The sequence below is a fragment of the Emys orbicularis genome, chromosome 3, assembly GCF_028017835.1.
Source record: "Emys orbicularis isolate rEmyOrb1 chromosome 3, rEmyOrb1.hap1, whole genome shotgun sequence".
Taxonomy (NCBI): domain Eukaryota; kingdom Metazoa; phylum Chordata; order Testudines; family Emydidae; genus Emys; species Emys orbicularis.
The window spans coordinates 165,033,725-165,105,813 of NC_088685.1; the positions used below are offsets into that span (position 1 = coordinate 165,033,725).

General features: G+C 42.5%; 1 protein-coding gene across 1 annotated transcript; it reads left to right on the top strand.

The window, feature by feature from the left end:
- Nucleotides 1–11,078: 11,078 nt before the first annotated feature.
- On the top strand, nucleotides 11,079–48,655 carry DUSP10 (dual specificity phosphatase 10). The gene is made up of 4 exons (XM_065401181.1): nucleotides 11,079–11,175; nucleotides 13,101–13,949; nucleotides 40,557–40,928; nucleotides 47,414–48,655. Exons 2-4 carry the CDS (start codon nucleotides 13,145–13,147, stop codon nucleotides 47,677–47,679), a joined length of 1,443 nt encoding a protein of 480 aa, XP_065257253.1. The 5' UTR covers nucleotides 11,079–11,175; nucleotides 13,101–13,144; the 3' UTR covers nucleotides 47,680–48,655.
- The last annotated feature ends 23,434 nt before the right edge of the window (nucleotides 48,656–72,089 follow it).

The following is a 72,089-nucleotide window of genomic DNA, read 5'->3' on the forward strand; positions in this document are numbered from 1 at the left end:
TCTTGTGACAGCTTGGAGTCCTTTGGCAAACAATAGACACTCATGGGGACTTTGAAGTGGACCCATTTCCTAAGCATCACCAGTAATTGTCCACACAGATTAACATAAGGCAATTGCCTGTTTTTCCGCCATTCACATGATTTCCTATGCATTTCAAAGAGAGATGAATACAGTGATATCCTATGTTTACAGTTCATTTAAATGTTAAGATGTCCTTTTGACCTCTGGATCAATAGCTATAGTGACAGACAGGAACTGTCTGTTTACATGGCTAAACATTAAACAAGATATAAGTAAACCATACAATTAGTATCACTTTTAATTTCTAACAATATAGGTTTGCATTTCAAAGTTCTAGCCTATCTAACATGTCTCTAAAGGTTGACTCTGGGTCAGCTAGCCGACAAGCTGCTTAACCCTTTCTGGTCATGCGTCACATATGGGCTGGGAGTAGCCTTTCATTGTAAACTCAGTTTTAGATACTATTTTAAACTCCAACTTCTGGGTCAACTTGTCACATTTGCTCTCCTGCTAGGGGAGAATATAAGGAGGAACTTTGGGGATAACCGAGCAAGGTGTCTTGAGGACAAGAGGCTTTTTTTTAAAGAATGGTATTCTACTTTTGCAAAATTCTAACTGTAATGTGTAGATCAAGAGGTTTCTCAGATTAGTTTTTTTCATTTGACCTCACTGAACACCATTTCCTTCACGAGATTGGTGGGACTATAGCTGGCTTTTGAACCTATGAGAGCTCCATCATTAGCAGATGGAGTTCAAAAACATTGTCCCCTCAACTCCAGGCAAATTTAAAAGGTGCTTGGCTTTCTGCAGGGGGTGACTTTCACACACACACAGAGGTGCCTATTATTTAATCCACCCACTTCCTGATCTGGTACAGGGAGCTCACTGCAAAATTTAAACATAATTTTGGACTGATGATTGGAATCTGTCTTCTGACTTCCCACTTTCCTATTGCCTGCTCTGCCATGGACTTGTCAATCAACTTATGTGCCTTGCTTTCCTGGTCTGTACAACTGGGATAATTACTTGCTTTGTAAAGTGCTTTGAGCCCCTTGAAAGAAAGGTGCTACATAAAGGCATTATCTGCTCCATGCAGAGCCCTACACAGGAACCCCTTCATTTCCAGGTGTAGGTGTACCATATAAACCATATAAATGTTAATGGTCTCAGAAAGGCAGAAGACTCCTTAAGAGGAAGGAAGGTCTTGTGGTTAAGGCACAGGAGATTGGAATTGAATGCTCGGCTCTGCTACAACTTCCTGTGTATTGGTCTCAGTCAAAGCCAAGCTCTCCTGCCTCAGTTGACCATCTGTAAAAAGGGGACAATGCTTCCTTTCTCCATCTGGTCTGTTTAGATTGTGAGCTCTCTCAGGCAGGAGCTGTGCCTTACTATGTCTATACATCACCTAGCACAATGGAGGCCTAATCTTGGCTGTGGCCTTCAAGTTCTATTGTAATATAAACAACGATCATTGAGGCAAACGTACCTGAGCCCAAGTTTCAGACGTTGAAACCTAAGGACCTGACCTTGCAAACATTACTGAGGAGAGTGCTTACTACTGTTTTTATCATGGTGGAAAGTACTTTTCGTACTGTTTGCCAGACCAGGCCCAATCAGGCTGCTAATCTTCCTTTACACGTTCCTTAGCAGTAGTTTTGAAAGCTAAGGACTGCCAGCTCTGTAGACTTTAATCTTTATTTACACACAGGTCAGGTACTGCACATAGCCATTGGCAGACTGGTACTAAAATATAAACAGCCAGGGCAGTATTTTAGATAAAATTTCTGTGTTTCATTCCAAACAAGGGACAAAGTCACCTATGGTTCAACAGAAGATTAGAATGAGACACACAGAACAAACCCTTCAACAACCAGGGACTTTTCTAGGGGCCACTTTAAAATAGTATCTACTGGTGAGTTTGACATGGTTATTACTGTGTAAATTGATTATTACTAAAAACATGTATCAGTGTTTAACTGTTTAATTACGTTAACTTTAATGGATTAAATATTTTGTTCAGTTAATGTGTGAAATGCAAAAATTTTGTGAATGTTTCACTTAAAAAAAAAATTCATTTGAGCCTCATTCTCCACCCTTCTGTTTTTGCTTTCCGGCAAACATCTGAACAACCACATTTTAATAGTAAACATTTTTTGCCAAAAACGGACTTCAAAATCATGCTCACAACTACCTGTGGAAACAGAAATTTAAATAAACACATGGGGGTACTTATGCCAGCAGTGCTTATATCCCAGTAGCACACTCATCCAGTCATGACACAATACTATGACCTATTTGTCATATCACAATTAAGCAACACAGGTTGAATTTTGAATACAAGTGGAACCAGACAGTAAAAAATTCAAAAAAGATATTCATTAAATACATGTGAGGAAATCCCAATTGGGTCATGCATATTCTGTGAGCAGGAAGAAAGGGCTAGCCTTATGGAAGAATCCAATGAAATGTAATAAAGATGAAGTCAATAAGGTTCTGTAGTAAGTCCTCTTAAGGCTACATAATTTGACTGAATACAAGGGATATTCTTTGGGTTTTCTATTGTACAAGGACAGAAAGCAATAACAATTACACTGGAATAAGGAAAAAAGTACAAAGCTAAGTTCAATAGAAAGCCGTACGTGTTATAAAACAGTGTTGTACATTTATACCCTCTTTGTCTGGCAAGAATACTCAGCAGAGATACATTCCTGAATTAAATATTATTGGATGGTTCAAAATAATCTATAGAAAACTTATTTTCTATTTAATTCTATAGAACTTTCCCACAAGGTAAGTTCATCAAAAATTAATTCACAATGAATCATTTTGCTCAGTTTAAGTTAATGTAGAATAGTCTGGTAAGAAAGTATAAGACAAATCGGTATCCTATTAAATCAGTATCCAAAACATTTATTTTTTAATGAGTGTTTGCTTTGGATACATGTCAGATTTGACCACCTCACAGCAAAGCAGTTCAGTGAATCAGTCATTTTTCAGGAGGATGCCCACAATTATATATATGTTAGAACCCTTATGGTTGAGAGGACAACATTTTAAATGTGAAGGTATAAAGCAATGCAGTGCCGTCTTCCAGAGTCTGCAGACAACCTGAAGTAATAGCTTTCAGGGAAGTGTAAACTGACTATCTTTGCCTCAGCAACATCAACATTAACTCTACACTGCTGATCAGAACAAGCAAGAACAAAGAAGGAAGATCATATTAGGAAAATCTGAGTGGAGTCTCACTTTGGCATTTTCATGAGGATCAAGCCATGTTTGTGCCCAAAATTTGGGAGAACACCACCACTCCCTCTCCACTCCATTCTAGCCTCTTGTTTGGAAAAGGCATTAATAATCAATAATTTCACATCTGTAAAAATCTTTTTATTTGTATTCAGTATTGCAAATAACCTATAACTCATAAGCCATCAGTAAGTATTCTACCTCCAAATAGGATTGTTGTGTTTTCTGATTTAAGAATGAAGCTGTTCTGTTTCCTGGCTCACTTAATCAAAACGTTCGCCAGAACATAGAAGCAATTGCTCTCAGTGGAAAGTTGACAGTTCAAGGGGAAGAGACTTTGGGAAGCCAAGTTCTTGTATCTATGATATATCCACTGGCTTCCCCTACCCCACCCTCAGTGGTCTGGAGTTGCTGCTGCAGAGCTGCAAACAAAAACCTGAGATTGAGTTGAGCTGAGCACAGGTTTGTGTTGAATGGCTCCATGGCTGTTTGGGGAATCTGTCTATGTGCAATTGATTAATTCTGGTTGATATTATGAATTCTCTGTGTTTAAGCCCTTATGATTATTTTTACTATATTCTTATTGCATACTCCTTGTGACAGGCGTTAAGGGCTATCAACAAATTAAAAGGCCATGCCTGAACAGAACAATGGGGTGGCTAAAGGTAGGAAAACCAGATCTCCAGAGGAGAAGGAATGGAATTTCCCAGAAGGGGAACAGGTTTCTGGAGTGAGGGGGAACCTTTCTGACTGCCAGACCAGACAGAACCTGAAGCACACTAACTGCAGGAGTAAGATGGAGAGACTCCATGTTCTGGAGGAAAAGCCATGTGCAGGAGGAAAGCTGGAGAGGAAGGACCCTGCACTCATTAGAATGCTTTGGCCAGCTCCCAATGAATACTTAAGTGTAGTGAAGAAACTGAGGTAGGCAATGGTATAGAGTCGTCTCATTGTTTTGCCTAGATCTGTATCTCTCTTGTGTTGTGAAAGCGAAGAGTGGTGTTAGAATCCCAAAGCAAAATCGGTATCTATTTGCTTCAACTATCACATGTTCCTGTGATACCAGAGAAATCCCCAGACTCCATTTTGTATTCCTGGCCTCCATTTTGAATAAACAAGAGTCACTCCACCACTAGATGGAAGCCGTAGGTCATATAACACTTCAAAGTAGGGGTAAAATCAGCTAAATTACCAAAGTAGGGGAAAGTACAGATGAGGTAATCATAACTCTGAGGTAAACAACGGCAGTGAGCATGCATGGAATGTTGGCATCCATTCAAGAATGAGGTAATGTTTGGAATGTTGGTACTGAGCACATGCGAGCATGTGCAGTAAAGATCTGATGGTGTCATATCTAAAAATAGAATTGAAAAACAGTATAAAAGGCAGTGTGCCTATGGACAGCAGAGAGAGAGTTAGAGGATGAGAGAGACTATTGGGAATGGACGGATAGCAAAGGAGGAGCAAGCAGATGGTGACCTGACTGGGAGGAGCCATGGTGAAGTTGAGCTGTGGAGCAGACCAGAGCAAAGCAGGTGGTAGAAGAAAGCCTGAAGAAGCAGCAGCAGCAGAAATCAGGAGACAGAATAAGCCTGTCAGTTGTGACTGTAGTATAGTGTTAGTGTTAGCTTGTGTGTGGATTAATAAAGATGTGTCTGCGCATTATGTTAATTGTACAGGGAATCTATATATGTAACACTTAATGATTGTTACCGGTAGCTGTCAGTGACCTGTGATGATATTATTGTATCAGGGATTGTTATTTGCACCAAAAAGGGTGCTTTGTTTTGGAAAGAATACTGCTTGTGTCAATCATTTATTGGAAGACTGTATCCATGTCCTCTGGGGGTAACAAATTCAAGCTGTTCTAGCGAGTTTCTAAAACAGGGAACCCCTGGCAAGCCCAAGATATTCCTTAGCCATTCTGAAGACCCAGGCCCAATGAGAACAGCTTGATTATAACAGGAGAACAAGTGGGCTGTTTTGAGGGAACCCTTGGTAAGCCCAGAAGGGGGCAATAGGTGAGCTATTCTGAGGATACCCCAATCTGTTTTGGGGTAACACCTGAAGGGACAAACTATACCAGAGTGCCCACAAGGTTGGAGCTCTGAGAATGGTGTGCTTACGGTATTGGGGAGTTTGGGGGAGCCAGTACAATCTCAGGGCCTAGGCAGCTGGACTGTAAGGTCCTACTCTGAGAAGGGAGGGATAGATGGAGGATTGTACACCAAGAGTCTGCCTAGAGATCCAAAACCATAGACTATGCCTTGGCTCTGCTCAGACTCTGCAAGCAAAAAGCACTCAAGTCCAGTGTTGGGATCCAAACACAGCAGCCTGGTGAGTGCCCAGCAGGGGAGCTTGGCCAGAGCTGTGACAGAATCCACTAACTTGATAGGCATTCAGGAGAGAAGATTTTCTGCAGAGATGGGCCAAGGAGGTGGTGCCTGGATGTGGATCTGGATCTTGATTAGGTTTAGACCAGGTTTGGGTTTATTGGCAGAATCAAGGGGTTTGTGTTCAATGGTATCAAAGTCTTGCAACCTGTCCATTGAGATTTTGGCTCTAAAATGCAGACATTTGATTTTACCGTCTCGTAAAGTTTCCACCATCTTGGAAATGGATCTGGAAAGTGGGCTCTTTCTAGCTTTGGTTTCAACCAAAACCCTGGTGCTTTAATTTGGATTCGGTATTTCAAATTCACATAACCCCTGTCCTGCCCCAAACCCAGGAAACTCAAAGGGAGTTAGATTCAAGTTTCTAGATTAAATTCTACAGATACTTCTTTAATCAGTGAAGATACCTTAAGTGACATCATTCTGTCACCTCCCCAGATTGCTTGGATTGCAATGAGAGCTGAGGTATTTCTGATGTGACGTACTGATGCATTATGAGATATTGTCAGTGATCCAGCAAATACTAAGAGGATTTCACAAAGATCAGGATGGGGAAAAATAATTTTAAATTCTTGTATCGCTGCTGAATGTCTGCCCACAGGTTGATTAGTAGGCCCCTGCAGCTCAGAAGCCAATTTTCATTTTTGCCTTGCAGTTCACTTGGAAAAAGGAAGGAACTAAATATTTTATATAATTTTCTGTGTCTAAATATATTGCCAGAAAGTCTGATTCCCTTTTATCTGCTTTCCCCTGGTAATTTGTCTCTGAAACGTTGTGTCTCTTTTTTCCCTCCTACCCCCCATCCCTACTTTGCTTTCCTTTTCCCTAGGATATTTTATTTTAGGCCAGAAGAACCCAAAGTTTGCCAATCTGAGTATTGCACTGGTTACCTACCAGGAGTCTGGGGGTGGATCTTAATTTGCATAACATGGAGCAGGTTGCAGCTGGCCTCATGGTTAATAGGAAGTACAGCATGCAGAGACTTAACAGACTTGCCATGTTAGGCTTTGTGCTCCATTGGGACCTTGTGCTGCACGCTGAGTGAATTATGGCTTCCATTCACAGAAGCTATTGTGTTTTTCACTTGATGCTGCTCTCACTAGCACAGGATTATTTTTGAGGGAACAGGATTATTAGGAAATTTATCTAAAAATGGAAATTCCAGAGGTTAGTCATCACTGTACCCCAGGAATTATTTTTTAATTGAATATTGATTCTTTTTGGTGCTGGAGCCTTAGCAGATGACCCTCGTCTCCTGGTCAGTACTGACACAGTGCCCTGGGATGAAGTTTGGGAGTCCTGGGTTGATGAATGTGCTGTTTGTTGCATGAGATGCACAATCAATTCTCTGACAACTTGTGGGGCATTAAATGGTTCCATAGCATCTTTTCCAATGTGCAGTGTATCTTATCCACTCCCTGCACTATTGCAATGCATAGAAGTGTGGATATCTGTCTCAGTTAACAGCATTGACCTCACCCACTGTATTGTCTCATTTTCTATGTGTAAAATTATAAGTGGAGCTGAGTGGGAGCTTAACTAAATAGTTTTTCATTGGAAAATGCTGATTGGTAGAAATCAAAACTTTTCCCTGAACCATATAATTTTTCACTAAACTTTCTCAAGTCCAGTATATATGAGAGAGAGAGAGAGAGAGAGAGAGAGAGAGAGAGAGAGAGAGAGAGACGCACACACACAGAGCTTGGAATAGCCAATAGTCCAGTAATTAGGGCATTATCCTGGGATGTCAGAGACCCAGGGCATGGCTACACTTGCAGTTGTAGAGCACTGGGAGTTAAACCAGCTTTCGGAGACCGCAGCAGGGAAAACGCTGCCGAGTGTTTACACTCTCAGCTGGAAGCGCACTGGCGTGGCCACATTAGCAGCTCTTGCAATGCCACAAAGAGCAGTGCATTGTGGTAGCTATCCCAGTGTGCAAGTGACTGCAACGTGCTTTTCAAATGCGGGGGGTGGGGTGGAGTGTGACAGGGAGTGTGTTGTGTGTCTGTGGAGGGAGAGAGAGTGGGTTTTTGGGGGGCTGAGAACGTGTCAGCATGCTGTCTTGTAAGTTCAGACAGCAGCAGACCTCCGTCTCCTCCTTCCCTCCCCCCCCCGCATCTCTTTCACTCACTCAAAGCAAACAGCATTCCTCAGTAATGGTTCCTTTGTCCCGGAGCAGATAAGCAGCCAGCTGTCAGAAACGGAGCTTTGAAGGGCATATCCGCATTCCTACAGTGAGTTCAAAACAAAGACAAGAGTGGCCACTTGACTTAAGGGGATTATGGGACGTTTCTGGAGGCCAATCAGAGCGCAGTAATGCAACACCTCGTTCACACTGGCGCCGCAATGCTCCAGCAAACGTTATTCCACTCGCCGAGGTGGAGTACCAGCAGTGCTATAGCCGCAGTCAGAGTGCTCTACGTGCCTTGCCAGTGTGGATGGGGAGTGAGCTAGTGCACCTGGGGCTCCTTTATTGCGCTGTAACTCGCAAGTGTAGCCAGTTTCAAGTCACTGCTCTTCCTGATTCAAAGCAGGGACTTGACCCTTGTTCTAACCACTAGGGTACTGACTATTCTGGAGTGAGATCTCTCTTTGTGGGGGGTTTCCCCAAAACTGAAAGGTCCTGGTTTTGTGCTGCATTGGGCTGGAAACAAATGATGAAATCTTCATTTTTGGAAATGGAATTCTTGTTTTCCTGACAGCCCTATACATAAGTGTTTGACTCTTATGAGTAGATGATCCCAGTCATGTCTTCTGGCCTTAAAGTCTGAGTCTAAATATAATCTGGACTATATAAATTATCCCCAGAACATTTTATACAGATGGGAAAATATACTCCTAACACTTGTAAATAGAATGGTTGTGCAGTTTCTAGGTACAGAAATGAAACATGCATAGTTTATAAGCATGTACTTTATTTGCTGGCTGTATTCAAAGCAGGAAAATTCAGACTTATTCCCCACCAATTAGCTCCAATGGTGGAAGCAGTAGTGGTGACTGTATTTCAAAGATAATTTAGGCATTTTCACCACTCTGTTGCCTAAAACTACTTAGTGTAGAGTAAGATGACATATGATAAAAGGTGCCTGAGTCTTGTCTAAACTATAACTTCCATGGGTGGAGCTGCACTGGTGATTGAATTATGTGGTTTAATGTTTCCTAAATAAGTTCACTCAGAGCAAGTGCAATTGGAGAGATGCTGGTGGGGCTGACATTAGTTGTTTAGTCTACATAGGCAGTCTTTAAGGCACCTAATTTTTAGGAGTAGCTCCTGCCCAGGTGCTCCTTTAAGCATTCCCACACAGCTGGCTGACACTGGCCTCGGGCACCGAAGTGTCTAGTGCAGCCTGGTTCTGTTTATATGCTGTGGCAAATATTTTGTGTGTGAGGCAATGGGGTGTGTTGCAAACATTGCTGATGCTCTCGATGCTAGAATTCTCTGCTATGGGGAATTCTCTCTCGTGTCCTAGTCAAATTCCAGTCCTGCTAATTACGTTCTAGCTACCTGAATCCCTCCTGTATCTTCAATTAGAAACAGCATCTAAAACTATTGTGTAGTGTTGCTGAGCGCTGTTAAACATTTACCATGCTTTTGCTTTAGCAGTGGTTGCTTTCCAGTGCTAGGTGAAGTGATTCCTTATATATGTGTAATGTTTGTAAAATAGTTTTGGATCAGACTGACTCAAAATCACAACAGCTGTGACAGTCCCATCATGTCTGTATCAAACTCCATATCAATAATGGGACTTATATAACCAACGAGAGGAAAACTGGCAAAAGCAAGGCACATGAAATCATAGCTTTTTAAAAGTAATTGACAAAGACAAGGTTTGAAATAAGATGCTATTTGACACAGCATTTTACAAAGATGTATTAAATGGGAAGTCCTCTCTCCTTATGTTACAGTCTCTTCCCAGGCACGTTAGTTTACCGTTCTGAACCTCTGCTCGAAGGCTGCTACAGTAGCAGGCAGCACGGCTGCACTCCGTGATCGCTTCAATCCTTATTATCCTTTTAACAACACAATAATAGTAAGGACACTCGGTGTCCTGGTTAATACCCAAGGTCACTGTGCTACCTGCCCCTGAAAGAGAGGCGGGGGGGGAGGGGGAGAAAGATGGGGTTTGGTGTGTTGATAGACTACTCTGTGAGACCCTGCAAATCCTAAGGGTACTGACAGAGATACGCTGTTGCGCCAACTCTCTGATTCCGCGCTGGGAAGGGCTTCAGAACTGCATGGGTGCTGAACGGTGGCAGCACTAGATGCTGAAGCCTGGTACTGAGCTGGGATTGTCACTCCCCAACATGCAGCCGTTTGGCAGCGGAAGCCAACAGCTTTCTTTAAAAGGCAGCTTCCAGCCTTCAAGGGCAGGGCTGACTCGCGCTGTGACAATTAGAATGAGGGAGATTTAAAAAAAAAATTGAGTGTGGAGGTTGTTGTTGTTTTGCAAATGCCTCTTGCATCCCAGGAGGCGCGTGCTGGGGGAAATAATGCCTTCGCCCTTCCCGGGGCCGGGGGCTCCCTCCCCGCCTGGGTGACCCAGCCAGGGAAGCGGCGGAGGGCAGAAGGCAGCCAGTCCCTGCGAACGTGGATGGTGACTCTGCCGCACCTTGGAGTTCGTTCTCCGCTGCCTGGGGCTTATCAGCCTCCGCTCCACCCCTGCCTTTCACAGCGTCCCTCCTGCGCCCGGGGAGCCCCGGGGGAGCAGCTCGAGCTGCTGCTGGCTCGGGCTCCCTCCCTCCCCAAGTCTTTTTGCCAAGTGCCGCCTGCGTTGTCAACCCCTTGCCGGGGAGGGGTGGGGGTGATTAACATGAACAAACCCTTCTCGCGGTGCCCGGGGCTGCACGTCTGAGGCCGGAGCGGCTCGGCGCGGGGGTTCGATTGAAGAAAGCTGCTGCGGGAGGGTTTCATTCACAGACGGCGAGCCGGTGTGGAGGGGGGCGGGGAGAAGGACTCCAGAGACGGGGGAGTGAGCGAGGGCAGGGGACAGAAGGGGGAGAGGGGAAAGCGGGAGGGAAGGCGGGAGCGAGCGCCCCATTGACAACCCAGCCCAGGAACGGGTTAAGCACATGCCCGCTGGGTCAGTTGACATGTAAATACAGAGCAGCTGCTCCTCTCCGGCTCGGGCCGGCTCTTCCAAGCTTCTGATTGGCTGCCAATGACATCACCCCCGGCCCCTCCCGTGTTATACCACAGCGGACCCAAAGCTACGTCGGATAAACCATCCCCAAGCGGCTGAGAGCCCAGCCCCCGGCTCCTCCCACTCCCCCACCTCCAGCCATTGGCACCCCGGCGCTGGGAGCCCGCCCGCTTGCAGGAGAGAGCCCCCATTGGGCGCGGGCTCCGTCCGTCCCCGCCGATTCCGCCCCTTTCGAACCTTACATTTACAGTGTAGCAAAAGAGAAAGTAACTCTGTTGCAGCGGGAGATCAATGAAGCCGAGTGAATGGGGGTTTAACTTGTAACTCCGTAGGCACAGATGAGCGCCGGATGCTGAAGGGGAATACTTATTTATGAAGTAAGTGGAAGACTCTCATGATAATGACAGGGGCGGGCAGCGTTTATGTAGTTACACATAGGTGCAGCACCTATAATATACATAGTATGAGTGCAGGGCATAGTTTCATCTGTATGAAATGCTACTTTTGGAGGGGTGGTGTAGAAAGCTCGGCCAACAGTGTTGGGCTTGTACTGCTTCTGATTACTGACCTCTGCTCTTTCTAGTGAGTGTTGGTGGGATGGGGGAAGAGGCTTTTCTTGTTTGGGATTGCTGCAGTGTGTGTGGGGAGGGGGTGACTGAGAGACTAGAGTGCTCGGAGGGATCTCCTTGCATCTTCTCCCTTGGCTTTATCTCCCCACCCCAGACACACACTTCATTTTTGTATGGTCCTGGGCGAAGAGAGGGTGGTGGTTAGTGGTGCTAAACAGGGTGCCTTAGCTCTGTTCTCTGACTTCATGGTTTTGCTGGAAATATACGACCCTCTGCTGCAGAGATGCAGATCTTCCAAAACTGCATATATCCTTGGGAAAACAATCCTCTATACCTAGGATCAAATCCTATGAATTGTTTTTGTAATCTTACTGACTTTTATGTATATTTTGAAATAAAATTAGTTGCCTTTTATTTTTAATTGTGCTGCTGTTCTCCCCCTCTTTACTAGCTGGAGGAGATTGCTTTTTAGTTTTCCGTTATGTTTGACTGTCAGGCTCTTTAAAAAAAAAAAAAGGGGGGGGGGAAGAGGAGGGATAGGCTAGACAATCTACCGGGGTCGTTTTTTAAAGGTTGATGATCAGTCTCTACCCTGAGATTTCATTTTCTGTCTCGTTAGTGCTTTCATCTGTAGATGTTAAATATTTTCCCCATTGTAAAGATGTTTTCAAATTCAACCTGCAGAGAGATTTTTAGAGAAAAGAAGGAAGTGAAAGGACTTATTATCCCAAGGCGGGCCAGAGAATACAACTCCTTGATTAAAAAAAGAGATGTTATAGGTATTGTAGACATGGATAGTATAATGCTGGAAGGGGAGGAATCTGATATTAGAAGTGCTCAGTTGCTTTTATTTTGTTAGATTTTTATTTAATTTGTTAGCTGGTTGATGGAATGTATTTCGAGGAGGGGGGTACCAGATGCTCTGAAAGTTGGTGGATATTTTTTGGCGTGTGTGTGTGGGGCGGGGGGAAATAACTTTATGTGGTGTCTCTTAATAGACAAGACACTAAAGCTTGTAAAGATCATGACCTCAGGGCTGCAGAGGGACCCTTATTCCTGGAGTCTCTAAAACTGTTCTGTGGGGTGAGGGTGCTTCTCCCTCTGATTGCTTGAGGTGCTAGAGTTTCCAGGCTGATATATTTTTATTAGAATTGTACTAGGATCTGAAAAGGGGAGATGGAATGCAGGCTTGTGCCTTTCAATTACATAATGATCCCTGGCATCTTCTGTTTCTTGTTATGCTGTTGTTTCTGTATGGGTTCAAGCTTTCAAATGGCTTTCTCAAGGGTTTATTCCAAGGCTAGTTTTATTCAGGCTTGCTAGAAAAGTTGCACATCTGCCTCTGACATATTTAGCTGCTGTGCATTCCTACGAGTTGTTGAGCCACGCCAGTAGTTCTGTCCCTTGCTGTGAGCAGAGGAAATGAGAGAACATGCCTTTTTATTATCTCTATCAGTTGTATGCTTTGCAGCCTCAAGGTTTCAGAGTAACTCAGCATCTGCATGTAAATGAATGTCTCCTCTCGACTAGTTGCATGGTAGGCCAATTGCATATTCTGCATTCTCTTTGCGTACAGGCTAAGAGTTGAAGCTTTTGCTGCAGGATTGGGAGAGGTTCCTTCATAAACTGCACTGAGCTGATCACTCTTAGTCCGTGATGAGTATCAGAAACAGCCTTTAGAAATCTCTGGCCCTGTATGTTTCATGTGATCATTTTTCTTTTTCCCTTTGCAGACAGATCTTGAGTTCTTCTTGACTTGCCAATTCTCAGCCTCCTCATGCCTCCATCTCCTTTAGACGACAGGGTAGTAGTGGCACTTTCAAGGCCAGTAAGACCTCAGGATCTCAGCCTTTGTTTAGACTCTAGCTACCTTGAATCTGCTTCTTCTGCCAGTGAGAGTCACACAAGTCTCCTTGGCACAGCTGTTGTGTCCCTAAAGGCTGCTAATCTCACGTATATGCCCTCATCCAACGGCTCTGCACGCTCCCTGAGTTGTGGATGCAGCAGCGCCAGTTGCTGCACTGTGGCAACTTACGACAAGGACAATCAGGCCCAAACTCAAGCAAGCACCAGCAGCACTACCAACGTAGGAACCTCTACAACCTGCCCTGCTAACCAAATGGTCAACAACAATGAGAACACGGGCACATTGAGTCCATCGGGTGGAGTGGGGAGCCCGGCCTCAGGCACAACCAAGCAACTAGCTAGCATAAAAATAATCTATCCTAATGACCTGGCTAAAAAGATGACCAAATGCAACAAGAGCCACCAACAGAACCAAGGGCCTGTCATCATTGACTGCAGGCCATTCATGGAGTACAATAAGAGTCACATTCAAGGGGCTGTTCACATTAACTGTTCTGACAAGATCAGCAGGAGAAGACTCCAGCAGGGCAAGATCACTGTCTTGGACTTGATCTCCTGCCGGGAAGGCAAGGACTCCTTCAAGAGGATCTTTTCCAAAGAAATTATAGTTTATGATGAGAATACCAATGAGCCAAGCCGAGTAATGCCTTCCCAGCCACTCCACGTAGTGCTGGAGTCACTCAAGCGAGAAGGCAAGGAACCTCTAGTTCTGAAAGGTACTTTTACCCGCTACCCCCAAAATAATCTTCTAGTTTCTTTTGTCTTTTTTCCATAAATGTCCTGTTTTTGTTTTTGTTTTGTTTGGTTGAAAGATGTACACTTAAAATCTATTTGGGAATCCTATATGTATAGAGTCACCAATAGCAAAAGGAATATTCAATGAAATTACTATAAGGCGGGTGCACAACTGTTGAAGGACCATCCTCAGAGTAGTTCTCAATGGTTCACTATCAAACTGGGGGGGGGGGGAAATGTATCTGGTGGGATCCCGCAGGGGTCTGTCCTGGGTCTGGTACTAGTCAATGTTTTCATTAATGACTTGGATAATGGATCTGGAGAGTGTTCTTCTAAAATTTACAGGTGACACCAAGCTGGGAGGGGTTGCAAGCAGTTTGGAGAACAGGATTAGAATTCAAATGAACCTTGACAAATTGGAGAACTTTATTGAATTTCAGAATGTTGATTTCAGACAAGACAAGTGCAAAGTATTACACTTAGGAAAGAAAAATCAAATGCACAGCTACAGAAAGTGGGGAATAAGTGGCTAGGCAGTAGTACTGCTGAAAAGTATCTGGAGGATACAATGGACTAGAAACCAAATGAGGCAAGAATGTGATGCAGCTCCTAAAAAGGCTAATCTCGTTCTGGGTTTTTTAACAGGAGTGTCATATGTAAGACATGGACAATTACCTCCCTGCTCTACTGATGAGGCCTCAGCTGGAGTGCTGTGTCCAGTTCTGGGCGCCACTCTTCAGAAAGATGTAGACCAACTGGAGAGAGTCCAGAGGAGAGCAACAAAAATGATAAAAGGTTTAGACAACCTGACCTATGAGGAAAGGTTTAAAGAACAAACAAACCTGGCCGTGTTCAGTCTTGAGATAAGAGGACTCAGGGAACCTGAACACATTTGAAGACTTGTTAAGAGCTGTTACAGAAAGGATGGTGATCAATTGTTTTCCATATCCACTGAAGGTAGGGCAAGAAGTAATGGGCTCAATCTGCAGCAAGGGAGATTTAGGTTAGATATTTGGAAGAACTTTCTACCTATAAGGGTAGTTAAGCTCTGGAATAGGTTTCTAAGGAAAGTTGTGAAATCACCATAATTGGAGGTTTTTAAAAACAGGTTGTTAAACAAACACCTGTCAGGGATGGTCTAGGTATATTTGGTCCCACAGGAGGCTGTACTAGATGACCTCCGAAAGTCCCTCCAGCTCTCCATTTATTCTGAGTCCATGATTAAGAGAGGGGAGGAAGATCTTAGCATGTATCTTGTATATACAACATGGAGATGATAGAGCTTGGTGGGTTTTTTTTGTTTTTTGTTTTTTGTTGTTTTTTTTTATGAATATTGCTCTCTCTGGGTGAAGAGAGGGAGGAAACAGACTTCCTAGATTCCTAATTTCTGTGCAGAATTTTAATTATTCCTAACTATAAAGGTTTGGACTCGAAATACTTACAGTAAAGGGCAAAGACCCAAGAAGATGCAATATTCTACCCAACTGTTTTAGATCAAATTGATTTTTGGGGACCTTGGATTTCTAGTAGTCTTGCTGTCTGTTATTTTAGTCTTCATAAAACTTAGCTCATAGAAGTTGGAGATGTGCAGTAGAGGGTGGGGTAGAGGAAGAGCATTAACCTAACTAGTGTGAGTTCTCATACCATGGTAGTCCACAGACTGATCTACTACCTGTTCTGGTGGCTGATCGTTTGGATCTCAAAATATTTCACTCTGTGCAGGGTCGGCATGTTGGAGGAGGCCCATAAAACACTTTCTTGGCTCTGAAGTGGTCTGCAGGAAAAATCTTTTTTGAAGAACTACCGTTTTAATGCTTTGTCCAGTCTAATTTTCAGTGTTTCAAGTGATATCTTCCACCACTTTGAAAAGCTTTCCGCAGTCTAATACTGTCTGAAGATATTTACCTTTTTCTTCAGTTCATTCTGTTACTTCTGTTGCCAGCCAAATTGCTTTCCCCTTTCTTGGTATTTAGGCCCTTCAAATACTTGGTTGACAGTTGTCTAGTCCTTCCCTCTCCTGTTAGCCATTGTTTAGCCAAACTGTATATATTGCGTCGGATGAAGTGGGCATTCACCCACGAAAGCTTATGCTCCAATACTTCTGTTAGTCTTAAAGGTGCCACAGGACACAGATTCAGACTAACATGGCTACCCCTCTGTTACTTCTATATATTGAACTCCCTTAATCTTCCTCAGAAGTCATTTCTTCTAGCCTTGCAATTATATCCCAAAGAATATGGCAGCTAAACTTGCTGTTCTGAGGGTTGCTAGAGGATTCTGTGGACATAGATGGGTTAAAGAATGGAGCTGAGTTAAAGGTTTTGTGGCAGCCTTCATGATTTTGTTTAAACCTTAAAATCATGTTTTGGCTTTCTTGTGCATTAACTGCAACTCACAGAGACACTGATTTGATTTTGACAATTGCAACTGGTTCCCAATAGACTTTCACTGAAATCATTAGGCCATCATGATTCTTATGTATGCAAAAGAAACAGAGACACATTATGCTGTGAAGCTTCCTTTTAAATTCAATGCCACTATTGGCCATAGTTCTGTCTTAACAAAGCTTTCCTTCCCCCCCTCCTCGTCTTGACACTGATACCTTTTTCAGCAAAGACAATGTTTCTACAAACAGATCTTTTTCTATATTTCTTTGTAAGAAAGATATGGATAAATGACTTTGCATTATGACAATTTCAGGATCCTGATCTACAGCGTGGTAGCTATAGTTTATCTGCATAGATATTTGGTATCGGTGAAATGTTAGACAATCGTAACAGTAGCGAGCAAGTCCACACAGGTGTCCTGCTTGAAACATGGTTTTTATACCCTCCTCTACCGATGCTACCTGCTGGGTGCTCTGCTGAGATTTCATAGAATGCTTGCAAAATCACTTTGGTGATCCATGTATGGTGCTGCTCTGAAGCAGACCCTTTTAAAATTGGTGAGAAGCATTCAGTGGTTGGCTCGGAAGAGTCTCTTAATAGAGTTTGGATCTCTTCTTCCCCCCGCAATCAGATGTTCCCTCTGAACTATTTCTGCCACCGGGGGGGGGTGAAACTGAGGTAGAGGACAAGGGAAGAAAAACCTATGTGTTAACAAGGGAATGGAACTAGCTTGGGAAAGCAAATCAAGCGGAGGAGGGCCAAGAGCTCTCCCATTTTAAACAGGTGTCATGCATTTTTAACCCCCCCCTCCCCCTGCCCCACCACCTAATTTGAAATGGGGTCTGAGTAGGGGCCTCTTGGAGATGGGATTATTATAGAGTAATTAATAAGGCTCTGCTTAGGCTTCTATGCCTGGAAAGTGGCAGTAGAAGTGCTTGTTATTTAGTTCCAGTTGTCAGATAGGATTTTTCCATCATGCTTCAAGGGTGTGTGTGGGGGGGTGGGGATTGAACTAAAATTGAAGAGAGGATATAAAGCCTCTTTGCTTTTTATTTTAGAAGATTTCTCTTGCTCACCGCAATCCAGTCATAATTTATTGCCGGCCCATCTGATCCTCTGTTTTATGTTTGTAAACATTGGTTGCTAACCTTGCCGTCCAAATTTATGTCCCCCTGATCTGGTGCCATGTTCTCCATGTATGGTGCTGCCTGTCAACCAAGCAGCCTTGTTGCCATTTTAGTGTTGCAGTGTCACATTGAGGAGAAACTGATCAGAGAACCTCAGGGCCCTTGGCCTTGGGGATTAAATTACTGCTTTAATTTACAGTTCTTCTGGTTGGTGACCTCTGTTCAAGATGTATTTTGTTCTAGATGTCTGAATCTTTTTTTATTTTTATTTTTTAAAGCTGTGAGGGAAATATTGTGTGCTTTTCTAAGACCAGACTGATCTATTGATAAAATACACTTTTGAAATTGTGTACATGCCAATGGAGAAATTTAAAGTTAAGCCAGGTTGCTGCTTAATTTATTTTTAATGTTAACAGGACCACATGTTGTACTGGGGCTGCAACAAGAAGACACAGCTGGGCAGTGTTGAATGTGATTGGTCTTTGCCTTTGTTTTATATAGGGATTTTAATCTCTCTAATGTTCCTCCCCCACCCACCTTCCTCCCACCCCCACCTGCCTTCTCTGCATTATTTCTTTGCCACTTCCTTTAGTTATGGGGTACATTTTTTTCTTTAAAAATTAAGGTAAGATTTGCATTTGATTTAAGGATGTCAAAAGCCAAGTTTGAAATGCTGATATGCCTTTTGAATAACAAATATAAGAACTTCTATATCTACAGAAGTATATATCAGATTATATTTTTAGCATTGTCAAATTGTGTATAAACTTAAACTGCTTTTTACTGTATCCTGACCAAATCCAAAGGTTTGGTTGCATACAGTATGTCAAATAGCTTTCTCCCCCGACCCCCTCCTCCCAACTTCCCCTTTTTTCTTCCCTTTAACAGTAGATGCTAGTATCAAGTAGTTATCAGAAACTAAAGGCACTTTCTTTAGTGGCTGGATTTCTTTGTATATCATCATATCTTTTTCTCTTAGTGTCCCACATACAGAACTGATCACAGTGGTGTCTTTTACCAGTTCCGCTAAATGACTAGATGCACTTACACAATTTGCTTTGCCTTTCATTGTTCTGTAGGGGGGTAGGGGATATTATTTTTTTTCAATCTCCCCCAAAGTCAGTGGGTGGAAAAAGTCAGTGATGTGTGCGTACTTCTGCTCTCCTTGAAGCTGATGGGAAAAATAGTCACTGCATTCAGTGGAAGTAGACTTGGGAGCCCTGATGGCTTGGCCCTTAGCCTCATTGGCCTATGGAACAGGTGGGAGGGAGAAACACGGGGTGAAATCCTGGCCCCACTGAGGTTAACAGCAACACTTCCAGGACTTAACCAATGGTGTGGAGGCACCTTTGTGCCTTATAGGGGGAATTCTTCTCCTATTAGTGACTAATCCACAGTTGAAGCAATATTGCCAATCCTTGCAATTTTATCACAAGTTTTACGGTACTTGGTGTTTGATTTTTAAGTTTTTTTTGTTTTTTCCCCTTAAATCCCCAGCTCTTGGAGTCAGGTAATTACATAAATATCTCCACTTTAATTATGAACAACATGTTTTTTGTTTTTTTTGTTTTTCCCCTCTGGGATTGCAGGAAAAAATCTGGGGCAAGAAATGAATTGTCAAGGCACACCAGAGGATGTGTTGTGGGGTGGAGGTAGACCATTTAAAACAACCAAAAAAACCCCAAAACATGATTTTTCAAGCCAATCACTTTTGTTTTGTTTTATTTTTTTTGAAGAGGGGGCAGGCTGATTTGAGATTTTGAATGCATGGGATTGGCAATCCTGCTGAAGGGGGCTTGTTTCTAAAGAAAGTCTTGCTGCTTTTCATAGTATTGTGCACAATTGGGTTATATACACCCAGAGAAGTGTGGCTAAAGCTCAATTAGAGCCCCTTGTAACTCCTTTTGTTTTCCTCTTGGTGTGAGGAGCTTATTTCTGTTTTGGTGTTCTACCTTTGCACCGTTCATCTAACGGGGGAATAAATGAAGTGTTTTAGGTCTTGTTATAGTGATGAGTGTAAAACCTGCCACCAGGCCACTTGGTGTTTATTGTCATGATCTAAGAATAATTTCCAGACTCCTAACTTAAACAGGTATCAAGAACGTTAAAATAATTCCTAAAGAATACAGAGTTTTGTAGACTTTAAATAAACGTCCATCTAATGTCACACACTAAGCTCACTGTGAAATAGTTATCTGCTTTCTTCTCTGTACCTGATGTTGTTAGTTTTCTCTTCAGAAATAAACATGGTTATGTTTTGTTATTATAGAGTAACTCCGTTGATGTCAGAGTTGCTCTAAATTTGCAGATGTGTAATTATGGATCAAATTCAGCTCTCAGTGACTGACCAAAACTACTGGCCAATAGAATATATGAATACTTAGCATGTATTTCTGCCAGGGATCTCAACGCACTGAAGTCAATTAGACCAGTGGCTCTCAACCTTTCCCGACTACTGTTCCTCTTTCAGGAGTCTGATTTTTCTTCCATGCCCCCAAGTTTCACCTCACTTAAAAACTACTTGCTTACAAAATTAGACCTAAACATACAAAAGTGGCAAAGCACACTATTACTGAAAAATTGCTAACTTTCTCATTTTTACCATGTAATTATATTCCAATCGCTTTATTTTACAAATATTGTACCTACATTTTAGTGTATACTATATAGAACAGTAAAAACAAGTCATAGTCTGTATGAAATTTTAGGTTGTGCTGACTTCACTAGTGCTTTTTAGGTAGCCTGTTGTAAAATTAGGCAAATATCTAGATGAATTGAGGTACCCCCTGGAAGATCTGTGTACCCCCACTGAATAAGACCATAACTACACTAGGGAAAAGTTGTATTTTTAAATGTTAACTAACACGTGAAAATCCTAGTGTGATTAAAAATAACTCTTGCCTTGTGAAATTCTGGCCCCACTGAGCTCAACTCCCAATGACTTCAGTAGGGCCAGGATTTCACCCTAAGATTTTCATATATACTAGCTAACATGTTAAAACTACTGCTCTTTCTCTCTTCTCTTCCCCCCCCCCCCCCCCCCGAGGTTGATAAAACTAAGGCTTTGCCTACATTCTCTCTCCACTCCAGTTTTGTACATGGGTTTATACAAGGTAAACCGAGGCATAAGTATTCTTGGGAAAACTTAACATTCTCAATCCCTTAAACTACATTAAATGGACATTGCTGCATAAGAAACTGGAAACTACTCTTTCTCTTTGCAGCTACATGAAGTGCTGTCCTTGCCTCCAAAATAAATGGTACCTATTGTGTGGTGTCCCAGCATGCACTGTGCTGGTTATGTCACACTCAGCCTTGAAGAAAGCAGGAGATTACCTCTGTGTAGGGGTAAGAAGTCCTGTTTTTCTTCCAATGTTGCATTTTTCTCTTTCAAAGGTTTTCAATATTCTTATACCCTGGGGATCCACAATAAGAATATTAAAAAGCAAACTATTTTAAAGAACCATTCCTGCAATATTGGGGAGGAACTATCTGGATTTACCATCCCTTTTTGGAGGCTGGCTCCATCTCTGTAATGCTGGGTGTGACATCACCTGCAATGTGAATGGCAGGTTTAGCACTAAATAAGAGCTGGCATTTGGATGATGGGGATTAGCAGTGCATAGATCTGCAAAAGATTACTGAGTTAGGTTTTGGGTGGCTAAATTTACAAATACTGCCTTTCATTCTCTTTGCCCTGTTTGTTACGGGACATTCAGTACCTGCTACTAAAGTTCCATTGTTCTTGGTAATATTGTATATTTAAGATCCCCCCCCCCTTCAGTGTAAGTTTAATGCTGTTGATAGGTACTGGATTGACAGCCCTGGCAGCAGTCCCTGCTTAACTACAGAACCAGGTACAGCACTGGCTTTGTCTTCACTGCTAAAAAAGGTTTGTTTTTTCTTAACTTGGGGTAACTAACCTGCATGAACTGTTCTGAGGTAAAAACACAATGTAGTTAAAGCACTTCAATTTTACTTCAAGTAAATTTGTCAAGGTCAGCCCCTGGAAGGAGTATAGGGCTGTTCAGTTTTACCATGAGATAAGCAGCCCTATTCCAGGGCCTTGTCCTCATGGTTTTTTACCTTGGGGTTCATGTGTGTTAGTTACCCTGAGGTAGAAGGAAAAAACAAGCCTCTTTTTAAGCAGCGAACATGAGTCACCTTGCACTGTTGCTGCTTGTGGCTTTGACACACTGACCCAAAAATGGACCTCAACCCTTGCTTGGAGAAACCTTCCTTAAAGCTGCAAGGCAGATCAGTCTCTTCATTTGTTGGCTTATTGGTCACCACTGAGACTTCCAGCATGAGTGTTACTGTTAGTTGTCATGTGGATATACAAAGCTAACCTACTGTACAAACAAAATACCAAAACCACATTTATGTTCTAGGCTTGAGTGGTAACCTGGACACTGCTTAATGCAAATATGTCTGCATAATGCCTTTTTAAGTTTGCACACACAGGTGGGTTTTTTCCTTCAAAGTAGCAGCTGACGTTGTTACTGTGCTTAATACTTGAAGGTTCTTAACATTACTGTGGGTTTATAATAAATCTGAAATGTGCTGTGAGGGATCAACCACTGGGCTTCAAGCTGTGACTTCTTAACATGTTTTTTTGATGGAATAAGTAAGAGAATGTTAAGGTTGCATATTTTAGGACTCAAAAGCCAAGAAATGCCCAAAGTAGGACTACACATGCAACCTTAATTGTGTGGGTGTGTGTACACCCTACATGGTTTTTATTCTCATGATCACACACTGTTTCTCAGTAATATAGTGAAGCATTCAACTTTGTCACAATTTTTAGATACAGAAATGTAGCACTTCCTACTGCCACTCTGTTTATGCAGACAACCCCAGGAAAGTTATTTCAGTTGCCGTTTACCAGGTATAGGGGAAGAAAAATGCATGGCCTTGTATTTAAGGAAATATGCAATCATATAATATAAAAATTGTCATAATGCATATAGAATCCTAGAAATGTAGGGCTGGAAGGGACCTCAATAGGTCATCTAGTTCATCACTCCGATGCTGAGACAGTAGTAATATACCCAGATTATCTGACAAGTGTTCTATGTAGCGTGTTCTTAAAATCCATCAAGATTCCACAGTCTCCATAGGTAACTTGTTCCAGTGCTTAACTATGCTTATAATTAAATTTCCCAAATTGCCCCCCACCCCGCCACAATATCTAAATCTCCCTTGCTACAAACTAAGCCCATTACTTCTTGTCCTACCCTCAGTAGGCATGGAGAACAATTGATCATTGTCCTCTTTACAACAATCTTTTAGGTATATATGCACAAGAGGGCAGAGCTAAGATTAAACATGCAGCTTGAACTGTGCAACTATACCGTTCTCTTAACTTTGTTACTGATTCCCACATAGAATCTTCTAGAATGTATTCACAGGCTCCAAAAAATCATGAGTTTTTGGCTTAAATACCATAAGATTAAAAAAAATACACTTGGAGTTATTTTTACTTGCTGCCTTGTTTCCGAGCCTTTAGGGTGCACTCAGTGAGGTTTTCAAGCTTTTGTCTGCAACCATAAGGGCTAGAAAGACCTTTTTTAAATGAAAGCCAAGCTTCTCAGTTAGTCCCAGGGTGCCAGCATCTGGGCACTAAGAAAAATGCCAAATATTGCAAATCTCACGATTAAAATTGCAAGAGTTGGCAACACTCCTGGAGGGAATACTGAAGAAAAGAGAGAATAGTTCCTTCCATATCCCTGAATTTCTGTTTGGCTTAATGCAACTCGTATGTCTCTTGCAGACCTGTGCCTCACTCACTGCCAGGGCCGGCTCCAGGCACCAGCCCACCAAGCTTGTGCTTGGGGCGGCACCTGGAGGGGGGCGGCGCGGCGCTCCGGCTCCAGCCGCCGGGGAGAGCAGAACCCCGGCCGGGCACTCCGCCCTCCTCCCAGGGCTCCGGCCGCCCTCCCCCCGGCTGCCGGGGAGAGCGGAGCCCCGGCCGGGGCTCGCCGCCCTCCCCCCGGCGCTCTGGCTGCCGGGGAGAGCGGAGCCCTGGCCGGGGCTCGCCGCCCTCCCCCCGGGGCTCCGGCCGCCCTCCCCCCCACGCCCTCCCCTGCCGCGCTGGGGCGGGGGGGGGGCAAAAAAGCCAGAGCCGGCCCTGCTCACTGCACACTAAAGTCCTGATCCTATGAACGTGCATGCAATAGCTTTACTCATGTGGCTAGTCCCACTAAGTCCCAATATTATGCACACAATTGTCCATGGGATCAGGCCAGGTTACCAGCCCCTCTGCTCCTACCCCCCAAAAATAAATACAAGTAGACCACTAGATTGGCCATGCATTATGCAGTTGTACCCTGCCTCTGCTTATGACACTGTTGGCACTTAAAAATAATGTGCATGTGTACAATGCTATTTTTTTAAAGCCTTGCAGCTTGGCTTTTGCCTGTGGAACATTCCAGAACAGTCAGTGAGGGGCACGTCTCTACCACGTTGATACTTCTCCGCAAGATGCTTCATCGTTGGAGCTGTTGTTGTGTTGTTGTTGTTTGTTTTTTAAATTTTTGGAACTGTTTTGTACTGGGGATTATTTTTGCTCAAATGAAAATTCACCTTCAGGGCAACACCAAACCTGGAAAAATCTGTCTGGGAGGGAAAGTTTCAGCATTGATTTCTAACACCCCGCCCCTAAGCTCTGTTGTTCTCTAGGGAGAACATGTTTTCCTACCCTGTTGCAGATCCTGGGCCTATAGAATGTCCTCTGTGGGATTTGGGGTGGGGGAGGGATAGCATAGTAGAGGTGGCATCATCTTCTGTGGAGAAGACAGGAGAGCTGCATGTGCAGGGTGTATCTGTGCATAGATCATGGGTGCACTATCTGGGACAATGGCTATAACTGTCAAGTCACTGCAATGATAACTTCACCCTTGTGTGATTAAACCTACATAATGTACTTGCTGGGAGGCCTTGGGCAAGTCATTTTAATCTGTCTGAGTTTTCTTTTTAATCTCTCCAACTCCTGATTTATAAAATAGAGCTAATACTTTGCCTATTGTGGTTACCATTATATGTAATAGACCCAGGATTATCAACAATAATTTTCCTATGCTTTAGTACTATGTCATTTGCAGCCTTGCCAATCCCAAGCTTTGAAAAATCATGAATCACCCCCCGCTTCCCCTCCCCAATCATAACATTATAAATAAGTGATAAATGTTGGGTTCTTATGTACTGTGATTTCTCCCCCTCCCGCCATTTTTCTTTCTGCAACAATGAAGGGTAGAAACTTTATTTTAAAAACGTAAAAGCTGAGCTTTCCATATAGTTGTCTGTCTTTAGGAAGTGTGCCTTAAGGAAAAACAGGAAATAAAGTGAAACTTGCAATTAAATCATGAGTTGGCAAAAACTACCTCTGAGCTACCACTGTTCAGTAACTGTGGGTAAATGGCAACCTCTGTCCCAGTTACTATTAGTGAGCACTTTGAAGATGTAAAACACTTTGTTAGTGCTAATAATAGTAGACTGGTTGGGATCCAAGAAGGAAATAAAACTTTGAGTGATCTCAACACATTTGTTTCAAATGTATATTACTACAGTAAAGCTTTTGAAAATCTTTAGAATATTTGAGTAAGCCCCCTTTTTGATTCACTGAAAGGGAGAAGAGATGACTATAAAGATGTCTGTTATAAAAGGAAACATGTCATCCCTTGCCCTTGCAAGAATTATGCACATGAATTATTATTTGTAAAAATGCCTTGGGAAATTCAGAAAACCAGAGGATTGGGCGTAACTTGCAAGCGTCTGTCACATTAGTTGAATGCGATGGTTTTGTCAGTTTACTATGCTAAAGCCTGAAACTGGCTCTTATATAAGTGACTGGCCAATAATGTTATAAAATGAAAGCTATTGTTAAGCAATTGACCTGTTCTGAGACCATGACAGCTTCTATCTCCTCTGAAATAATAGGGTACTCTTGGTTTTGGTCTCTGCAAAGATATTGCAAGTGTTTCCTCTGCTCTGAAGCTGTTAGAATTCACTGGCACTTTTAAGACTAAACACATTTGATATTTAATTTTGTTTTTCATAATCACATCACTAGCAGAATATATACATACACATTAAAATTCCAAATGGCAATTTTAAAATAAAATGAGCTATGTAGAGTATTGCATCTCTACAAGCATTATTCCTCACAACACACTTGTGAGACATTGTAACCTATTTACAAACAGAGAAATTGAGAGCTAGGCTGAATTTAAGTGACTTGACCAAGGCCACTTAGTGAGTCAGTGGTAGACATTAGAATTTTGGGTTTCCTTGTTCCCAGTCTCATGCTCTAATCACTGGATAATGTGGATTCATTTCCTTCCGCACTTACCTGCCAAAGCTTGTGTTCAGGGTTCTGTTTCTACTGCAAGTCCATGACCGTGGATGTATTTAAAGCAGTCTGAGGGATCATGCCTTCTCACAGTTATCTTTCTCTATTACTTTGCATTTCTCTTTCCCAACTTTCTCCTCTCTCTCTCCTGTGTGTATATCACCTTTATGATTAAGGCCTAGGGAACCAGCTTCACAGGAAGAGTAGCATCACCTTTCCACAGAAAAGCTCTTCCTTCAGCAGCTGTCATGACTAATCAAGTGGATTGCAATGATACAGTTCAACTGAAGTTTCCACAAGCATTGTGTGGAAAACCTCTCCATACAGGAGCATAGTGCTTCTCGTTTGTTATTGCTACCTGATGGCTCTTGGCTGTCAAGTTTGGGGAAGAGAAGGCTTTGCCCAGTGTTCAATCATTCTTTAGCTAATGGTTTTTTTAGACTCCTTAAATATTAGAGGGGAAACATCTTAAAGAGACACTCTCTGTGTACAAATTATGTTAGAGGGACTCATGTATAAAGTTGTAAATGGAGCCAATGTTCTCCAATGCATGTGGAGATCTAGGGTCTGTTAGAATTATTTTCCTTGTTCCTTTTTGATTACTCTAGGAGACACAGTGGGGGAGGTGGGAATGAATGCAGAACTCAGATGAAGTTGGTCCACAACCTTGGTCCTTTTAAGCTGCTCGGTGATCTAGGGTGGCCTAGTAGCTGTAGTGGCAAAGCACTCCTACTTTCCATCTGGAGCTGGTCAGAAGAACGCACCCCATCCTGTCAGCCACAGACCTGGCCATGGTGATTGATGCATCAATGAGCTCCAGAGTGGATTACTGCTATTTTTTTTATGTATAGGAATGATGCATACCACATGCCGTGAAAAAGTTCTGGGCAGAAAACTCGCATCCAGGGGATGAGGGGAGGGAAGGTGTGACAATGTGGGCAAACACCTTTCATGTTCTCTCCGTTCTGGGGTGGTTAGGGCCAGAGTGGCTATTGGCATAAGTTAGTCAGTTCAGGGAGCTACTCTAAGTGTTGTCTTGTCTGGGTTGCCTGTGGGCAGCCCAGTGCTGTAGCCCTACCCTGGGGGATTGGGTGTCCTCTTGAGACTGCTGGAGGCTGACCTATGCACTGCCTTGCACCATGGCAATTGTCCTCTGAACAGCTATGGATTGTTATTTCCCTAATGGCGACAGGGAGCCCTCTTCCCTAACTGGTACACAAGAATAACCAATCTGCTTAGTAACAGGCCAACGTGAACCCTGTCACTGGTGCTCCAGTCTCTCTGCAGTGACTTCCTATCAAATGCAAGTTATGTATTGTGATTGTTCAGCACCCTCCGGGATAGGATTGGCATGGGCTGCCTGAGGGGTCTTGCTTCCCTCCCTGAGCTCCCACAACATTTATATCCACGGGCACAATGAAACGGTGGGGTCAGTACGGGGAGGCTTGTGAGTGCTGCAGGCAGAACTCTCTGCAGGAGCTGGACCTAGGCTGGGGACATCTCTCCCATAAGAGAGAAGCAACTGCTGAACTACCTGCTCTGTGAACTCCGTACAAGACTCTTCTCTTTGACTTCACTTTCCTTCATTAAGTTCTCTGCATACCTGTGCCCTATAAACTAATATAGTTTAGTTTTTGTTGACATGTAAATAGGGTCCAGCATTAACAATACTTTGAGGGGACAGTTCATGCCTCTGAACCATTGCTCCAGGCTGACTGATGACTCTAAGATAATGCTGCACTAAATCACATTATGAAGATTTTCTTTACTACCAAATTTTTTTTACTTCACTTAGGGTGTGTGTTTTTGATTTTTGTTTTGTTTAGTTCTTCAGTAATGAATGGGCTACTAGGGAAGTGCTGGTATGTGTTATCAATGTGTAATAACTCAATCTCATGCAAGCTGTATGTGGGGCTGATGGAATTGTAGCTCCCTTTGCAACAGCATTTTGGATGAGAGGTGGTTACCCTTGTCCTCTGAAGAAACAAGTTGCAGTATCTCCTATAGAGCTTATGGCAAAGTTTGTCCTTAAGAAAATGTTTCCCTTAAAAGCATAAAGTGAATAAGTGGATAGATGAGTTGTGGAAACAGTGGCTTTCTCTAAACCCACTGTTTAAGCAGAAATATTTAATCTTACCCTTCCAGAATAAAAATGGTGACTTACTTGTTTTAAAACTTCACCCCTTCCCTCTTCATATTTGCTGAGCCAGTACCCTTTTGCATTGTTTTAATGTGCACATAATCCACCACATGATCGCACCAGCTGCTGATTGTGTCAATGTGAAGGCTGCATTGAAGGGCAAATGGGCATTATTGCTTTAGATATAAATATGGTGATGGCTAGATATAGGAGAAAATCAGCAATAAAACCCCAAATGGGGGGAGTTTTTGTCATACAACTTTTTTCCTCAGTCCTATTTCACTCACTCTCCTTTCAAGGCTGATACAGAGTCACTAGCTTAGGTAAAGTTTTTGATGTCTTTATTTTATTTATTTTTGGGCATTAAACTGTGTGCTAAAGAGAAAAATTGTTTCTAGATGACCTTTGTGTTAATGCAATTTCCAGTGGGAGTATTTCCTTTGGGGTTTACTCTGACATTTCCAGTAACTATTTAATTGGACTTAATGTAAGTTTAAATCCCCACGGAAAGTGTACTTTTGCTCTGAGAAGTTGTGATGGGCCTAATTTTGAGGTTTTTGCTGTAAATGCCTAGAATCCAGGGATGGTGTTCTAAGGTAGTCTTCATTTACACTATTGTGATGCTTGTAGAAAGAAATGAATCTTTGGGGGGTTGTTGTTTTGTTCTAGCATTTAGAAATAAAGAAGACTGCCTTCTCTTCCCCTAAGCACAACATAAAATGAACAAATTTAGAAGAAAGTGCCATGTAATATGTTCTTGGGAATAATTTTTCTTAGGACATTCTCATGTAAGCAAACTCCACTCTCCAGCAGCATGTTGGGATTTTCCCATTTTAAAGCCAATGTAATCTTCTTGGAATTGGCAGATGCGCCAAGAGTGTACTAGTTTCTACTAGTATTGTTGGAGGCAGGGGGTGAGGGTATAGGGTGCCAATACAAAGTTGTTTGTTTTTATGTCTCTTACAACATACCCAAATATTCTCTTTTGGCCATGCTGTTTTGGAATAGGATGAGCAGCTTAATCAGCCTTTTTAAGTTCAGATTGTTAGATGCTCAAGAAGACAAATGTAAAAGCATGCTGGCAGGTAGTCTAGGTCCAAAACTTAGGGTTGGGGGGAAAAATAAAGTCATAAATCAGACACTGAATATTTTATAGAGCATCAAAACTCTGCATTGTACTGTATGGAGACTAAAAAGAAGATTGAATTCCTGAAGGCTTTCTAGTGAAAATTAGACAAGGGGTGGGGTATGAAAGTGTAAGATGTCACTGGGTCTTGGAGCCCATGCATGCAAACCGGTGTGCCCATTACAGCCCGGGGGGGGGGGGGGGGCGGGCTTCAAAACTAGTTGCTATATTGCAGGGCATGTGACTAGGAGCAAGCTTGTGTCCTACAGGACACTAGATACAAGGCTTCCTGATTCTTAGTCAGGACCAGCAGATAGGAGACCCAAGGAGGGGAAGCCCTAGTGTGGGGGCATGGTATCCTGGAAGATACTATATGGGGGAGGATATGTCCTTACTCTTTACCACTGTCAAAAGTGGGAAAGGTCTCAGTTTGCCAAGTATTTTGAGTCTCTTTTGCATCTTTGGTTTCATCAGTATGCCTGTCCTGAGGAAAGGGACGTAGAACTAAACTCGAACATTTGGGCTCTCCTGGCTGGTGAATCTACCCACCAGCTGTGCAGGTTAAAACAAAGCAGCATGAACCCTTATCCCCTAAGGAGTGACTTGCATGGTCTGATACTACCTATCCAGGGAGAGCAAAAGGAATAGATGGTACAAGAGTGGAAGTTAATGGTGGGAAGAAGAGGGATCTAAAGGAAGGTTTGTGGGCAGAGGGATGTAGTTTCAGGTGTAGGTAGCAGTATAGGAAAAGCCATGAATGAGGAGATGAGACGGAAAGAGTGGTTGGAGAAAAGGGATTGAGATGGAGGGTGATAAAATACAGGCAGGGGAAGAGCTGTGCAGAGCCTTAGAAGTAAGAATGAAGAGCCTGACCTCTGTGTCAAGCATGGTGCCAGGGAAAAGGACTTGAGACATGAGTGATGTCATGACGAGAGATGGGAAGTGAAACTTGTTTTAGCAGCTGAATGTTGGGTGGTTGAAGAAGGAAGGCTATGGGGCTTTGTCTACTAGCTGCACCATTGCTGGCAAAATAGTACAAAATCTATCTAGTGGAGATAGGATGACCAGATGTCCTGATATTTGGGGCTTTTTTTTTATATGGGCTCCTATTACCACCCACTGTCCCGATTTTTCACACTTGCTATCTGGTCATCCTAAGTGTAGACAGCATCAAAGAGACTGGAGAGGAGATTATAGTAGGTCAGAGAGAGAATGTCCTGTGAACTGGAGGTCTGGCAGTGAGGAGTTGGCAGGAGTTAGAAGTGTTAGAAATAATCTAAGCTGCATGTTAATACAGGTGTGAGAATTTTACCCTCGGTCCCTCTTTAGAAACCAAAAAGGACCTCAAAGCAACCTTGTCAAAGATATGCTTGCAAATCTTTAACTTCCTTTAGGGCCAGGGTTTGTTTATAAACCATCCTTTCTAGGTAGTTCACATATGGGGAAAAACCTCACCTTACAGGTTTTCTGGAATGTGCAGAGCTTTTTGGTTTTGTAAGACGTTTGTTTGTTTGTTTTTAGTATTTCTTTTTTTTTAGTGTTGTGAAGCTTTCATCTTGCTAGCTTGATGAGAGGGAGAGACTCTATTAGATTGGGTGTATCAAGGTGGAAGTTTTTGTAGTCTGTTTAGTTTTACATTTATTTTTTTAAGCTTAATCTCTTATGGCAAGGCTGACACTTAGTCCTGTGTGTGTGGAGGGGGCAAAAAACCTGCTGTGAACTGTTGAAAGGTGCTGCAGGCAGACCCTGGCAGGTGAGAAAAGTGCTTGCAGCACTAGAGAGCAAGACTCATCTACTCTGTTAGTAACCAACATAAATAGAAAGGTGTAAGTCACTCATGGCTTTTTTTTTTTTTTTTTAATTCTGCTTCAAAGACTGGATAGATTTCAGAGGAAAATGTGATACAGCAAAGTCTACTTGTATTGTGAAATGGTTTACCTCAGTTTCACTCTTTAAGAGCACTTGCTACGGCAATGGATTTTCTTCCCCCTTCTTTAACAGGGTAAACAGTAATGCTTAAAATTAGCAGAAGTCTTGTTGTATCTGTGTTCCCATCAACGTGCAACGTGGTGGGTTCTCCCCACCTGTACACACTGTCAGTTGGGCCCAGTTTATCTTTCTTGGGCAAAACCTGGTGTAACTCCATGGAAAGTAAAGGAGCGACCAGTGTAAGTGAGATCAGAACTGGTCCCTCTTTCTTTAGCTGAGGAGACTTGCTCCTTTTTCTTCTCTTATCACTTGCTCCCCATAGCACCAGATAGTTCTATTAATAGCAGTACCGCTTTTGGAGACTGACTTCCTGGGGCAGTGGTGTCCAAGCCATGACCTAAACTGTGACCCTCAAGGAAGTTTGTGGTAAAACAAAAAACTTGTATTGATGGCATAATCTGAAGTGTTTTGAATCAGCCTTGTCAGTATGGGATAACTGTGGGAGGTAGAGCTACCTACTGCTTCCCCTGAAGCCTTAGGAACAGCTTTGATGTAAGCCAGAAGCACTCTCAGGAGCTGCTGTCCCATCCTTGCTACAGCTGCTCAGCACCTCCCAGGGTGGCTGCCTGCTGTATTACCCGGGAGGGTGGAGAGAGAGTAGCTCTGCCTGGTCTATTGCCTGTTTACTTGCATGGCTGCGAGAGCCTCAGACAGAGCAGGATAGGTGTTTGCTTGGCTTTGCTGGAACCTAGTGGAGCAACTAACAGGATGGCTGCCTTCCCAGCATCACTCCCTAGGACAGCACAGGAGGGGAGACAGGAGGAGAACCTGAGAACAACCAGTTACATGTCCCTGATTGCCCCGGTGGCTCTCCTTCCCTGTTTTCAACATACTCCTTGCACAAGGGGCTGTGGTGGGGGAGCAAGGCGGGGAGGCTGACTGCTAGCTATGTGCCTGATGGAGGAAGTGAGGGCAGTTTCCACTCTCTTTGCACCACCCTCAGGGCTGTGAAGGGAGTGGAACAGGACAGAGAATAAGCCCCAAAGTATTGATTGTGGCCCCACTGTGAAGTATTTGACCCTCTGACTGAAAAGGGTGGGTGTCCATGACCGTAGAGCTGTATTCCCACTATGACTGAAACTGTGGTAAACAATATTTAACATGGTGGCCAGATCCTCAACTGAGATCCAGGATTGCCAAGTGCAGTTGGGGGATGGGGGGGGGGGGGGGGGGAAGTAAATAATGCCACTGCCAGAAGCATGAGGACTTAAGGATCACTAGGGTGTAAATAAACCCTCACCCCATCCCCCTTACCAGCCACAAAGATAGGGACTGCTGTCTAGCTGTATGCCACTGTAGAATCCCCTAGGCTGGGATAATTGTCTAGTGGCTGCTGATGCTGGTGTTGGGTCTGCTTTTGTACCAGCAGCCCAGTGGAAAGGGACTGCATTGCAGCTCAGGTGTTGCTAGCATGTTTGTAACCACTTCCCTGGCAGTGGTGTCAAACTCTAGCCTTGTGGGATGGATCTGGCTAGTCTGACTCTATCATGCAAGATATGGACACATCAGATTCTGTAGAATCTAAAGTTTCATTTAAAAAAAATTCCCTTCCAATTTCTGCCCCTGGGCCTGTGAAGAATACACTTGATTCATGTGTGGAAGGTTATCTGCAACAGTGTTTTTGTCTATCTGCAAACAGTCTGGAAAAGAGGCTTGGAGAGGCCTAAACTCCCCCACCCTCCATTCATCTTACTGGAGGTGTCAGTTCTTTAAATGTCAATATTAAGTACTTCATTGCCAAAGGGATTGGGAGGGAAGGTCTGGGGGGGAAGGGGGGGAAGAGGGGGGAGGGGAGAACTGAGAATTGTTACAGGGGAGGGGAAATGCAGAAAGATGAATGGATGAGAGAGAAAAAAGACTGGTCTACATGCAGGAAGAAATTGGTTCTACTCCCTTGAGTAGATATCCTTAAATTGGTTTTAAGTGGCTAAAATCAATTGAACTTATTTTGGTTTCTTACCCAATTAAGCTGAATCAATTTTAGCTTAAACCAATGTTAAGGATGCCCACACAAAGGAGATGAGCCAATTTAGTTAAATCAGAGCACTTCCTGCATGTGGACTATGCCAAAGAGAAGGAAATCAAGATGGGAAGGAAGAGGAACAAAGGTCAGGGATAGCAGTGGTCATAAAATGAGCATTTTTTTTCCCCCCCCCCCCATTGAGTGTGACACAACAGGGCACTTGTCTAACTTTAATTCACTATTTATTATTTATTACATAGAGACATTGCATCTTTGATATGCAAATCTCAGTGGCACTAGGGCCAATCCTTTGTGAAGTTCAGTCCTAAACTTGTGCCCCAGACCACAGACCATAATTAAAACCAGAATTCAGCCTTTCCCACAGAATGACTCCAATTCCCCAGTCATACAGATAATTATGAAAACAGTCCTAGAACTGTTGGAGATGACCTGGGAGCCAGCCTTAAGCATGATTTTTGCTAGTGTCGTTCTTGGGCTGGAAGAAGGTAAAGACTTTTCCAGTAGGTCTGGGATGTTGTTGATGCTCATGTAGTTTGTTATAGTGTGGACAGACTAAAATTAAACTGCCATACATATCTGTGTGTGTGTAGTCAGATTGACTTTCCCTTGAATCATCCTGCACTTTGAATCAACTTGACATAAAATCATCTGTTCATTAATAATAACACAGAAGCAGTTTAATGGTTGTCTTAGTGGAAAAATACATGAGACTGTCATCAGCTGTTGCTTCTGGCTTTTCTGCAGTAATGCAAATAAATGAGGTCACAGGTTTAAAGGAGTAGGCTGTACTTGCACAAATCCAAAGTGTCCTCTTAACACTTTTTGCATGTTGCAATACAGCCATATTATTGCTCCTGGTATGCCCAAAATGTTACCTGCTTAACACTCTTATTTAATTTTAGATATTACAGAATTTGGAGTTATAGTCCAGATTTGGTGTGTGTGCTTACGTGGGCTGCCTTTTTTTATTCCATTAAAGTCTTTAGTGAATTACTTGGTGCTACTTTATTCTGCTCTGCTCTAATCTTTTATTTAGAGTGGAATACTTAAGCTGGAGCAAATCTGAAAAGAAGATAGACAGAATATGGTTTTAGTCAATATTTTCCTGTAGTCTTCACTTTTATCTAATGAAGTTTTGTTGTCTTGTTATAATCTAGGATAGCTTTGAAAGATATGTAAAAGGTCTGTTTGTCACTAGAGGGTCACATGTTCTGTCTAAATATGGACATCACATCTACGGTCTGTGTGATGCATTGCAAAACAGGAACATATTTTTGACACAACAGGAACATACAGTGCCTGTTAAAATTAGAACTTAAAGATATGCATCAACAGTAGGTCAGCAACAAATATTCTTTAGTTTTTCTGTAGAGCATACAGGTGCTGCATGGCGGTAGCTGCATATCCTTGCTCTTTAAGATAGAATGTTTAGTGATTTTTCATAGAATGAAGTTACTCTTAATTCTTGATCTTGCAGATGATTCTGCCAATGAAGGTTTCATAGCTCCTGCTAAAAGCTGATTAGCATATCTCTGCTATGAGACCATTTTGTGCATCTGCTGCATACAATATAATAATCACCCCAATGGTGATTACAGAATAGACCCAATGAATGTCTGTAACATTGTTACAACTCAAGCTAGTCTACTTTTTTTTTTTTTTTTTTTTTTAAACGGCTGTGGCTCAAGTCTCCATTGATCTATCTGTAGCTGTTTTTTCTGCCAACCAGGTGATCCTCAATGGTTTCAATAAGTTGAAACTGGTATGCAGAGTCCAGAGACTATAATGTAGCAATGAGAGCTTTGTTACGATATTCAGCACGGAACAAATTGTCATTGGTAGCTGGAGGGTATGGTGCTGACTTATGAAGCTGAACAGCGCAAGTCATACCAAAAGTTTTGACCTCTCAGGACACGGTTTGAGGTCTGTCACTATTTACTAGCAGGTCTGGCAGAGTGGGACAGTGGAACTTGTCATACAGTGGGGGGGGAGTATTTCAGATGTAGTCATAATGGCACAAATCTCTGGCTGCTTGCATCAGTGACTACAAGAATACTCTGGCTTCTGAATTATCTTGCTTTATAGATGACAGCCCAGCTTGCCTGTCATTAAGAGTATCGCTTTCTTGATTCCAGTCTTCATGAAAGAAATACCTGGGTTTTCCAGATGTCCTGCGCACCCACAGAACCTATTGACTTTAGTTAGATTTGGGTGTGCTCAGACCCTTGAAAATCTGCTCATCGGCCACTTTCGGGTGAAAAGTGTACAAGCAGTTTCATACAATCTCTGCATAAATGCTTGTGGATGAAGCGGCTGCATCTGATTGTAACAGGGTGAGGTTCTACTTTTCATCACAGGCAGGTAAGTGGATACAATCTGCAACATGGTGTTTGCAGCTACATAATACTCAGCCTAGGAGATCTACATTCTTATCAAAACGGGCTTATATATAGATATAGCTGTATATGTGTTTCCTACCAGAATATTTCACTGACTTCAATTGGCCGTCTCATGGAACAAGGTACTACTCGATGTGAGTAAGGCTACCGTCTCTAGATTTTCATAGCTATCTCTTCAGCGGTGCCTCAGAAATGGACTGCCATGCCAACAAACCCTTTTTTTCTTTTTCTTTTTTTTTTTTTTCTTCTTTTTCTCTTAGATTTGAGGATTGCTCATCTGGACTTGTGTATGTTGTATAATGCTGCTATTGGTTGTTTTAACTTTTTAATGTCCTGCTTACTTTTTGTATAATGATGCATTTCTTTTTGTGATTCTTCTCAACCTTCACCTCCCTCTTCAGGGCACTTCTCATTCTTGCACTATGACCTGGGAAGCTTTGGAAGTACAGTGTAAGAGAACACATTAGTGTCACCCATAGATCCTCCTACAGCTAAAAAACTGAGCCTTTGGAATGTCCCTCCCTCCCACCATCCAGTTTTCCTGAGGTTCTTTCCCTGATAGGAGTGACATGGTGAAGTCCTTGTCACCACTAAGTTTGGAACATCCACTCTAGACAGACCTGCTGTAGGTCAGTATTGACCTTTTCTTTTCTTGGTGTTGTGGTGTGTGTGTGGTTTTTTTTTTTTTTTTTTTTTTTTTTAACCTAGAGCATAGACTTTAAATTCTGGGATAACAGCCATCCTCTGAAGGAATACTAATCCACTGAAAGCTCTAGTGGTTATACTTACACACACATACAGATGGGGACCCCATCTTGACTTTGGACATCAGGAAATTCATTTGTGATATATATATTTTATTATTCCACCAAGCGAGTGGAATAAATTGCACTCAGATGTATTCACAAAGTACATGTTTAAATTACATGTAGTGCCAAACAACCCACTGGGATCAAGGCCCCATTGTGTTAAGTGCTGTAAAAAAACATAGTAAGAGATTGTAAATTCATTTTATAGAAAAATCTATTGAGTTACCTTTACTTTTATGAAGGGGAGCCTTCTCTTTAATGGATTCTCCCTGAAATGCTTGTTAGGGTGCTTTGTCTTGTCTGATGTGGGGACTGCAAAGCTAATGTCTCTAGTAAAGAGAGCCTAACTAATCTCATAACTTATAAAATTTCCTCCTCCTCTTTCCCCCCCATTCACCTCACTGCATGGTTCATAATGCAAATACTTATCATAGAATATCAGGGTTGGAAGGGACCTCAGGAGGTCATCTAGTCCAACCCCCTGCTTAAAGCAGGACCAATCCCCAGACAGATTTTTGCCCCAAATGGCCCCCTCAATGATTGAACTCACAACCCTGGGTTTAGCAGGCCAATGCTCAAACCACTGAGCTATCCCTGCCCTCCCCCCCCCCCTTTGTTCCTGTCTCCAACTGTACATATTTTAAAAATGTCTATTAATGTGCACACTGCATTCAGTGCTGCGTATGCTTGGGGAACATGCACTCTGAAAATTGCTTTGGATAGCTATTGTGCTTGGATAATTTTTTTTTTTATATGCCACCAGAAAACAAGCCAGCCAAGAAGGAAACGTGCACCTAATCAGTGGGGTGGCTACTGTCATTTTGTTTTTGTTATGTTTCTCTTTTCCCCTGCTGGAAGAGATAAGCTTCAGGCTTCTTGGATGCCATTGGTCTATCCAGCAGCCCTATCCCACTGCCTGGCAGCCTTGTTGGAATGTTTGTTTGGGGGTTGCCCTGCAGTTTCTGCTCCTAGCCATCAGGTGCTGCTGTTGCAGAGGAATTTCAGACACTCAGGTTGTCTCTCACTCTCCACTCTCTGCTTCCACCTGCTAGTTTCAAACTGGCAAGAAGTGCTGAGGAGGAGGGTGTGGCTGCTGCAGTTGGGTGGCCTGGTGTCTCCCTCCACCAAGGGAGGCAAGGAGCCAAGAAGGAGGGAACAGAGACTGGGCGACAGGATGGGTGGGATGGCAGGGGGGGGAAAAGGCAGAGTGGGGGAGGCTGCTCTGGACTCTCCAGTCCGCTTTTCTCAGCCCTCACCCAGGTCTCACCTGCCTGCTCTGCCATTACCCTAACCTCCTCCACCCCCACAAACACCACTGCTTCTAAGAGATGAAGAGGCTAGGCTCAGCCTACAGCTTCTTATTCCCACCCCACTTCCATTGCAATTAAGTGGGGGTTGGGGATAGGGAATGTCACATGCAAAGGTGTGGAGCGTCTGGCAGCATTGTTGAGAATGCATGTTCTTTGGGGCAGGGGCAGTGTTTGGAGAGTGCCTAGCGCATTTTGGTTGCTACTGCAATGTAAAACAATATTTAGAATCTAATCACTCACTTGTCCATACTGTGCAGAGGACCTGAGGAGACCAGAATTCACATTTGGTTTTAGGCTACGTTAAAGACTGCGTCAGGGCGGGGTTACAGTTTGATGGAGGTGACATCTTGAGAGGTATCACAGGAGTAGGGCCCTACCAAATTCATGGCCATGAAAAACACATCATGGACTGTGAAATTGGATCTCCCCTGTAAAATCTAGCTTATTTGTAAGGGAAGGAAGTGGCGGGGAAGGGGCAGGGCTGAGGGTGCACCAGTAGGGGGCTCCTACCATGCACTGGGCTGAAGTTGCTAGTCGCAGCCGGGCTGGGGAGGGATGGGACTTCCTCTTCCCCTGCACAGCTGCTCTTGTGGGGGGAGCTCAGACCTATCTCCGGGAACCTCCCCTGGCTGCAGGAAGCTCTGCAGCACAGAAGTGAGGGTGGCAATCCTGTGATGCCCCCACAACCCTCTCTGTGGATCAGGACCCCCACAGTTACAATATTGTGAAATTTCAGATGTAAACATCAGAAAACATGAAATTGACTATTTTAAAAATCCTATGGCTGAAATTGACCAAAATGGAATGAATTTGGTAGGGTCCTACTCATGAGGCTTTACCATCTTGAGCCAAAAAGAGCTCCAGGTATTTGGACTCAAACGCTTAACCCTCACTCCCAATCTCTTCTGAAATTAAACCTCATTTAGAGAATGTTTCTGATATCTGGTCCGTCTTTATCTTTTACTTTTAAAAATCCATGTTCCTTTATGAGAACAGTAAAAAATGTGTTTTGAGCCACAACTCCTTAAAGCGCTCTTTCTTTCTTTCTTTCTTTCTTTCTTTCTTTCTTTCTTTCTTTCTTTCTTTCTTTCTTTCTTTCTTTCTTTCTTTCTTTCTTTCTTTCTTTCTTTCTTTCCCCCCCCCCCTCCCCTGGACAATTTTAAACCAGGTTTGTATCTCTCCCCTTCTCTCTTCTCCCCCCCCTCCAGCCCCTCTTTCCTTCATCCACTTCCCCTCTCAATCTCCTGAACAGAAAGCTTATAGGTGAGGTTTGCTTTGCACATATTTTTGTCCTGGAACTGTTAGAGAGAAGTGTTCAATACCCCTGAAGATAATGTGCGATTTGGGGTGGGGGTTTAAGGATAGGAGAGGTGTCTTACAGTTTGCTAGCACTGTGGGGGTCCTAGACAAAATAAGTAACTTATCAGCAAATGAACAAAGCCTGTCAATATGACCGTATGTTTAGGTTTCCATATTTTAAAATCTTCCCCTAGCAGTGAATTACCAAAGTATTTTATGTGTATTAAGCAGACAAATACTTTCTTATTTTTAAGCTTAATAAAATTAGCAATATGATGACTTAAGCATTTCTTTTGGTCAGTGCAACCTTTTTATCTTTCTTTCAAAAAAATTTTTTGCTTAGATTTTAATTAAGTGCATTTGAATCGAAACATTTTGATCGTTTCAAAATATTGGCTGCATGGTACTCCATATGGCCTCAGTAAACCATTAAATACATCATCTTACAAAGATATCCCTTCTGTATACATATCTTTTCTTTGTCTCTCCTCTTTTCCCCCCTCCCCCACCTCCAGTTAGGCAAAGGCGGTCCCAAGCCACCTGTTACCATTACATCATTGATTCCCAAGAACACAGTTGTAACAAAGGTCTTAAACAAAGTAGTTCTTCTAGTATTATTTGCACTCAAAGAGCTGATGTCATGCCAACTGATGTCATTGTATGCCTTTGTGTAATTGCTATGGAAACCAGGCAGGTGGGGAGCCTGGAGCTGATGTCATCGTGGAATGAGGTGTAGAAAGAATTTTAAAACTATTCTGCTTTTCGTCTAATGTTTTGTGGTGCCACCCACTTGAAAACAAAACGGTGCTTTAAAATCCCACATTATAATAGGATACACAGGGAAAGTGCAACTTAAACTGGATTTCGCCCGATCCACTTCCTCACCCTTATTTATGTCCTAAAAATAATAGATATTGTTGCAAATTTGCAGCTAGTCTAGGCAGAAAAAGTGGGGCTGCTGTTTGCCACATGTTAAGTGAGCTCCTCGACTTTGATAGTTTTATAAGGAATACACTCTTAAAAAACAAAATGTCACTACTCTATTGCCCGGTATGAAATATTAATGGATTTTTGTCCCCCTCCATTTGTTGGCATTTTGAAAATGAATGCGGTGCTGTGCTATCTCTGCTGAACAGATAGTGAAGGCCTTGAACAGATGAAGTTAAGACTTTTTTTTTTTGTATATTACGGTTCAAATGTTTAACCCTCCCACCCTGCAATTTAAAGCAAAGTGATTAAAAATGTTGTACAGCTTTGTTCAGATATCTACTTTCTCTCACCCCACAAAATTAGAAGTTCCAGCCATATGGGGTGCAACTGTGTACTGATGTGTTGCATGGATACATGTTTGACTGTTAACTTATTCCCTGGTATATCTTGCCTATAATGAAAAAAAACACATTTGGGATGTATTGCAGCAGCTGTTACCAACACTACAGCTGCCCTCGTGGTAGCAAAAACGTAAGCGCTGGCATTGAGGGGGGGGGGGGGGGGCGGGGAGATCAGGCACTTTTACCACTGTGTTCTGAAAATCTGCTCTGAGGAGGCAAACCCTCAGGCATAGTGCAGAGTTGAGAGAACTACTCACATACATACATTTCTTCATGTGAGCAGTATATTACTCAGAAATCTCTGCCCTCACACTCCCTCTCTTTTGCTCTCTCTCAGGTGGACTCAGCAGTTTTAAACAGAACCATGAAAACCTCTGTGATAATTCCCTCCAACTTCAGGAGTGCCCAGAAGGCGGAGGAGGTGCATCTGCTGTGCCAACCACGCTACCTCAGTCCATCCCCACCACTCCAGACATAGAGAATGCCGAGCTGACCCCCATCTTGCCGTTCCTCTTCCTTGGAAATGAGCACGATGCTCAGGACTTGGAGAAGATGCAGAGGATGAACATAGGATACGTAATCAACGTGACCACCCACCTCCCCCTCTACCATTACGAGAAAGGCTTGTTCAACTACAAGCGGCTCCCTGCCACTGACAGCAACAAGCAGAATCTCAGGCAGTACTTCGAAGAGGCTTTTGAATTCATTGGTAACTATCCTTGCCTGGCAATTACTCTTGTTATAACCCTTGATACCTGTTTGAAAACCTTGAATGAACTTAGTGCTACGCTGACAGCTCAGAAAGCTTGTTAAGTCTTGATTTGTTGTGAGAAATGCAGAGTCCATTGACTTCAGACTTATTAAAGTCAGACTTCAAGTCCTATTTATCCATACACAGTGGCAATACTGCCAAACCCCAAGTGTTCAAAATTAATGAGCCATGCCTCCAAAAATCACGAGACTTTATTTTAAAAAAGTATTTGCCTTCTGGTTTCTGGGTCTTTAGCGTGGTCACGTTTTCCAGCTTTTCTCAATAACCAAGAGGGCTAAAAACTTACCCCCTTTTAAAAATCTGAGAGACTTTCCTAATTGTGTAACTCCAGGAGCAAAGACATTAAACATATCAAGACTTGTGATGATATAGTCTTAAGAGGTGGCAACATTGCAGTGCTGGTGTAAGCTTTCCAAATACACTGTCATGCCAACCTGACTCAGTGCTGACCTGGAGGGTAGACAGAGCAGCTCCATTTTCTCTTAGTGCCCTGCCCCCTCCACTTAATAATGATTGAAAATACTACACTTTGCAGTAGTGTTTTGGAGCCCTACCATGGTAAGTTTGTTAGTTTGAGGCTCATACGCTGTAGGAATGAATGGTATTTGTTAGCAGTTAATTACTTTAACCTAACCATATGTACAATCTTGAAGTCATCTGTTCAAAGTAATTCACTAAGGTTTTTCTTCTATTACTTTTATTGCTGCCTAAACCTTGAAAAAATAATACTCTTATATAGTCTTCATTCAAAGCATGCTTTTAGGATGAACAGCCCATATTTTTTGTTTTAAAGGCAAATATTTACCACTTCTCTGGTCTGTCCCTTTAAAAAACTTGCTCGTGGTCTGTTGCGTCTCAGTAATAAAAGATGTCCTTTTCCTTTCCCTTTTTCCCTTTAAAAAAGTCCCTGTCGTCAACCTTCATATCTTGGTAGACTCGCTCAAAGTGCTTTACCAATGCTCATTCAGCTTCACAGCATTCTTGTAGGCTGTGGGTAGGGGTTAGAGCCCAGGTGCTGCTTTCAGAAAGAGTACGTCGCACATGCTGCTGTGAGTGTGCTGCTTAGCTCAGGTAGACAGAGACTTGCTTGCTCTGCTTGAGTTAGCATGCTAAAAATAACAGTGTAGCTATCTACCTGAGTACGTCTGGGCAGGTTTTTACTCCCGGCAGATAGCCCAGGTTACCTTGGGCTACACTACTATTTATACTGTGCTAGCTTGAGAAGAGCTAGGTCATGTCCATCTAATGGAGCTGAGAAGCATGCTCCCAGCTGCAATGTGTTGAAGGCTAGTGAATGTACCCAAAGGCCCACCCATTTTGCAGTCAGGATACAGGCTCAATCCCTTCAAGGCTGATAATCTTCCAGTCCCTTCTCACAATTCCTTCACATGCGCCCAGGACAGACATGTTCACCTGCAATTCACTAGTAAAGAATCCTAGAATGACTCTGCTTACTGCAGCACAAAGAACCATGGGATATGCCTCCGGAAGCTCAGGGTGACACAGGAGGGAGTGTAGCACCAGTGAGCATACAGTGACTGCAGTAGGGCTTTTCAGTGTGAATGCTTGCACCCGGGCTAGGCTAATCCACGTGTCCGTTACCTGGGCTCAATATGCAGTGAAGGAAGACCTATCCTTTAGGAGCATGCAGCAGCATTGTGTTCTAGTTGATGTTCCCAGTCCCACAGTTGGATCTGCTAGCTCACCCCCCTGTGCTTGTGAGTTTCAGAAGGGCTGAATATCCATAGCTTCAATTGACTTGAATTGTAGTTGGGTGCTCAGCACCTCTGACATCCAGGTCCCTGTTGGCTCCATTAGGACTGTGCCAGGCTTGGAACTATTGGATCCAATTGCAGGCTTGGGGTCTAATGCAGGAAACTAAGGGCTTGTCTGCACGGTCCTGCAGTGTGGACTATGGGCATGTATGTTGCATTGTAACGGCCCGTGTAGACCCTGCTCGTGCGAACTAAAAGCTACCTAGTTTGAGTATGTATTGTAGAGTCCTGTTTGAAACGGGACTGTTAACACAAACTAGGTACCTTTTAGTTCGCACGAGCAGGGTCTACACGGGACCATTACAATGCAACACTGTAGTGCACACTGCAACTTGTACTCTGTAGTGTCTACTGTGGGGCCATGTAGAAAAGCCCTTCAAATAGCACATTCTACTGAAACTACCTAATATTGCTTTCCTTCATGGCAGTGCTAAGGGTAGTCTCAGCTTGGAGAGTGTGTGGAGAATGTCTGAGTCTGCCCAGTCCAGCTGTATTTTTTTTTTTAATTGATTGTGTCAATGCACCACAGTCTCATAGAACTGGAAGGGACCTCGAAAGGTCATCTAGTCCAGTCGCCTGCACTCAAGGCAGGACTAAGTATTATCTAGACCATCCCGGACAGGTGTTTGTCTAACCTGCTGTTAATCTCCAATGATGGAGATTCCACAATCTCCCTAGGCAATTTATTCCAGTGCGTAACCACCCTGACAGTTAGGAAGTTTTTCCTAATATCCAACCTAAACCTCCCTTGCTGCAATTTAAGCCCGTTGCTTCTTGTCCTATCCTCAGAGGTTTAAAGTAATGGTTACATCTTTGTGACTACTAATATAAATAAGTAGACAGAAGGTAATTATAACTGTGCTGGAATTTAGCTGGGAGACGCTAAGGTTAACATCTTGGCTCTTATTAAAAGTTTCATGAGATCTCTCGCTATAAGTGCTCAGGATGCTGTTCTACCACATTTCACTGGTTTATTTGCCAAATGCTTCCTACAGTTGCTGTCTCACACTCAGCTCCACCAGGGGTAGCAGTAGTGTAGTGATTGAGGATAAGTGTAGCTGTCTCCTTGTGTACTTGCCTGCACAGCAATAATCTGTAATTACACTCCTATATGCTCTAGTTTGTACTAAATTAGCTTCACTAAATCTGGATTACAGCAGGAGTGGAAAAGTTAAAATGGCCTCTCTGGAGAAGGTGAGGAGGTGAACACAAGGAAGGGAGGAAGTCTTGTTTGATATTGAGTAAAAAAGAGAAGCTGGGTCATGAAATCAGGCAAACCCTTCTAATTCATGAGAACAGGAAGATGCAGTCAGGCCTGGCTTATGTTAAGACATTACTAAATTTCACAATCATTCTTGAGAAGAAAAGGTTGTATATTCAGCATTCATAACAACTGCAGGATTAGATCCCATTGAAACCATTCATAAACAATGCATGGTCTATTACAGGGGTCGGCAACCTTCCAGAAGTGGTGTGCCGAGTCTTCATTTATTTACTCTGATTTACGGTTTCGCGTGCCAGTAATACATTTTAACATTTTTAGAAGGTCTCTTTCTATAAGTCTATAATATATAACTAAATTATTGTTGTATGTAAAGTAAATAAGGTTTTTAAAATGTTTAAGAAGCTTCATTTAAAATTAAATTAAAATGCAGAGTCCCCCCCGAACCGGTGACCAGGACCCGGGCAGTGTGAGTGCCACTGAAAATCAGTCCGTGTGCCGCCTTTGACACACGTGCCATAGGTTGCCTACCCCGGTCTATTACCTGATCCAAGTGCAGAGAAAACTACAAGAAGGCCTCTCATAGGCCAGGCTAGAAAGTGTAAAAAGAACGAGGAGTACTTGTGGCACCTCAGACTAACAAATTTATTTGGGCATAAGCTTTTGTGGGCTAAAACCCACTTCATCAGATGCATGAAGTGGAAAATACAGTAGGAAGATATATATATAATTACAGAGAACATGAAAAGATGGGGGATTGCCATACCAACTCTGAGACAAATCAATTAAAGTGGGCTATTATCAGCGGGGGGGGGGGGGGACTTTTGTAGTGATAATCAGGATGGCCCATTTCAAACCATTGACAAGAAGGTGTGAGTAACAGTAGGGGGAAAATTAGCATGGGAAAGTAGTTTTTTAGTTTGTGTAATAACCCATCCACTCCCAGTCTTTATTCAGGCCTAATTTGATGATGTCCAGTTTGCAAATTAATTTCAGTTCTGCAGTTTCTCGTTGGAGTCTAGTTTTGAAGTTTTTTGTTGAAGAATTGCCACTTTTAGGTCTGTTATTGAGTGTCCAGAGAGGTTGAAGTGTCGCTTACAGACAGCCCCCCAACCTGAAGCAAATACTCACCAGCAACTACACACCACACAACAAAAACACTAACCCAGGAACCAAACCCTGCAACAAACCCTGATGCCAAATCTGTCCACATATCTATTCAAGGGACACCATCATAGGACCTAATCACATCAGCTACACCATCAGGGGCTCGTTCACCTGCACATCTACCAATGTGAGACATGCCATCATGTGCCAGCAATGCCCCTCTGCCATATACATTGGACAAACTGAACAGTCTCTATGCAAAAGAATAAATGGATACAAATCAGACGTCAAGAATTATAACATTCAAAAACTAGTCGGAGAACACTTCAACCTCCCTGGTCATTCAATTACAGACCTAAAAGTGGCAATTAGTCTCGTTAGAGTCGGTATGGCAACCCCCATCTTCTCACGTCTCTCTCTCTCTCTCTCTCTCTCTCTCTCTCTCTCTCTCTCTCTCTCTGTGTGTGTGTTTTTTATTTATATATATATATATATATATATATATATATATATATATATATATATATATATATATAAATCTTCCTACTGTATTTTCCACTCCATGCATCTGATGAAGAGGGTTTTAGCCCACGAAAGCTTATGCCCAAATAAATGTGGTGGTCTCTAAGGTGCCCCAAGGACTCCTCGTTCTTTTTGCTGATACAGACTAACATGGCTACCACTATGAAACCATGCTAGAAAGCGTGTTTTCTAAATCCATTTTACTTTCCTTTTTAATAACTGCAGCTTGAGGGCCTGCCTGTGTGTTTAATAAACAACTATATCTTATCAGTTGGCTACATTTGCTGTTCAGTAACTAGTCCAAGCTTCCCCCCCCCCCCCCCCCTTCCTAACCCTGGAGGAAATTTAAATTGATTTATTTATTTTAGAACACAGTTTAAGATGTTTCCAGATCTTTTCAAATGCAATCTGGGGTTTTAAAGACTGAAGGCAGAATCTTGCTGGAAAGAGGCACCAAAAGTTCATGCAGTTATAAAACTCCAGTTTTTACTTCTCCAAATGCTAACTGGCAAAAATATCCTGGGGAATTTAGCCTAATTTATACTGTCAGAATACTCCTGTTTTTGAGCTAATGTGTTCCTTTATCCACACTTGTTAGCTGTTGTTTCCTTTTGCTCTAACTCATGTGAAGAGCATGGAACGTGGTTTGTGAATGTTTGTGCAAAATACAACTTGCCTAGAGTTAGGAGCATCCTTTAAGGTTCCCTTGCTTTTGCTTTAGGGATTTGTCATTCCAAAAATGTTCGGGGGGGAGGGGGGGATTGGTGTTATAATTTCCCCCCCCCCCAAATACTGCTGAGGTACAATTCCTGGAGATTTCCCCCCAACCTTGCCCACACTGTTGCTGTGCTTACATCAAAGGACACAAGTTAATGGCTGGTCGTGCTCAGATTGGGCATAGGATTTGTCGTAACCACCTTTCTTCACACCGCTAAAGGTGATTAAAACTGGGTTGGGAGCAGAGGGGAAGTTGGAGCATACCACTCTTTCCTCTTTTCATATACAGGAAAGAACTGGGAGTCAGAATTTCTGGGTTCTTTTCCCAACTCTGCCAGACTTGCTGAGTGCCCTGGGCAAATTATTTAACTTCTTTACAGCTTACTCTTTTGCAATATGGGCATTATACTTGCTGCTTTTGCAAAGACATTGTGAAAGAATGTCAGGCTAAAGTTCATCCAAAGTACGGATCAGTAGAAATCTTTCCAAGAATAGAATGTTTCCAAGTATCTTACAATGAGTAGTGACTGTGAGCTTTATAACACCGTTACGGGAGGTGGTATTCACCTCTGGGCTGCATTTCCTCCTCATTTAAATGGGGATAAGTCACATGCCCAAAGTTGTTATTAGAACATTTATGCTTGAAAGGGAGTAGAACTCAACTCTCCTGCTTCCTAGTCCTGTGCCTTGACTAAAGATCATGCTACTTCCTAAATAAGTATTCCCCTGCAGTGCCTGCAACACAACCATTGCAATATTGTGCCCATGTAAGAGCAATTGAGATAAGAAATGGACTTAACTAAATCTGAAACTCTACTTTCTGCTGCATTTTGGCTCAGGTAAAGGAATTTTTTTTTTTTTTTTTTTTTTTTTACAGTCCAATTGATTTTTCACTTTAATTTTTTTAAATTATCTTGCTCTGTGTAACCTAAGTGAGGGGGGGGGTTTCACTGACATTTTCCTTCCAATTAATTGTAAATTGCATTGAGATTATCTGATTTTAATTTTAAAAACAAAATCCACCCCCGCCCTTCTTTCCAGCAACAAGTGTTATCTCTGTCTTTTTTGTTTGTTTCCAGAAGAAGCTCACCAGTGTGGAAAAGGCCTCCTTATTCACTGCCAGGCCGGTGTGTCGCGCTCTGCCACCATCGTCATCGCTTACTTAATGAAGCACACGCGGATGACCATGACGGATGCCTATAAATTTGTCAAAGGCAAACGACCAATCATTTCTCCTAATCTTAACTTTATGGGGCAGTTACTGGAGTTTGAAGAAGATCTAAATAATGGCGTTACACCACGAATTCTCACACCAAAGCTGATTGGGGTGGAGACTGTAGTGTGATAGTGAAGCTAAGAGGTGGCATATAACGAAGGGTTTATCATATTATCATATTCTTCACTTGATATGGGGGGGAGGGGAAGGGTTGTGCTTTTATTTTATTTTTTTATTTTTTTTTTAGTAAGGAAATGTTTTTAAAACAAATCCAAGAACTTCACTACGTTTGATGGAATGCCACTGAGATTCCCTTCCTAGAAACTGACAAAGCAGGGAGGCTTCCAAACAAAATGAGTAATTTTTAAAAGCAACACAACGGGGGGAAAAACCTGTGCTTCTTTGTTTATTTTATTATTATTTTTTTAGCCACTTGTAGAGTTTATGGCTAAGTAGTCTGTGCAGGTTCATAGACCGAAGAAAACGATGTTTAAAACAACACGCAAACAGCCAAAACAAAGCAGAAAAGACTCTTTCTGAAGCATATGGGCCTTGATTCTGCAAAGGCTTTTGCTAAAGATAAAGCAAAATGCTCACCGGTGCAAAGGAAATCAGAGCAGCTTAGAACGTCTGCAAGGCACTTTTCACACTCCTGATAGAAACTAAAGAAAAAAACATTTATTTGGTGTGTTTCATGTTCCGGTTCTATTTTTCTATTTTTGGGTGTAAAGAGGTTTTAACAGCAAGGGACTTTGACCATTCTATGCCATATGCCTTCACTGGCTTCTTGTGCAATAATAATAATTTGGGGGTTATTTTGAGTGTGCAAACTGATTACAGCTGACTGCCCAATAATAATAATAAAAAATGTAAAGTGTGACAGCAGCTGGCTTGGTTTAGAAGGAATAAACAAAAGCAATTATATTTTCCTTTTTATTCGTTTCCTTTGATTCTGGTTACAGTGCCATAAACCTTGTTACATATGTATATCAGAATGTAAAAAATCAAGAACAAGCAAAGTTTATTTAAGATATTTTTCGCACAAAATATTGGTGTGTTTCTGTCTATGTAAAAAAAATTTGATTATAAAAATGAAAAATTCTTTTGGAAAGTGTGTGTCTTATTTCTTTAGTAATTACGTTTTTCATTTGCTTTATATGGGCTGGGTTTTTTTTTTAAGTATAGAACTGCATTTGATGAAACAGGTATCCCTAGCCTTCCCCTTTTATTTCCCTTCTTCCCCCCTCCCCCCTTTTTTTTAGAATTCATCAAATTGCTGGGTGGGCTAGATGAACTAGAACAATCAGTGAGGGCTTTCTGTGGAGGAGCTGTTGTCTCTGCAGTTTGGTAGCAAAGCACTCATTTGGGAAACTGCAGGATCAACTCTTCCCACTAATTTCTTCCCTCCCCACCCCCATGCTTAGTTTTATTATCTTCTATGTTACGCCCTTCTGTACAATGTACTGTCCTCTGTTAAGAGGGAATGGGATCTAATTTCACAATTTTAAAATCCATGTTGGGTTTACTTCCCACTTTGCTGCATTTATTCCCCCTCCCACCCACACTGACCCTCTCATTTCCTGGCCACAGCACAGTGTAAAAGTGTGGTGTGTATTGCAGGTTCAGTGTTTAGCACTGATTTCTTTCATTAGATGGTTACCCCTTTTTAAAAAGTTGGGGGGGGTTGGTTTTTTTTTTTTTTCCCCAGTGTAACCTGGTCTCCTTGTGGACTGTTGCCAACCCAAAGTGTATTTGTATTAACCTGAAATGATTAGAAAAACTGCCCTTTTGGGTGAAAATTGAAATATCCCTGGAAGTCTGATAGCAGTGATGGTGCCTCACGAATCAAAATCTACATGGACTGAACTAAATTAAAACAGGGCATGTCAGCAAAACTTATGTATAAACACATTACACATGTATATTTTTGTGGACTTTTTGCTTAAAAAAAATGTTGTTACTATACAAATATTTTCTTGAAACTTATCCCTTTATTAAATTATTTTTCTACTAGAACTGATTTTTTTTTTCCTTTCGATAAACATGGTTAATCTTCTTTCCACTTCATCCTTAATGAATGTTGCATGTGCAGTGAAACTTGTCAGCAGTGACCACTCTTGGGCCCAACAAAATGTAGTTGTTTAACAAAGAGCACTCTGTTTCACTTTCAGTAATGTATTTGCATTTGGGTGCTATTGAGGAAAGGAGATTCCTTAAGGAAGATCTCTTGCACAGGTTTATTGTACTTGGGCCTGACTTTCAATGTTGGTGTGGGGTGTTTTTTTTTTTTTTAATGGATGCATGTTTGAGCCCACAGTGAATCTCGGGTGCAAACAGCTGCTGTCATGCTACATATTTGCAGGCACAAATCAGTTGGTGTAAAAATCTGCTTGTGCCTGCAGTTCACCACGAGCCAGAAAATTTGAGACATCTTGCAAAATAACAGCAGAGTTGAAAGCCAGCTCAAAATCAGCCCATGTAACAGGTGAGTGAAAACCCAAATAGATTAACACATCCAGCATGTGAACATACCGTAAATGGTGGCCTGTATGTGTTATGGCTATTATAGTTACTCATCCTTCCCTACTTATATGGGTAAGATTCAAAATTGCTATTTACTTCCACTGTAGAATTCTGGCTCCGAATTCTGAATAACTTAATTCAAATCTCTACAAGTAAGACAAGGGTCTGCTAGTTTGGTATAACCTTCCCCAACTTTCTATCAAGTTTCATGCTAACCAATCTCTGCTCTTTTAGATAAGATTCAAGTTTATATCATGTCTCTTTGTGCTTTTCAAAAAGCCAATTTTAAAAAAAAAAATTCCCTCTTCAGTCCAGAATGTTGTTGATAGAGTAAATGCATTCTTTTACAATGTGTATTTCATATTTTTCTGGGGATAGCTCTTTGATTTCCCCTGCCATTGTTGCACCCAGAGATGTTTAGTTTGGGACTGGCTTGTTTCTCTGTAGGCTCGTAGTGACTGTTGAAGAAAGGAACTTTTAAATGCTTTCAGCACTGCAGTTATGGTGATAGAAAGCCCAGTAATGACTAGAAGGTTAAAACTTGCCTGGCTTTCACTAACATCTCCACTTGGAGACATAAGATAGGAACTGCACTTGGTCACAAGTGAACTGAGTTTGGTGGTCTCCGCTTGGTCCTGGGTAGGTGATGTCGTCCAAGTCAAACTATTCTCTTTCCCAGTATGTTTTCTCTGTGTAGCAGCTTGTCTACAGTGACTACCATGTGTTACTACATGCCCAGATGAAGCTTGGAGGGGGGAAATTGGGAGAGGAGGGTATTAGGAGTAAATACAGTGGGGAAATGACAACTCAAGCCCTGCAGTGACTAGAATCTTGAAGGACCAACACTGGTTCACTTGGTTGGAATCTTTTGACACTAGAGAGCATCCCCGTGCAACTGTCTGGATGGGAGAACAAGAAGGTTGGTCTTGGATTCCTTATCTATTTGTATTGCTGTAGTGTCTGGGGTCCCCAGCTAGCCTCCCCTCCCCCCCAACACACTTACTACATGCCACTGTCCTAGGTGCTGTACCTACACCTAGTAAGAGTTCCTGACCTGATGAGTTTGCAGTCTTAATTGGGAAGAAGGAAGTGAGATCAGGGGAGACTAGGGCCCAGATTTTCAAAGCTACTTCACAATACTTCTGAAAATCCCACTGTGCGCCCATCTGAATTTTAGGTGTCTAAATACCTGTGAAAATCTGGCCTTAAGGGACTTGTTTGAGGTCCTACAGGAAGATCACAGCAGAGCTGGGAATTAAATGCTGATCTCCTGAGTTCTAGTCCAATGTCTGAACCATAAGACTGACCATCCTTCTGTTCTTCTCCTATCTGTATTTAAAAGAAAGCCGCACATGTAATAGTCTATGGTGCAAATCCCCAGAAAACTTACTCTTCAGCCGTGTACAAGCCATTCCGTTAACGTTTTGTGTGTTTTGAATGACTCAAGTGGAACCAAAAAATCCCCTCCCCTGTCCTATTTTAGTTTCATATTTGTATCCAAGGTGTGCTAAACTAATTAGCAGCTGGCAAAATGGTTCTCATCTGCTGTTACTTGAACTCCTAAGCAAATGTCTAACTTGTTTCTATTTTCTCTTTCCGCTTGAGGCGTCAGTTAGACCTTTAGTGTTTCGTGTTCCTGAGAGCACTCCTCTCAAGACCTGTATATTGGAAATGGGACCTTCAAACTTTCTCTTCTTTTGACATATCAAGTTTTTAGCACTAAACGCCATTTCAAATTGTGAACTTTTTCTTTTAAAAAATGAAGTCCCATGAGATCTATTTAAATGCAGACTATTAGTTTTAATTAGTAGAAATGTAGAATAATTGAGTAACTGTAGAGTAATCTAATTTAAAGAACCTAGACATAAATATCTACTCATGCTGAGATGATTTAACTCATTTCAGTAGTAATCTATCCCATATTTGAACTTGGACTTTCCAAGGTGAAAGACAGATGTGTTATCCTATAGCACTAATTAGCCCACACGTCACCTTTTTTGGTCACACCAGAAATAGAGCTGAATCTTCCATAAATATAGTAGATGGTTTTCATTTGGTCTCTGACATGGCAGTGAGTGCTGACATGACTTGTAAAAAAAGAGGAGAAATTATGGTTAAAGGTTTCCTTTATATTAATGTGACCGATATGGACTAGAAATATTTTAGCATGAAACAACTGCAGGAATTGTAATGGAGAAGACCATAGTGCATCACTCAAAGGTTGTTGTACCCTCCTATGTCTATCTGGTTGTAGGCACTGTCAAAAATACTCTTGGGTAATCAGGTTAAGCTAACACATTTGTGGGGAGAGGGAGGGTGGGTATTAAAGAAACACCCTGTAAATGCTTTGGAGTAAGTCTTATCTTTTGTATGATCTGCTACAAATATAAGGAAATATTCCTGGTAATACAAGAAAAGGACTCCAGAGTAATGAGAAGTAAAAACATCCTTTTTCTTGATTATTGTGCTAAGGAAGGAATCCAAGAAAGAGAGCATGAGGTAGCCATTAGCTGTTTAACAGGTAGCTTCCTTCCTGTGATATGTTTGTCTGTGGTGGAGTTGCTGCTGATGGTGTGGTTTCCACTACTTTAGGCATCCAGGGGGAAGTCACTAATAAACAAGTTTCAAGTGATGTGTGCACAGCATGATACCAGTAGGTAATAATCAGAGCCCTTTCCCTTTACTGCTGAACATACTTGGCAGTACAGTGCTGGCACTGATGGGAAATGGTTTTTAACTGAGCTGCGTGGGCTGCCTCTAATGGTGGTCTGATGCTCATGTTGACGCATAATGTTTGTCCCCACTGGGTGCAATTTGTTTTGTTTTTTTCAGCTAGATCAGCCACTTTTTTTGTTTGTTTTGTTTTCTCTCCCTGTCTTGTCCCATCCCTCCCTAAACTGGAAGAAACCAAATGTATTGAACTTGATTTTCAATTCTCCCCCCCCCCTTGGTGTTCTGCAGGGGAATTCTTAGCAAGTCATGCACATTATTCAAGTACAGTGAGGAGAGCATTGGAAGCACTGTCACTGGCAAATGTCCAGAGAGGGCAGACTCCCTGACTGACCGGCTTGCTGCTGTCTTTTAGTTATAACAGAAGCAGGGAACATTAGTCTTACCCTCCCAGTGTATTCAAAGCAATCGATGGGCTAGCTCAACTGTCTTTCCATTATCCTGCTATCTAGGGTGGTGATGCTTGTGAGATGTCAGAAAAGTAGAGTCAGGGCTTGAATGAGAGACCTCCAAGGAAAAAGCAGGGTGCTGTCAGAAGTCACATTGGTGACTCAACAGTTGACATTGTTCTCTCAGTCTTTGTGGAACCAATTCCCCTGCCTGTTAGATTGCACTGAGCTGCTTGAGATACAGTAGTTTGCATGAGTAATAAACTGGTCTTCTGACTACTTTTGGTCTTTAAAGATGCCATGAATTTTTCAGCAAGAGCTGGAGTGTTCTCTCCAAGTCATGGCTAAATTCTAATTTGGTTAATTGCATTCTGCTCTGCTAACTCCTCTCCCTAGCAGACTTAACTTTAGGTGATATTTTCTATTGTCCTAAATTTAGTGTTTGTATGATTAAATAGTTGCTTTATTATGCCCCAGCATTGGATGCATTTCATTGCTGGGAGAAATTAATCCTGTTTAAATATGTTTCATGTTTAGGGACAAAAGTTTCTATCTATCTATACAATATTGTAAGATACTGTTGTGGGGAAGAGATTAAGAGATCATGAATTTCTTAAGTCCTATTTGCAATGGATGAAATAGTCTTTTTAGCTAGGAGTATCTGCCACTCAGGAATTCAATGTGGAGTTAAACTAATGCAAAACATAAGTAGTGAATTTAAATAAACAACATCCCTTTGTAGGGGTTTACAGTAACAACTGTTTGTAGGACAGGCAGTGGTTTCCTTAAAATACAGGAACCCTTGAATAGGGATCTTTTCGGGTTGCAAATGTATTTGGGGAGAAGTTTAAAATACAGTAAGTATACAGTAGTTGGAAAAAATGCTTGAATGAAAAGAGATTGTGCTAAGTTCTCAACCAGACAGCTGTTTGTTTGGTGTTCTCCAAGGTAGCTCTGAAAGCTTGAAGTTGCACTTAGTCATCTAACATTGCTGTTCAAGAATTAGAATAGGTTATCGTATCCTGTGTCTGTCCCAACTCTTTTCCCTCCCAATTGGGAAATCTCCCACTCTTGGAGATCAAATCGTTCACCCTCTTATTTTTCTAGCCTTTAATTTCTGGTGGTGGATGATGAGGTAGGGTTGAATAGTATGACTGACTGGATTTCACAGTTTTTGCTCCCAGTCATCCCAGCTCTTCTGTCTTTTAAGCAGTAGAATTCTTTTGCTACCTGGAGCTCCAGTGACAATGGCCAGAGCAGCTCATGGAATCGTGCTGCTCTGACTCAAGTTTAATTGATAAGCCTGTGAGAGTGAGACCCATAACCCCTTTGGGCTTCACTTTTTTTGTGATTTAGTCTTTCCCCCCTCCCCCCCCCCCCACCACCACTTGACATTGTTTGACATGGGAAATTACACACACTAGGTATCCTACAGCAGTCAATTAGGGTCAAAGACTCAAGTGGAATACCCAACACAACACCTCACCTGAAAGATTGAAATGGCAGGGCCCTGTAGTTTGTTTCTGCTTTAGTTGCATGTTGCGGGTTAACTTAGGTTTCATGTGATGAATATACAAGCCCAGGAATCCAGACTAAGTAGTACTTAATAGACCATGCTGTCTTATGTAGGCACCTTTATAAAACCCACTAGATTTGCTTTAAGATAGAGCTAGGTTTCTTTAAGAGTAATAATACTTTGCAATTATATGCCAACTTTCATCTGAGTATCTTTAAGTACTTTATAAATAAAACCTTACCAAGAGGACATGAGGTATGTAAGTTGTATTCTCCCCATTTTACAGAGCAGTAAACTGAGTGACTTAACCACCGTCGCACCCTAAATCAGTGGCAGAGCGAGGAAAAGAACTCAGCAGTCCTCACTCCCAGTTCTTTAATCATTACATTATACCACCAGCTTTTTCCTGCAGCTGGTTACTGACTAATATATTGATGGTCTAATAAAGACCCATAAAGTGAGGCCCTTTAGCTTGACGGCCATGGTGAATTAAGACCTGAATTGCATCCTGCTGCCCTCTAGGCAACTAAAATGCCAGAGCAATTTTAGCTTCAATTAAGTGACAACAAAATTCTGTTAGTACCTCTCACTAATCCCTCTTTTACTGCTGTATGAATGTTACCAAGTAGTCCTTTGCATCTTTAGCCCTAAAACAGGCACAGCATATATGATGTTGCCACTGGTTTGTCATCCTATATTTAACATAGCCTTGATTACATAGAGATCTACAAGTGGGTAGGGTCTGATAAGCAGTTCAAGTTCTCTGCATAGAAATAGCACCAAAATAGTTTGTGTTGTTTCTAATTGCAATGGATGAGCAGCCTGGCTCATTAATCCTCCCCTATCAGCAGTACATAACTTGTCTGCACCAGAATAGCCCTGATCTCAGCAATCCTGCATTCAGCCTTGGGGTTGTGTTTTCGACGTATTTGGAAAAGGCAAGCTCCTATAGCGGGCCCAAAGGGATTTCCGCTCCACTGAGCTGGCTTTATATGGCTGAGCCAACACAGAACCCAGAAAGGTTTGTGTTCCTTCATAAAAAATACATCAGTGCAGCAGAGCGCATAATTCTGGTGAACTTTACACAGCATTAGCGAGCAACAGCACTGTGCTCTTTGGCACGGTGTCACGGAATGGGCATAGTAGTGGCTGCGGGAAGGCTAGCTGGCTGTCACACTGCCTCACCTCTAGGGGTGAATGAGTAGTTCAGTCTCTCTAATCATTCAGTCTTTGGCCAGTCAGGTTGAGACGATGTGGACACCTGACGGAGTCCCTCAGTGCTGTTTTGTGAAACTATGGAAAACGCTAGAGGGGGCAAATTCTGAGAAATAATTATTTTGTTGGCTTGAGATGCCCCTGGGATGGGGGTGGGGGTGGGGAAGGGGGATGCTGTACAATACTTTTGTGAAGTAACAGCTTCTATGAAGGGAATAATTAGTACAGTTAACGGGTGAAAGTCTCAACCCTTCCCCCCACAGTGACTTAGGAACCTAAGTCCTATTTATCAAAGAGATTAAGGCCTGGATGCACAAAAGGGATGAGGTACCTAAGTCCCTGTTTGGGGACCACTGTGATCCACAAAACTCCTGCTGAACCCTGCAGGCACCTAAACTCACTTGGCACTTAAGGTTTTCTTTTGCAATAAAAGTTCTTTATGTGCCCAAGTTCCTGCTTCTAAGTACGTGCACTGCATCCTCCCTCGAGGCCCCTGGACACCTGTCTCCTGCCTAAGGAGTGTGATTCATGAACCAGAGGAAGATAAGTGTTGGGCTGCCTAAGTCATGTGTGGGACCTGATCTGGTAGGCATGCTCAGAGGGCACCTACCACATCAGGATCCTCATGCAAGTTCACACAGACCAGCGGGGGCAGGATCCCCTCATAACTTTTAGCCCCAAGGTTAGGATATTTACCTGAGAGGAACCCCCCCACACACACACACACCTGAGGGGAAGGAGGGATTTGAACAGGGATCTGCCACCTTTTAGGTGACTACTCTAACCATTGGAGTGAGAGAGCCCTGCCTGAGACTACTCCTTAATCTCTCCTGTTGTACTCTGGATAAATAATTAGTCATTGACACAGGGGGACTGGGTGAGAGAGAGCAAGCCCATGCGGACAAGCATGGGAATGAATCTATTACAGGGTGGGTTGGGCACTCACCTGAGAGATGGTAGATACCTGTTCAAATCCCTTCTCCCTCTCAGGAAGATGGGGGGACTCAAATTGGGGGTCTCCCACATCCTAGGTGAGTGCCCTAATCACAGGGAGAAAAGTGATGAGAGAAGTGGTAACCCTCCTCCTGGGCTTTTGTTAGAACGGTGCAGGAGCCTAATGCCAAAAGAAGGTTTGCAGCTGATAATCCCAAGGCCTTTCCTTGAATCCCAGATTTAGGCCCCTGTGTCTGAGACAGGGGCAGGGTTCACCAGGCACAAGTAACTCCCATTGGCTAGCCTAGGCAGCTTTCTGTCTAGCATGCTGGTTTTTGTGAATCACTCTAAGGCTCTTCTCCCCATTCATTGTATAAGGGCACGTCTTCACTACCCGCCGGATCGGCGGGTAGCAATCGATCTATTGGGGATCGACTTATCGCGTCTAGTGAAGACGCAATAAAATCGATCCCCGATGGCTCTGCCGTCGACTCCGGAAATCCACCGCGGCAAGAGGCGGAAGCGGAGTCAACGGCGGTGCGGCAGCGTTCGACTCGCCGCCGTCCTCACAGCCAGGTAAATCGACCTAAAATACACAACTTCAGCTACGTGAATAGCGTAGCTGAAGTTGCGTATCTTAGGTCGACACCCTCCTCCCCCGTAGTGTAGACCTAGCCTTAGGGCTCAGTCTCCTAACTTGGGCTTTGTGAATCAGTGATTTTTTTTCTAGGCACCTAAACGTTAGGCCTTGTGATGCTCAGCATCACACCACCTAACCTTAATCAATAGGGCTTCATTGCCTAAGTCAGGCCCTTTTTGAAATATTACCCAATATTTTAAGAATCCTTTCGTGCTTAGGGCTTTTTGCACAAAGGTCTTGAAGCAATTAAAAAAGTAGGAAATATTAGCCCTCTAGTAAAGATGGGGGAAACTGAGGCACAGAGCACAAATGATGTGCCCAAGTCCATATAGTGCTATTATAAATTCCCAGAGGATATATAACGTTACTGTATATTCTGAGTTAGTTGAAAGAGGATAGTTAATCAAATATAAGGATAACTCTGAAAAGAAAAGAACAGATAAATGATACCATTATCCTGGCTTCTGAATGACTAAATAAGAGTTTGGATACAAATAACATCCATTGACACTGGCCTGGAGTGGGTTAATTCTTCCTGAGGACTTGGAATATTTTTTCCTTATCTATTTTCTTCATATTATGTACACCGCTCCTGTTCACCTCGAATACAGAAGGGTCAGACAGCAAAAGCCATAGCACAGCTAAACAGCTGTGCACCCTCAGCCAGCCCCAGCAGTTTTGTGTGCTCTGGGCCCAATTTATCACAGTCCTTTGCCCCTGTTAGGGTTCTTCCCCTTCCTGGCTTACCCCCACCCCCATTTGAAAAGAGCCACTTTGTTTAACACAAAAAGATTAAACTCTCTGCCCCTGCAAACATACAGAAGTACCCCATCCTGAGCTGAATGCCCTTTCACAGGGCTGGCTATGGCTACAATATCTAGCCCAGATCCTCAATCACATAAATAATTGGAATAAAATATCAGCTTCCTTTTCTTACCACCTTTGTCTTAATGTTACTAAGATGAAAATCACAAATGTTATACAAGGAAATCCAGGAATCATTACTGCAATATAGCACTGAAAAGGTCTAGTATGGGAAAATCAGGTTAAGGGACCTCTGGAACCTCATCAAATCGAGAAGTGAATATTTGTAAGCGTTTTCCTCTTCTTAGCCACTCGTATGCTACTTCAAGGCTACTGAACATTTTCAGCAGAACTCTAGGCATACAGCACACAGATTGCATTCTACCTACTTAAAATTCCTCTTGCTATTTCAATTGGCTATGGTATTCTCCTTCACGTCCTATCTTACACAGTGATTGTGTTGGTATGCGTTGTTAAACAGCTGCTATGTTCTACTCCAGAGGTGGTTGAATTGCTTCCTATATATTGGGGCTGTCAAGCGATTAAAAAAATGAATTGCAATTAATTGCACTGTTAAACAATAATAGAATACCTTTTGGATGTTTTCTACATTTTCAAATATTTTGATTTCAGTTACAACACAAATACAAAGTGTACAGTGTTCACTTTATATTTATTTTTGATTACAAGTGTTTTCACTGTAAAAAGACAAAAGAAATAGTATTTTTAAATTCACCTAATACAAGTATCATAATACAATCTCTTTATCATGAAAGTTGAACTTACAAATATAGAATTATGTACAAAAATACTGCATTCAAAAATAAAACAATCTGAATTTTTTTTAGAGCTTACAATTCCACTCAGTCCTACTTCTTGTTCAGCCAATTGCTCAAACAAGTTTTTTGTTTTACATTTGCAGGAGATAATGCTGCCCACGTCTTGTTTACAATGTCACCTGAAAGTGAGTTAATCACATGAGTAAACTGCAATTAATCGACAGCCCTATTTTATATATACTTTTCATGAAGTACTTTGGCAAGAAAGGTGCTATATAAAGGTAAGATACTATAAAGGCCTTGTGCAACTAGTGTTTAATGGCCATTGGCATTTCTGAGCCTAGTGCCAGAAGTGGCCATCTTACTGAAAAATGATAGTAGTGTAGCTCTCTTGCCAGTTTGTGGGCTTCAAAGAAGCTGCTCCCATGGACAGGGCCGGCTTTAGGCCAATTCCCCCGAATCGGGCCCCGCGCCTAAGGGGGCCCCACGCCCTAAAGAAGAGCGCCTAACTTAGGTGCCTTTTTAATTTTTTTACTCACCCAGCGGTGGCATTTCAGCGGCAGGTCCTTCAGTGCCGCGGAAGACCCGGAGCGAGTGAAGGATCTGCCGCCAAAGTGCCGCTGAAGACCCAGACTGCCGCTGGGTATTCGAATCGGGCCCTGCACTTCCTAAAGCCAGCCCTGCCCATGGAGAGCAACACAAACTGCAACTGAGACTGCCTGCAAACCTGTGCTTGAACAAGAGAGACAGCCTGTGGGGTCTGGATGAGGAACTTGACTGGCATACCTGGGTGATGCACGCCAGGCCCTCAAGAGCTGGTACGTGGCTGGGCCACATGTGCTGAACAATTCTGCATTCATCTATCCTGGCCCCTCTATTTACATCAGTCTGGGAAAGGGGAAAAAGTGCCGGATGAGTGGACCAATGGGGTTATAGATTCCAAAGAAAGGAACTCAGTGATTGTAATAACTGGCGTGGTATCACACTTTTATCTGTACCAAGCAAAGTATTGTGTAAGATCATAGTCCAGCATATATCAAAGGCAGTTGATAGCGTTCTTAGAAAAGAGCAAGTTGGTTTTCAGAAAGGGTGTGGATGCACAGATCAGCTCTTCACTCTACAAAACATTATAGAACAGTGCTTAGAATGGCAACGGCAACTCTACATAAATCTCATAGACTTTGAGAAGGCTTTTGATAACATTCACGAGATCAGCCAATGGCATACTCTGCAGGCATATGGAAATCCTTTCCGTATAATCAACATCATCAAAAGCTTCTATTTGAACTCTACATGCAGTGTTGATCACAGTGAGCTCAGTTTTGAAGTCAAAACAGGAGTACGTCAGGGGTGTGTCATGTCTGCAATCCTCTTCAGCATTGCCATTGGCTGGAAAATGCGGCATATAACAGAAGACCTGCCAAGAGGCATTAAATGGACATTCTTCTCATCCCTTGAAGACCTGAACTTCACAGATGTCACTCTCCCATCACATACCCAACAACCCAAGAAAAAACAACTCGACTCAATGCATTCAGCCAACAAATTAGACTGAAAATCAACCGCAATAAGACAAATATTGTGACCTTTAATATTGCCTCACCATCACCAGTATGGATAGAGGATTGTTCTCACCAATGTAGAAACATTCACATACTTGGGCAGCACCATCAGCCAGAACGGTGGAACAAGCCAGGACATCCGGAACAAAATCTGTAAAGCCAGGAACACCTTCAGGAACTTAAATACAGTCTGGAAATCATCAAAATACAACACCAAAACCAAACTCAAGATTTATCAGTGCTGCGTACTTTAGGACTGAGAAAGTATGATATGTCCAAACTGTCTTCTTTCCATACAACCTACCTCAGAAAAATCCTCTCTCTTTTGGCCCAGAACAACCTCAAACAAAGATCTATTGACACAGTGCAGCCACGAGGATCTGAGCACCATCATTGCCAGGAGGCATTGGAGATGGATCGGTCATGTGCTTCGGATGGAAACTGATTCCGTCACCAGAGTAACAATAAGATGGACACCTGAAGGCAAGCAAAAATGAAGCCGCATGAAAACAACGCGGCGAAGAGCTGTGGAAGCTGAGTTGAAAAACCTGGGGTACAGCTGGGGAACGGACAGGAGTCGAGGAGCTTCATCACTGCCCTAAACGCCAGAGGCGTAATAGAAACATGATGATGATTGATGATGACGCCTAGCATCGCCTTCAGTTTTGTGTATCTAGCTCTTCGTTTCCTTTTACTCTTACTTTTAAAAGGGTTAAAATGTCTGGAAATAAAATATTTCATCTTGGGTCAATCAAAATGAATTTTTTTGTTGACTTTCAATTTTGCTGTATAAGACGCGGTTTGTCAAGTTGAACTGTTCCCCCACTCCTCACCCCTGAACTGCCAGCGAACCGAAAAATGCGTTATTTGCCCATCTCTCTGTGTGTGGAATTTAGAAGGGCTGTGTGACACCCTGCCCACCATCACGTGACAAGCACAGAGCTGGAGTCAGGGCCGGCTCTAGGCACCAGCAAAACAAGCTGGTGCTTGGGGCGGCACATTTTTAGGGGCGGCACGGCCGGCGCCAGAATGCCGCCCCTAAAAATGTGCCCCGGCCGCCCTAGCTCACCTCCGCTGCCGCTCGCGCGCCGCGGCCACTCAAGTCTCCCCCTCCCTCCCAGGCTCTCAAACCTGGGAGGGAGGGGGAGATCCCGAGCGGCCGCAGCGCGCGAAACAGCTGTTTCGCGTGCCGCTGCTCTCCCTCCCAGGCTTGAGAGCCTGGGGGGAGGAGGCAGGGCTGGGGATTTGGGGAAGGGGCGGAGTTGAGGCGGGGCCGGGCTGGGGGTAATTAAAAAATGGGGGCGGAGGGGCGGCCAAAATTGTGTTTGCCTTGGGCGGCAAAAATCCTAGAGCCGGTCCTGGCTGGAGTGTATCTGGCATCCCTGTTTAATCTATTGATGGTACAGGGAAGGCATGTGGGAACACCTTTTGGTACTGGCAAGTAATGGAGGAATAAAAAAAAGTGTCCCTGCTGGGATTCCCAAGGAACGAGAAGTCATACATTAAACATGTTAGAGGTACAACTATCAGCCACATCAAATATTCAAGAGCAGGAGCCTTTTGTATTTGGGGGATACATGAATAATTTAATGTAGTGCTGAGAGTTATGAAAGGAATTCATTGTCACTAATAAATAAAACAGAGCCCCTGTGAACTGGAGGGTGGCTGACGCTCCTCCAAGTGAATCGGTAAATTCATTCCCTTCAGAAATTATACAGGAAAACAGGCTCCAGCCCAAGGTGGTCTCATACCAACATCACTGTGTGGAAGTGCAGAGAAGATAGATTTGATATTATTTTTTTTAAGGGTCTAATTTTAGAAGTAGTCTTTAATTGTGTGGGTACAAGTGATAAATGCAGATGTCTAGTGACCTCATTCCACCTGAAACTCTGACTGTTACATGTCTAATAAATATCCCTTGTGGCCATGTATATTTGTGCCATTAAAATTGTGGGAGCACAAAGGGAATCTAGGTTGAGATGTTCTCAGAATCAGACCCTAAGATTATAACACTAGATTAGGTTCTGTTTATTGACCATACTCTGAGAGATTTATTTTTTGGATGAAGGGCCTTCCAAAGGATTGACTTTGGATAAACTTCAGGGTGCTTATCTAAGTACTCACTGACTCTCTTGAGTCTGCAGAGCTGGGATGGAAGTCTAGATAGAATCCTCTTTCTAGGAAGAACTTCTAACAAAATGCTCTATCCTATGAGTACAATCTCTTGCTCTCTGTATCAGCATTTACTTTTCTGATCCCTGCTGGGACCATGGCCTGCAGAGGCATCCAAACTGAAAGAATAATGGAAACATTTCCAAACATCACAAACATTCAGTTGAGATTTGCTTCTAGACCTGAGAGAAGGCTTGACAGGCGATGCAGTCTAATGGATTAATGGCAGGTCTGAGAGAGAGGATTTCTAAATCCTAATCCCGCCTTTACGAGTGAATCCTAATGTGTCTTTGGGCAAGTCATTTAGTGTTGGATTGGATTGAAACCTTGCAATCCAGCCCAGGTAAACAGTGCATAGCTGCGTGGTCCCAGGAGCAGGGCTGGGACAAAACTGTGATCCTTAGAGCACTACTCTGTGGCAGCACAGGTACATACTCCCTCCCCCGGGGAAGTAAACTGCTCTAGCCCTTTTCCTGGTGCAGGCTAGTTCCCCCTTTGTGCCAGTTCAGTTTTGCTGGCCAGTGTACTGTGGGAGCAGACCTAAAGCTCTGCCTATCTACACAGGAGGAAGAGTAGCAGTCCTGCAGTGGCTGCTGGGGCCTGGCATTGCAGATAGCCTGTGGGGGTGCTCCTTGTGTCTCTAGGCTTCCCTTCATAGGCATGCAGCCAGGCTCACAACTGAGGCCTTAACCTCTTTGCCTCAATTTCCCCATCTGTAAAACCAGGGTAGGAAGCGATCTACTGACCAAGGGCTCAGTGTGCTGAATGTATTAAAGCTGGTAAAGTGTGCTGGGATCCTCACATGGGAGACGCAATATAAGGAGAAAATGCTCTTCTTGTACTTCTTATACTGTCAACTCTTTGGGACAGGGACTGCATCTTACTGCAATGGGTGTGAACAGCACCTAAGGCTGAGTGTGCTAGCAGAATACACAAAGAACAATTATATCTGAGAGCTAATGAATGTTTGCAATGCACTTGGACCATGGACCTTGCTGGATACAATGTGCGAACAAATGAATGTTTGCATACATCACAATGCAATGTCAAAGTGCATTAATTGTTGAGTGTTATCACTGGGCTAGAGGAATGGGGATGTTGGCTCCAAAATTGATGCCATGATCTGGCCCATTATTATTTTATTAAGTTTGGGTTGGCTCATCTTTTAACTGAGCAATTAATCCATAACTGTACTAAGAACAACATTCCAGAAATGCACCGTTGTTCCGGAACTTGCTAAGAGAGACTATTTGTGCTGCTAACAAACACTTGTCCGAAGCCCAGAGTACCTCATGCCTTTTATAGTTTACAACACTTAGAAAGCACATCTTTTTGAGGGTAAGTTAGTTTCCTTTTAACTTCGCAAGAATAGGACTCTGTGACCCTGATACCTTTGTTGCATATACATTACTGGATTTATTTGGGGTAAGTCGGATATCAAAGCACAGCAGAGAGATGGTCAAGGCATTTGCCAGAGATGGTGATGAGTGACTTAATGAAAGGAAGCCTGATGCATAAAAGGAAAGTATAGTCAAGAATATTATGAAAGGAAGGAGGAGGTAAGTGAAGGTTGGAATGTGTGTGGTGAAAGGGCACAAAGTATAGGTGCTGGTGCAGATCTGCAATATCAGTTCTGAAAATTAGCTGGAGTTGTATTACAAACAGAAAACTGGTCCATAGGTGTGATGGAACCGAGCCTAGAGAAGCTTGCCATATGTGGATAGCTGACCAAGGAGCAAGCAAAGTCTGCCATAAGAGATTTTTAGTATCCTTATAACTCAGACACACATTCTTTATTTGATAATTCACCATTTTTCTACCTCTGATCTTCTACTCCACCTCAAGGGGAGAAAGACTGTTCATGCCTCTTCAATAAAGCCTTGGAAGAGATTATTAACATTTTATGTGCTACCCCGTGCAGTCAGGGAATCAAGAATAGCGTCCAGGATCTAGTATGGTCCTTGTTGACAGAAAGACCCTGTATTTTTTTTAAATGGCTTTCTTGTTCCCAAGCTAACTAAAACAGCCTATAATACATAGCGCCACCAAACAGGATCTCCTTATGTCCTGGCCTGGAAGGAGCAATCAGGGAATGAATTACTGATTACACTACTCAGCCTTTGATGGATAGGTACTTGCCTTTCTTCTTTTCTGGAACTAATTTAGCCTTGGCATAAACCGATGCAATTCCCCTGGCAGTCAGTGGAAGTGATGTCCTATATGCAAAGGCTGAATTTGACTCTCTGTGCACTGGTCTCCATGCATTTAAATATTTATGGTATATATGAGATGAATGAACAAAGGTTCAGTGACTATTGTTCATTTGAAAGAAGTCATTCATATATGTATGAGAAACACACATTAATGAATTATTTCTTTCAAATGAACAGCAGTCATTGAACTTTCATTCATCTATCTCATTCTTACTCTCATTGGAAAGCTAGTAGCATTCATATAGCACTGCCACCTGGCTAAATTTGATTTAAAAACAACCTACCGTCTAATCCTTCCTTTTTAAAGGGAACATTTAAAATGAAGCTGATCAAAATTTAATGGGCTTGTATGTGTGTTTGTGATAACTTATAACAAAAACTCATCATTCCTGGATCAATTCTACACTAGAATATATTCAAATTGGCTTTAAGATTGTATTGGCGAAAGGACAGCTGAATGACGCTAGGTCACAGGAATGCGAGGAGCTACCTGTCTCGGGGAAAGAACTTTGTTTGCACAGTGCTTAGTGTAAAATGAGACACTAGACCTGGTTTTAGAATACTTACATCCCTCAATTCTTGACAGAAAACACAACAAAGGAGGCTGTATAATCCTGTTCAGTAGAAGTGTGGTCCTGGATTGTGGCAGAAGGCAGACTGCAGGGGACTGAGGAGAGAGTTACTGGGAAGGCAAAGCAGTGGGAGTAGACCGCACAATACCTGATATTCCCAAGATTTTTCTCTCTCTCTCCCCTATCTGTATTGTATTTCCATCCTGCCTGGCTCTCTGCTCCATTTTTCACCATATTTTTGAATTGGATTGTTCTCTCTTCTCTTTTATTCCTAAATTATTACTACTTATTTGACAGTAGTACATGGAGACTCCACTGAGACAGGGGTGCTGTTGTGCTAGGAACTGTACAAACACACAGTAAGAGAAGATTCCCGGCCTGAAGAGTTATTAATCTAAATACACATGGCAGACAACGGGTAGAAAAAAAGAGAGGATTAGCCCTGCTTTACAGAAGGGGAGCTGGAAGGCACCAGTTCTGTGAACACTTGCATGCATGCTTAATTTTACTACCACAGGAACTCTTATTGAAATTCCCAGCCCCTCTGTCACCAGGATTAAAATGTAGTAAAAATATGAAAACTGGACACAACTAAGGTAATAACTGATGTAAGTGTACCAATAAAATAATTATGCTAAATAATTCTAAGGACTGGGCTGGGCCATGGACTCGAGCACAGTCACTACTCACTTTAAAGGATAACAGATTGAGGCTAGAGGATGAGCCCACCCTACACTCACCCTATGGTTGCAGTTCCTGTCTTGTGTGTTGACTGTAGTTATCCTGGCTCAGTGTGGAGAGGAGGTCCTGGGGTGGGAGCAGTGGCTGGAGAGTAAGCCTGCCCCCATCTCACCCTGCAGACACAGTTCCTGTCACATGGGGGTGGACCTGGCTCTTGCCACTCATGAATTCAGAGAAGCCCACAACAGCATTACATGATATGTGCATCTGCATGCAGGCACAACCCTCCCCCAGTGACACCCCAGCCCCTTCCTTGGCCTTGGTGCCACTGGTTACCGAGCTTTATCTGCTGAGTAGGGCATGGTTGTGGCCTGCAGAAAACCTCAGAAAATGCAAATAGATTGGGGGGGCGGGAGGGAGAGGTTGAGTCACATCTAGCCCAAGCCACCCACCACCTATGGTGTGCACCTGTTGGACAGCATCCATAAACTCCACATGGGGAAATCACCAGAAAGAAAAATTCTTGAGGTTTGAACAAGGGGTTTTAGGAGTGTCTCCTAACGACACTCAAAGTCTTTAAAATTCTTGAGACACTTGAGAAATTTCTGGTGAACAAAAGTTACTAAACTTCTGCTTATTAAGAGAGTTCTGTTAACGTTTGTATTATAATAGCTCTGTTGGAGGGGAAAAATGGGTTAGCCACTGGATAAGAATTAAAATCTAAGAAGTGCGATTTATAAAATTGTGGTTCAGACATTAGATAATTTTGGTTTCAGTATTAAGTTACTTAACCAAATTCAAATTATAAATGTGATTGATTTTAGTAAGGATTTATAGTGAAATGGAGAGCCACCTTCTTAGAATTTATATCAGGATTAATTACATTTATATTAATTTGATAAATTAACTCTAATCCAATATTGAGACTAATTTGAGAGTTGATTTGTTGATTTGATTTTGTCAGACTCATCATTAGATTAGTTTAATATTATTAACAATAGCTTAACTCTGGTGATATGTTTTCTTCATTTTATTTTAGTTAAGGAGTCTTATTAAAATGTATAACATAGAAACATGCAACAAATCACATTTCCTTCCATAAGCAATGTGGGTCCAGAACCACTGAGTGCCTGGGGGGGATACCAGCCAGTCAACCCAAAAACCTGACCAGATCTGTCAAATAAGTTTGTAGTTCTCACGTAATGATAAAAGTTAGAAGGTACATTGTAAAGTTAGGCTGTACTCACTTATGCACATGCTTATGTGACTTGCTCCAGATCACAAATAAAGTTGTTGGTAGAGGTTTTGAGTCCTAGGCTGGTTCTTTAACCACAAGTCTAACTTTCTTCCAGGAGGCTAGCCTTTGTGGACTGTGAATCCAAGGATGTTCAAATTCCAGTCTGGCTCTCAAACCCACAATGGATGAGTAGGTTCAAAATGAGTTTGTCTCTATACAAACCCCCAAAACAGAGGCACCCAAAATTTGTGGCCATTTTTGAATAACGTGGCTTATAACTTTTATTGTTAAATAGGACATTAACTATCCAGCTTGCTGGTTGACCAATTTTATTTCAAGCTCATTCAATAATCCTTTAAAGTGAATGTCCTTGATTCCAGGTGAGGGACCATATAATTAAGTATAATTATTTTACTGATACACTTAATAAATGGTGCCCAGATTTCATATATTTACTACATAAAAATCCTGGTACCAACATGGGTATTTGAAGTTATTCATTGAAAATTCCCATTAACTTCTCTGGCAGAAAAAAGTAAATCTAGTTCCTTGCCTCCAAGCCACTTTGACCTTAAGTTAATTCCTGAAGCAAGATGTTCCTGTGACCTCTTCTTTTTAATGGGCAACACAATCTTTTAGTTGTTTCTATTTAAGCACTAATACAGTTATCAGGATTGCAAATTAATGCTGAGGCTTCTGGTGACTAGATGGCTCTGTGGAAAGGTAATATGATAAATCTAGCTCACACGTGTAGGTCACTGGTTCAAATCAAGTCCAGATAAGCAGTGTCCAAATGTTGTTGACATCTGACAGTTGTTCAGTGGCCTGTGTGAAATGAGTTTGTGTCTTAGTTCTTTGGGGCTAGATTTCAATATCAATAAAACACTGCCATAGACTTGATCCTACAATCTCTACTTAAGGAAAAACTACCTTCAACGAAGTCAATGGGAGTTAAGGTGTGAACGATCAAGCTCCATAGTTCTAATTCAATGACTCAGTTGTTGCTAGTCTATCAGGGAGCAGAATTGAATGGGTATGGAGACTGAGCTATCATTTTGTCTTTTAATAGTAATTTAGTGCCACTGTGAAACTGGAGAAAACGCTTTGCCAGCTCAGTTACCGTCTCTCTGTGGCCATTTATTGTATAAATTATTTAATAGTATAAAAGAAACAAACAAACTTGATCCAATGGCAATCAAATTCTATGGAAGCCTTTCCATTGACTTCAATGGGCATTGGCACTGCCTTATATAATAGAAATTCCTGTTCTGTTCAGAGTTGGATAGTGTTTTACAATGGTTTAAAATCTGTGAGGAAAGGGCTGTGAGGAAAGATACTTTGGGTGGAACAAGTGTCACAAGCAGTGGGTCTCTAGGCAATATCATGCCATACCTGGCTCCATATCAGTAAATCAAGCTTCTTAGTCATTGAAACTTGGAGCATAGGCTGAGGTGGTTTTTGTCCTTAAAACCTCTAATAATTCCTACTGTATAAAACAATGTGCTAACACCATTGTTACTTATAGTGAAGGAAGAGGGGAGAAAAAGAAGCCCCAGCTTGGTGAAATCTTGTTTCACAATAATAGGAAGAGCCAACGCTGAAGGTAACAAAAACCCACTGTCACCATGGATGCTTGATCATTGTAATCTGATATCCCCAGAGTAACTTTTTAGACAACCCTTATTTAAAACCCAAATAGTCCAAAGAATTGGGAGGCCCTGATCTGGTTCCTGATCTGTATTCACACTGAGGGTTCTTTGTTCCTTGAGTTTATCTTAGGACACCTGTGTTATAGCTCAATTCTTCCAGTTATGTCGAGCATGCAAAGGACACTTTGCAACAGAGGTGAGCGCCTCTTAGTTTGACTCTTACAATCAAGCCTACTTGGAGGAAAAATGTTACTGATAAAATAATAGTAGTAGTAGTAGTAGTATCTCACCAGCATTCTCTCCCTTATTCTTTATTGTACTTCTCAAGACTCTTCCCAATGCTAAAGTGGAATTGAGCTCAGCAGGGACATCTCTTCTTTCCGTTTCTGCCACAGGGCCGCCAAGAGCGGATTCGGGCCCTGGTGAAAAAAAATGTTTGGGCCCCCCAGCAAGGGCGGACTGGCTAAACAGGGCTGACGAGGGGGGGGGAGCCGGGCCTTGGGCCCCCTTCCGGACCACCGGACCCCGGTAATTTGTACCGGCTTCCCCCCCCCCCCCCTCGTCGGCCCTGTTCTGCCATGCCCATATCCAGGACTAATTTCAATAGATAAAAATTAGGGACAGTGGGGTTTATGTTCATCTACCCATATACATCACTAGCTATATGACAAGGAGGGATTGGGTTATTTACATGGAGCTGCAATTCCTGCCTTCTCCATGTTTGTCAGCCTGTCAGCATTACAAGCTGGTAGAGCTTAGCACTATTGTGCATGTATTGACATCCATCCGTTCATGATAAACATTCAATCATGACATGAACTTGGAATAAAACTAAAATTAAACATGGACTAATATTAATAAAATACCAGATGTCAAATAAAACTAAGTTCCCAGTGACTGATGTTTTGTCATAAACTACCACATGTCACCATCAAATCAAGTTTTATTGAATTAGTTGTAATAAGATTAAAATATCGCAAATAAAGCTTATAAAAATGGGGTGTGATTTATAGTACAGCTAGAATTAATCAAACTTGGCAGCAACTGTTAGAATTAGCACTGTTCTCCAGGGCTAGTACTTTGGCTATCTTACAGATATTTCACATAAGCGCATTGCCCAAGATGTACAAAAGTGACTAGTGATTTGGGTATCTCTATCTTACATCCCTTAAAGGAGCCCAATTTCAGAAAGTGCTAAGCACCCACCCTCTGAAGGTGCCTCAAATTGGGCTTTCAAAATCATTAGTTGACTTTGAAAAACCTTATCTATTGGCTTGAGGCAGACCAAGCTGTGAGAGCTGATTATGTTTCTGTAAGCGCCTCTATCTATAAGTCACTATAAAGCTATAAAAAGAGGCAATTTGGCCCCTGATGCAACTTCATGCTAGAATCTCTCCCATCTAATAGATACTTGCCTGTGTCTGGTCCTGCTTCGTGGCCCAGCCAGATTGGTTCCCACCATAAAAAACAATCTTTGTCCCAAAGATGCAGATCCTACTCGCTGTTCTAACACAGCGGAGAATGTTCACTTTGGAGACCCCCTGTGATCCCTATGTCATACAGTTGTGAGGGAAGTAAAGAGCTCCTGCTCTTTTACCCAAGAGGCAGCAAAGCCATACCCCTCGGAAATTTTCCAGACTACAACTACATGTTGCTTCACAAGCCCAGGCTTTCTCCATTCAACCCTAGAACGCAGCACCTATATCTGAGAGGAATTGTATTTCCCAGGGATGTTCATCTGCATCCAAAACACTGAGAAGATAATGAAGTGATAAGTAACAGTCAGCATGGATTTATCAAGAACAAATCGTGTCAAACCAACCTGATAGCTTTCTTTGACAGGGTAACAAGCCTTGTGGATAGGGAGGAAGCGGTAGATGTGGTATATCTTGATGTTAGTAAGGCTTTTGATACTGTCTTGCATGACCTTCTCATAAACAAACTAGGGAAATACAACCTAGATGGAGCTACTATAAGGTGGGTGCATAACTGATTGGAAAATCATTCCCAGAGAGTAGTTATCAGTGGTTCACAGTCATGCTGGAAGGGCATAATGAGTGGGGTCCCGCAGGGATCAGTTCTAGGTCCAGTTCTGTTCAATTTCTTCATCAATGATTTAGATAATGGCATAGAGAGTACACTTATAAAGTTTGTGGACGATACCAAGCTGGGAGGGGTTACAAGTGCTTTGGAGGATAGGATTACAATTCAAAATGATCTGGACAAACTGGAGAAATGGTCTGAAGTAAATAGGATGAAATTCAATAAGGACAAATGCAGAGTACTACACTTAAGAAGGAACAATCAGTTGCACACATACAAAATGGGAAATGACTGCCTAGGAAGGAGTACTGCGGAAAGGGATCTGGGGGTCATAGAGGATCACAAGCTAAATATGAGTCAACAGTATAACACTGTTGCAAAAAAAGCAAACCTCATTCTGGGATGTATTAGCAGGAGTATTGTAAGCAAGACATGAGAAGTAATTCTTCCGCTCTACTCTGAGCTGATTAGGCCTAAGCTGGAGTATTGTGTCCAGTTCTGGGCGCCACATTTCAGGAAAGATGTGGACAAATTGGAGAAAGTCAGGAGAAGAGCAACAAAAATGATTAGAGGTCTAGAAAACATGACCTGTGAGGGAAGATTTAAAAAAAGTGGGTTTGTTTAGTCTGGAGAAGAGAAGACTGAGAGGGAACATGATAACAGTTTTCAAGTATATAGAAGGTTGTTACAAGGAGGAGGGAGAAAAATTGTTCTCCTTAACCTCTGAGGATAGGACAAGAAGCAATGGGCTTAAATTGCAGCAAGGGCGGTTTAGGCTGGACATTAAGAAAAACTTCCTAACTGTCAGAGTGGTTAAGCACTGGAATAAATTGCCTAGGGAGGTTGTGGAATCTCCATCACTGAAGATTTTTAAGAGCAGG

Coding starts and splice junctions, on each gene's coding strand:
- DUSP10 (XM_065401181.1), top strand. CDS start 13,145: ATGCCTCCATCTCCTTTAGACGACAGGGTAGTAGTGGCACTTTCAAGG. Junction 13,950..40,556: donor GGAACCTCTAGTTCTGAAAG/GTACTTTTACCC, acceptor GCTCTCTCTCAG/GTGGACTCAGCAGTTTTAAA. Junction 40,929..47,413: donor AGAGGCTTTTGAATTCATTG/GTAACTATCCTT, acceptor GTTTGTTTCCAG/AAGAAGCTCACCAGTGTGGA.